Source organism: Xiphophorus hellerii, chromosome 13, assembly GCF_003331165.1.
Source record: "Xiphophorus hellerii strain 12219 chromosome 13, Xiphophorus_hellerii-4.1, whole genome shotgun sequence".
NCBI lineage: Eukaryota > Metazoa > Chordata > Actinopteri > Cyprinodontiformes > Poeciliidae > Xiphophorus > Xiphophorus hellerii.
In genome coordinates this window covers 13,061,042-13,133,130 of record NC_045684.1, presented here as the reverse complement: position 1 = coordinate 13,133,130, position 72,089 = coordinate 13,061,042, and the positions used below count along the sequence as shown (strand labels likewise).

The following is a 72,089-nucleotide window of genomic DNA, read 5'->3' as shown; positions in this document are numbered from 1 at the left end:
ACACCACAGACTTAAAATGGCATGCTGTGACAAAACTCTCACATTGTGCCAAAATTATAAAGCAGAACAAAAGTGTGATGGTAAAATTAAAAGTGTAGACTGAGGTGGTTGTGGTTGGTTTCATAGCACCCAATACACACTCATGCTTCTCATACCGTTTAGCTTCTGGGATGTTTCTGTGCAACTGAGAAGTGGAACTACCATCTTTAAGCTTTAAACTTAAAGACAGTAGTCTGGTACTTTGTAATCTCTGACCCATATTATTTTGTTTATGTCTTCTGATGTTGATTCAAACTTTAATATGCTACTTTTAACTTGTAACTTATAATAATGCAGTGGTGTGGCCACGTTTTAGTCATAGTAGAGATAGTTTCCTGGTTTAACAAAGGTTAAATAAATTAATAGAATTTCATCGATCCTACAACCAAGTGTAGCTGTTCCAAGCTATTTGCAGCTAAATTACTAGAAACAATTATGTGTACAGACAGGATTATCAGCTCTGAACTTCCTTCAATGCAGGATGTAGATGGAAGGTAACATTGCTGCAGACCCCACACATTCCGGACACAAACATTTTCCTTCAGGTTGGCACTACAGCGTGCTATTTGCAAAGATGAGCCACCACAGAGACGGTTTATTTCTACAAATCTACAGTCATTATATCACAGTAAAGATTAGCTAATTTTGTAGGATGCAGGCATTCAGACTGTTGTTTATTGCACCAGAAATTATTTCTGGTGCAATAAACATCTTAATGCCCTCCTAAAATATTGATTTGTTAAGGAAATAAAACAGCTGACGTAACTTGTCAATCTTTGCTGTTGGGCAAGAAAATACCTTCATCTTTTGCTTTTAACTGCACAGACTAATATCTATCTGGTGTCTATGTTTACGATTAATCCAAAGCAGAAAGATATTAAACTTGATTATTTGCATGTTATATCATCATAGCAGCATTTATCATCAGTGTTGCATATGAAATGTGCTCTGAATATTGTGCAGCTCTAGTTTAAAACCTCTTAAATTTTGCATCAAACAATTCCTACGGTTCAACGTCCTTCTAATAAGATTCCAGAGAAAGTGCAAGACTTTTCGAGACGTATGCAGGACCTCTATAAAGCAGCTTATAGCACAAAGAACATGTGACTCAACTAAATAACCAGCTAATAGCAACTATAAAGAAAAACGCAGCAAAAATTTATTATTCTGCACAAAAATCTTTCAAAAGCTACTGATAATTTTTTCTGTGTTTCTATTCTATATTTTTAGCCTTTAGCTTTGGGCTGAAAAAAATAAGAATTGAATAAAATATTTTTTAATGATTTAGTTAGAATCCACATTTCAATAAATCACATCTGAGCTCAGTGTCTGTTACAGCTAACCCAGGTGAGCTGTGGCCTTTCGCTCTTGGTTGAGACTTAAGACAGCGAACGCAACGTTAAATAGCTAACACATGTACTGAGTGTCACATGTTGAAAGAATATCTTATAATACATAACATTACAACACAACACCTGCCTTAGTCATTTATAACAACCCTCATTGAACTTCCAAATGATCTTGAATCCCTAAAAGCTTAAGAGTTGAGAATTTTGATGGTCAAATGATGTTTGGAATCAAAAAACCTCCGTATTTAAATCTGTGTTTGGCTGCTGGATTCGGCTTTTTGCTCCATTTCTTGAGCCGCATCTGTTTCTTTAAGAGATTTCAACTGCATAACATCGACATGAGCGCACAAGCCAAGATGTCTCCCTGAAGAACCTTGCATTGATGATGATGATCAGTCTTCTTCACTTCACCTGTCAGCGCTGTAAATGTTGTGGTTTATCACTAAACTATGTAGAAAAGTGAAATGCAGCTTGGAAGCATCAAGTGAAGCTTTAGAGTTCGAGGCATTTTCTCACATTGGAGAAACAACAAACTGATTCAGATCAAAGTATGACATTGTGGGAGAATTGTTGCTAAAGATTTACAATTGTGTCCAACCTTCAATTTGATGAGGCTTGAGCTGTTTTGCCTTAAAAATATTGGTGAGAAATGTCAATATCTACATGTGCAGAACTAATTCATACCCCAAAAAAGTTTGTGACTCTAGAGTGACAAAATCTTTGGCAAAGTATTTTCTGCATTTCTTTCTTCTTTTTTTAAATCAACTTTGGCAATTCAGTTCATCTTTATCTAAAGCAACATCTGCATGAGTGCCAATATTTCTCCTAATGGAAATTTGCACTGAAGATAACGATCAATCTTGTTCATTTCACCTGACAGTGTGGTTAATCAGCGTCTCTAAACAACTGTATTGTTGTTAATAAACCATTATACACTAATGGCAATACAAAGTAAAAAAAGAAAAAAGTATCGACTTAATTATAAAACTAATCAATTAAATGGATAAAATGATGCAACAGATTCAACTTAAATACAATAATGGACACTCCAGTCCAACTGGAGTGTCCATATATGTGTGTGTGTGTGTGTGTGTGTGAGAACAGAGTCAAATAGACAGCAAATGGTTTTCCTTTAATAAACCGCCAGACCTTTTCTCGGATGATTCGTCCTAACTCGCAAACAGACAGCCGTGACTAAGATTAGCCTGAGGACAAACACAACAATGCACAGAGAAGAAGAAGAAAAACCGAACATGGCAGAGGAGAGAGGAGGAAAGAGTGGACGAGCCATCAGATACCCGTCGCTGTGTATTTCTTATCGTTACATCATACATCTCTCATGTCCAGCAGGGAGTTGTCTATTTCTAGATTTTTTTCCCCCCGTATTTTTTACTCAAATGTTAACGCCTGTTCTTTCAAGCTTATCAGTTTCCATACCAATTCTCACAGGTGTCAGCTTCTTCAAGTCTGTTTCTCCTTGATACACTCTCACCATCCATCACAGTCGCTGCCCTCATTTTTCTCTCCTCTAATACCCCGATATTATTTTCTGCTTGGTTTAATTTTCCTCCTGCAATCATTAGTCTTCCCAAAATAAGGGGGAAAGCTAAGCTGTCATTTCTGTTTGCATTGTAGGTTTTTATATTTGTATTATTTTCTTAAAAATAGCATCAGACTCAAGTCCAAATTGTATTTGCTTTGTATTGCAATAATTTTGCACCTTTCCTGTGTGTCATAAAAAATAACTTTCTGACACACTGACAACCTGTTGCAATCAAATGTGGAGTTAATGTGCAGCTTTGAAGATCATCAAATAATTTGAACCTAATATGCTTCAAGTTTTCTACAAAAAAATGTTACTAAAACATGTCTACTCTATAAAACATGGAGATAAACTCAATTACTTACACGATGAATATTTTTGCAACAAGAAAATATGGGAAAGCATATTCCTCAACGAAAACTCTGATCTGTTTGAAACAGGATTGTGGAAAAAAGGAGATGAGGACAGAAGATAGTTTCTGACAAACATCTGGAGGAGTCAGCAGCCAGACCGCTGTGCCAAACAAAAGGCGTTTATGAGGAAGTGTAACATTTCTCAGGTAAGGCAATTATGTGATTTACTGTTGTTTGACTTTTTATGCACTCCTTAATGTGGTTTGTGGCTTAAATTAAAATAAAAAGCACAGAATCTTCCTAAAGTAAATTAGAAAGTCGGTTTGCACTTTTGTCCTTCAGAAGTTTCCAGATTTTGACCTACAGTATGTTCTCTACTTCACACCCATGTATGCATTAAAACGTCTGCGTCCAGAGTCTTTGTTGCCTATCAACCGCTGGCTGCTGCACAAGTCTAAAAAATAAATACATTAAAAAATAAAAACAAATCTCTGCACCAGCGGTCTGAAACACCTGGGCCCGCACTTGCACTGGACTGCAAATTGCTCAGCACAAAAAGCAGAAAACAAAAATCTTGAATAATAAGCATATAACAGGTGCTGATTCTTCAGTAATAACTCTGATGTCTGCATAAAATGCACCTGCAGGGATGGTGAGCAGCCATCACGCTTCACCGTATGCAGGATTTGACTGGAACTGCTCAAAGACCTAGAACCTCATAGCGAATGTCACCGAGGGTTTGAAAAGAGAAACATGTGAATAAAACCACACTGAATGGCTTCCCTTAAGTATTTAATATTAGAACTCAACCTGATTTTGAGGGCATGAAATTGTTAAATTGATGTGAAGAAGAATTTTCAGCAACAGGTCTGTGACTAAATTAACTAAATCTGTTATTCCAAGACTCGTAGTTATTCAGTGACTATCGCATCATAATGCTTCTCATGTGTTTATGTGGGGAAAAAAACTAAATGTGTAAATCCAAAAGGAAAATAATTTTTAATTTCCCATTAGTATGAAATGCTGGAGACCTCATGTATACAAAAGAGAAGTTCAAGGTCTTAGTACTGACCTTGGTTGGGTAAAATTGTTTGTATATTTAAATGAAGGTAAGCACAAAACTGCCTTCCTTGTCTTTCCTATCTTGAGTTGCGTCAAAATTTGATAAACTACCTCAGAGAAACAGATAATCTTTTATTACTAATTGAATTATCTGTATTCTGTTATGACTTCCTTTAAAGATGTGACATTCTGGAGTGAAAGAGAGTTACTTTGAGTCGAGGCGTGCAGAGCTGAAAGCCTTGAGGCCTGACAGGATTACAGCCTCGGTTTCTCTGCCATGCACCTTTCTGACAGACAAAACTCCAGAGTTGAGTCACAAGTGAAGCTCCTGTGACTCAATCTTGCAAGCAACTTTTTTTTCATCTTATCTGTTGTTTAATTGAGACATAATCCCAGCTGAAATTAAAAAGACGCAATGTGGAAAGATACATGTTTGTTTGACGTACACCTCTTTCCTTAAATAACAACGGGCTGAGCATTTTCTCAAAGGAGCTGGAGTCGTTCCTACCTGCCGTCTGGAAACTGGAGATTTTTAAAGGCTTGAAGGGTCGTTCTAGTTGCTATGAAGTGGAAAAGTTCTGTGTTTGCTTTTTTTTGTTGTTGTTCAGTGAGATAATTAAAAATACATTAATTTTAAGGTGTTTTACACATCCTCACCAGGGACCATTTTAGTATCAGAAGATTCAAGTTTTCACCTCTGAATTTAACAAGGGGAATAAAGAACTGAAGAGAATTGAAACTCAATTTTAACACTAAAGATTTAACAACATCAATACGCTGAGTTATGTTAGTTCATCATAAAGTGGTCAGACAGACGCTACGGCTGTGTGGTTGATTAAAAATTCACTTAACTGTTTCTGCCCTCTGATTATGTCTCTTATGCTTTTAAGATAGTTATTGTTTTCTTGTTGTTTTTTTATTGAAAATCTCTTTCATAATTTTTATTTCTATTGTTCAGGTAGACAGTCACATGGATTTGAGTTGCCGCCATTTACGGACGAGTTGTTAGTCTGTCTTAAAATGATGCTTATTAGAAAGATAACCTCAGGTAGGCAGAATTTACATTTCAGATGATGATTCAATTTATTAAGGGGAAAAAGCTAAATCAATCTGGTCCAATGTGAAAACATAATTCAGGTACATTGGAGACGTTGCTGTCTTTGTTTGACATTTTTGTCCTGACAAAGCGGAAAACAGAATATATTTCTAAGGGAACTAATACTTTTTTATATACTTTTTTGCCATTATTTTTAAGCTTTGAGCCTCACAGCTACACACGTCTACTTTACTCTTCAGACTGACAGTAAAAGGTTAATTTCCAGCCATTTTCTGACTTGCATGGTAGCTGGCAGAGATGCTATGCAGCCTACAGGCTAATGGTTTTCAGGTTAATGAACATCAATGAGAGAGAGGGCAATAACTGAGCACGACAACACAAAATGTGCATTTTAATAAGAAGCTGTAGGCTTCACAGCTGTCAAAATACTTCATTTCTATGGGAGACAGTAAGTTATGTTCAGTAGAATCGGTGTGTGGCATCACTTTCCTTAATAAGACGAATATGTTTGGCCTCCTAGACTAAAACACAGAAGGAAAAGAAGAATACTACTTAGCTGAAATAAATACAACTATTATTTTAGGATTTCCAATGCTGAATTAGAAGTTGAAGTCGTTGCCTATGAATTTAACTAAACGTTGTATTGCAGTATGATCATAATTATGCTACTATATTTATAAAAGGACGTTGAAAATACCTTAAAAAGTTGCTTTTTGTTTCTTTACACCTTGAACATTTTCATTTAATTTTCTATTTACAAACAGAAAGAAGTAAGGTGACATGCAAATGTATCTACCCCCATTTGCTCTGATGCTATTAAATAAAATCGAGTGTGATTGAATAATAAAATAATCCACCTGAGTGTGATTTAATCTCAGAATAAACACCAGCTGCTCTGTGAGGTTTGTTAGAGAATATTAGTGAACGAAAAACATGGAGACCAGGAAAGGGCAGAGAGAAGGTTATAGAGTAGCTTAAAGAAGGATTAGGTTATAAAACAAAATCCCCAGATTTGAACTTCTCCCAGAGAAAAGGGAGAAGACGAACCACGAAGCGCTATATAAGTAGACAGCCACACGGAGAGTAATAACCAGAGAAGTAGTCAAGGGGAACGTTTTAACTCTGCTGCAGAGATCCACAGCTCAAGTGGAAGAACCTTTCGACAAGACAATTAGTTGCGCACTTCAGAAATCTGGTACTTATAAAAGAGTAGCAGGAAGAAAGTCATAAGAAATCCTGGTTCCAGTTAACCATGAGCCAAAATGCTCTGGTCAAATTAAATCGAAAGAAAAATGTCTGAGGATGATAAAGACTTAAGAAGAAGATAAAATAGATGATTTCTAATAATTGTTTCTTTTATTTCCTCAACTTGACAAACTTTTTCCACCCAATTTGAGGATCTTTTTGGCACTTTAAGATAAATACAAAACCTCTGCATCATTATGCAGCAACATTGTACATGGGTGTGTGTATTTGTGTGTGTGTTTTTAGGAAGTAAACCACTCTTGAATTTTGCTGTCGAGGTAAATTACACAACCCATTCTCTGCTCTCCAGAGACAGAACCAATACTGTCACAAAAGCCTACCAAGCTTATTGCAGCAATAGCTTTATTGATCTGCTCACACACGCACACACACACACACCCCAACACACACACACCATGCATGCGTTGGTTAGGTGCTCAGGAGACACAACACCTGCATGCAGCTAAGCTATTCTCTGGAAGGACACACTGTATGCAACCTGTGAAAATGCAGATATAAGGAATAGCTTGTGCATACACAGACACAAACACACACTTTGGATCATTAAGGACTTAGGTGTGTCCTGTAAGCAGTTTAGTTCCCTGGTGGACCGGTAATATAGTGCTGTGTCTGTGTGTGCGTGAGTGTCGTTGCGTCAGCTGTTTTGTTGCCTGTTAAGCCACAGTAACGGTTTCTTAGTCGGCTTGGGAACAGTTTGTCAGCCAGCTTAGGGACGAGGATGTGCTGAAAAATCACTGCGCTGAGAAATGGTTAAAGGGAGAGCTCAGGTTTTACTCACTTTGTTCATTACTGATATTAGGCTTTGTAATTAGGCTGTTGTAATGCACTACAGTAACACAAAATATTTTTGGATTTGTCTCTTTTCAAGAGTTATCGTCTTTTTACCTTCTTGTCATCAGTAGATTCACTTTTTTGGTATAAAAAGAAATGACTTGATCAAACTTTGTTTATGGATCCCTTTTCACAGATATAACACAAAATACTCTGCAGACAAACATAACAAATTTTACTGGATGATGATGATCAGTGGTTTTGCGTCTTGGTTTGACTTTGGCCGGGGTACTCCAGTATGGAAGTAAATATAAGAATCCAGAAAACAAACCATTACATGAGATTTGATGGACATCCTGCTGTAAACTTGTAAACCATCTCTACTCTGGCTGACTTTAAACATTTAACACTTTTAATCAGGTAAACACATTAATGAGTATCAAGTTTTTTTCATGTGCAAACCTTAAAAGAGACATATTTATTTCTGATGCCTGCACTAACTGCTTTTTTTTTTTCAAAATGACAGAAGTTTACTATGATATAAATGAAGGAAAAACAAGACATAATGGATTAATATACAACATTAATTAATACTCTAATACTGTAGGCTGCTTTTGCAAATCAAGGTGAAAAAGAAGGTGTGAATGCATTTTAGGTGTAAAGTGTTGTAAGATGGTGAAAGGAGGAGAGAAGCTCTGCAGTATCTGGAATGGATTTCTCAAGGGAGAAATGGAGAGAAGCAAGAATCTGCAGCTACTTCCCCTCGAGCCCTACTCTCTTAGTCACACACACACCTGTAGCAACACACCTGCACACACACCCCCTCTGCTGATTTCGCACATAGCACACACACACATGCGTCAGCCTGTCCAGCTCTTTTCTTTTCCCCCTCCACGAGTTTGAGACTTAAATCAGCGGCGATCACCATTTAAAAGGTCCTTTGTTGGGTTTTTCTTCCTATCAGCGTCGCGAAATTAGCTCTCCGGTAGACTCTGTTGCTGTTCGAAAGGCAACACAGAGCTGCAATAATGAAAAATACCTGCTTGTGTTTGAGTACAATTCATTACGGTGATATTGATCTGCTCAGAGGAAAAGGCTCAGAGGCTGCTGCTGCTGTTTCCTTAAAGAGGCAGCAACTGCGCTTTGATTTACGACGATTCATCACAAATTATGAGGAAAAAGAGCAACCGAGTGAGTCTGTTTGTGTTGTAATCATGTAATCATAATTGTAACAGTGGTAGGCAGTTAAATCTACTAGATTCTCTGATTTCAAGCTAGCGGTGATAAGCTCTGCAACTATAAGAGTTACAACTTTCCATTCATGAAAACAATTGTGGGCCAGATCTTCAGCTTTGTAAAATTGCTCTCTTAATTTTTTTCAGAGCTGTATATAAATGGTAAACACAATCAGAACCACCAGGTTCTGATTTTATGGTTTTTATGTTGGGTCTATTTGTGTCCTGTCTCTCTGGTTTGGGTCTGGTTTCTGTGTTGGTACTGGATGGATGTTGCTTCCTGCTTCACAGATAGACTACACTGTACACATAGAAACTTTTTGTTTTCTGAATATAAAGTAGTTTCTCTCAGCTGTTTGAATACCTCTCAGGGGGGTTTTGCAGTTTTTCAGCTTACCACTTTGAACCTGTATAATCAAAAAGTAATAAAGAAAGATGTTTTTTTCCTTCAAAAAATTTAACTCAGACAAATAAATGTTAATGAAAAACAACCCCCCATGCACTGAATATCCACAGGAGGCTGTGAAGCTTGAGCTCGAGTACAGAGGAGATGCACACCTTTTCCGTGTGTCTTCATAAAACGGATTAATGCGCTCGCTGAGCTACAGGAAAACCCCTCAAAGTAACTGCATAATTATGCAAAAGAAGCCGACTGCACTCTTTCCTGAAAGCGAAGAAGTGATTCTTCAAAATGAATCAACAGTTGTGGAGAGTTGTCGGTTAAATGAATGGAAATATGAATATGGATCAGAGTGCAGCCTTTTCTGCCCCATCAGCTTGTCCGCCTATTTTAAAGAGCCATTGCAGCACCACAGACCTACTTTTTCCTCTTTATACTCTGATGCGTTTTGCATTTTTAGTATGCCTTTTCAACACATGTTAAAACTGCTCAGAGCAGAAAAACTGCCTTATGGAAAGTACAAACCCGTGTTGCCAAACATTCATCTCCACCTTGCAGCTCCATGTCATAAGAGAAACACTGACAGTTTTTAAAAAGAGCCAAATTTCTACCAAGTAAAACTGAAAGATAACCAGAGAAAAGAGTTAATGCTGCATCCTGCTGCCCAAGCACCAGAAATATTCACATTTTGGACTCATTTGTTTTCAGAGTCTGCGGTGTTATGGTGTGATTTTAGTCCATTAATACTTTACAATAATCCCTACTTGATACATTTTAAAATATCCTCTTCACCTGCAATCATCACTCTGCTTTCTACCCTGGTTTTGATGCCTCACAGTAAACATGATGTGTCTAATATGTGTTTTATACAGTAGATTTGCTTATCTAAGCTTTATTTTGAGCCGCGTTTAGTTGTGTCTACTATCATTAACTCTTCAAGTCAAATAAATTTTGTGAGTTTTAGATATTGAACCTAAATTTGTGAGTTTGTGAAAGATAAACTTACAGTAGTGCGTTGTGTTAATGTTTTATTAATTTTGTGAAACATCCAAGAATAGAATAAACTACTCTGTTTGTTAGAACTAAAAAAAACTGAAAGAAAAAAAAGACAGGAGTGGGAACTACTTCCCAGAATGCTCAGCGGCATGTTTTTGTATCCTAAGATGGAACTGCGTTACATTGATCTGACTTTTGTGTTTTATTAATAATGTTTATTTTAATGCAACTTGAGGATGATGCCCTGTTCACACTAAATGTTTTTGAGTAGAATTCATTGTGATTTTTAATAAAATTCATCATCAGATATGAAATTTTGTTCATGCAATTTGAAACAAGAATTTAAATTATTCTAAAGTGAAGTAAACTTTTTAACTTGGCATTGTCAGTGAAAATAATGTGGCTCTTTAACTACGTGAGGAAAGTTATTCTCTTGCGAATTGTGAAATAATTATTTAAGCATTAAGTTAAAACTCACAATTCAAGATTAATGAACTTAAAAACAATGTTTAGACTTGTTGTTAAATCACCTTTATGAACTTTAATTTCTAAGTTAAAACCACAAAACTTTCTTGTTGACTTAAATTGCATTTTCAAGGCATTTTCAAGTTAAAACACCCTCAGTTGTTTTACAGTGTAACCGATAGGTTCATCAACCACATGTGGCTAACACAAATAAATTAATATTTTGCTACCACCACCATGAAGCTCCTCTATTCTATGGAAATAAACCACCAGTATATTGCTCAAAACATTTGATTAAAATGGTCAACATGCTCATTGTGGCTGATTCTCACACCACAGTTTGTAAAAGACACTATTAATTTCACCAAAAACAAACAAGAAAGGAATGAAGACATAATCTTGTGATGCAACATGTTTTAACATACTTTTTTCTTCCACTCAATTTCCCACAACTTTGAGCAATATCCTTGGAAACAGCCAACTTAAAAACACATAAGAAACAATTTTCATGCAAAACATGCCAAAAATGTATGAAACAAATTAAGCTTGGGTTATTCTTTACTCATTCATCTTTGTTCCTTTATTACGTAACTAAATCTTGATTCATTTTGTTGCTGAGGTCATCTGTGACTCTTATACTGTCTCTCAGATGTAGGTCAGTTTACTTGGCTGAAGTTTCTTTAGTTTTGACTTTGCTGCATAGAAACAATAAAGTCTAGCTGCAGGCTGTTCTTCACGCAAAGGTCAGAAGTCTCAAAGAAAAAACCTTTATATTTTCAGATTTCAGCGGCAGGCAGAAGTGTTCAAGCAATAGTGGGGACAGTTAACAGTGGAAAAAATTATTTTACCACCACATAAAACATGGACTCACATTTTTGTGCGTAATTGATTTATTTAATTTAAACACTCTGGGATAACAGTCAGTTGGAGATAATTTATGAATTGCAAGCATGTTCTAATAGCAAGTAGATTCACAGCACAATGTGGATGATGGAACAATGGAGGTTTTATCAGCTGAATAAATTGCAACTGACAAGTATAATTTATATATCTTTTGTGCATTTATCAGGGCTATTTCAGAGGCAGTTTAGATCCTAATAAGGTCTATTTTCTCAAAGCATGCAAATGCACACACAAACAATAAATTGTGTCAGCAACATACATCTTCATTAGTGTCTAGTAATTTCTTTGTTCTTCTTCTCTGTGTCTTTGTTTTCCCTCATGAATGGCAAAAAGCTCTCAGTATCAATGCTCTTATTTAGAGTCATTAGGTCATATTTAGACATAATGACTTGGAGATGCTCAGAGGATTGTTTAGTAAAAATTACTGTTAATCATGCTTGCGCTTGATTAATCTCACAAAGGGAGCGTCGCAAGAGACAGAGGTAACGCGTGGAAAAATGACAAATACGACTCTATTTCAGTTTTATTGCATTAAGTGAAATTTATGCCGACAATCTTTCCTGACTGATGTAGCGTTTGAAGGCAGATAGTTTGTCTGTGGTTGTGTTTTTCCAAATGATTTACTAATATACTGGAAGAAAACACTCTGACTATCATAATATACTGGAGTTGAGAAACAACCCCATCATTTTAAAATAACTGATGCTGATTGTCAATAGAAACGTTTATTTTTACAATGTCTTGGCTATTTGCTTAACCGAATTATCCACAATAAAATCTGATATCCATCAACTCAATGTAACAGTAATACACAGAATACTTATAACTTACACAAATACCACAAAATCCCACTAAGAAAAGTCTAGACTGAACTACCTCGCCCTTTCAATCAATTATGATAGTAACTGTCTTATTATTTTTCATCATTTGACTATTACAATAAAAATCAGTCAGAATATTAAAGGTTTCCTCTGAATCTTGGACAGACCTTTTGGATGGTCTCCATTACTTACGACGAAGCGTAACTGGCAGCACACCACCACCAGAACTATTTCTACTATTTCTACTTGTCAGATTTTGGTGGCTTGTTACCACAGACGAGCCTTCGTGACCCAGGCATTAAGTTGAGGAATGGTCATCAGAGAATCTGGAAGACGGGTTGCCATGTTGGCCGTCGCGGCGTTATGGCTGCTGGCCACCAAGGCTGCAGTCAAAATGAACTCATTACCTTATTTTCCACACTATAAGGTACACCGAATTATAAGGCGTACTGTTGATGAATGGTCTATTTTTGATCTTTTAGCATATATAAAGCGAACCACTGCGACAGACTGGCGACCTGTCCAGGGTGAACCCCTCCTCTAGCCCGTAACGTTAGCTGGAGATAGACACCAGCACCTCCCGACCCCACTAGGGTCAAGGGTGTTAGAAAATGGATGGATGGATAAAGCGAACCAGACTTTAAGACAGTCAGATAAGTCAGTCAGTCAAAGCACAATACATATTACTCTTCTGATACGATAGCCGTAATGCAGTGTTTCTCAATTCATGTCCTCACACCCCCCCTGCCCTGCATGTTTTAGGTGTTTCCCTTCTGCTACACACCTGGATTGAATATGTTGGTGATTAACAGGTTTCTGCAGCACTTGATGGTCATGCAAACATTTGAATCAGCTGGTCAGGAATAGAGGTACATCTAAAACATGCAGAGCAGGGGGGCCTGAGGACTGGAACTGAGAAGTGCTGCCGCAATGTAACGAAAACATTTTGGCAGAGAGCCGTATACCACACAAAACCTCTTGTAGGTCAGTAAGCACAACCACAATCAAGCCATATTAATCCACCAGAGGGGTCTGTTTTCCTCCAGAACTATACCGTATTTTCCAGACTATAAAGCTCAGCTCACTATAAGCCGCACCTACAAATTCTTTGAAAAAACAAACAAACTGGAAACGTACATATATAAGCCGCACCGGGCTATAAGCCACTAGAATCTCCGCTGCTCCCGGTTTTCCACAAGGACACAGCAGAGGGAGCGTCCCTAATAAATCTGCTGGATTTATTAAGAACGCAGCCCTCCTCTCCTAGGCCAAACCGTGGACTCGATCACGCCAAGATTACGTGCAGCGGCTCTATTTCCCTCCTGTACTGCCAGATCGATACTCATCAACTTAAAGCTGAATCATCTGAACTTCTTCGTGTGCTTTCTATGATGAGGAAGTATGAGTTTGAAAACATTTCTTCGACATGCCTGCTGCTAGCAGGTACTTGTTCTAAATGAAAATCAGCACTATCTTCTTTGATTCCCAAGTTTGACTTCCAATAATTCACTTCCTGCTTAAAAAAAACATTAATTTTGCTAAAAACAAACAAGAAAGGAATGAATACATAAGCGTGTGATGCAGCATGCGCAACCGTTTAACACATATTTTTCTTCCACTCAATTTCCCACAACTTTCAGCAATATCCTCAGACACAGCAATCTAGAAACAGCCAGCTTGAAAAAAAAACACGTAAAAGTACAACTTTGAGGCAAAACATGCCAATAATGTATGAAACATATCAAATAAAGCTTTGGTTACACATTCTAATGTGAGATCTCTGTTCCTTCTTGATTCATTTAGTTGCTGATGTCATCTGTAATATCACAAATATCAATTTCTGATATTTACTCACAAACTGTAAATATCTCGGAACGGAGCAGATAAATGTGTGGATGTGCCAAAACTTTCTCCAGCTGAACAGAAACAAAACTGAAGTTATTATTTTTGGACCTAAAGAGGAACGATCTAGAGTTATAGATCTAGAATTATAGATCTAGAGTCAATGCACAGCTTCAGTTATTACAACTGAAAACCAGCGATCAGCCCGAAACCTGGGAGTAGTGATGGACTCTGACCTGAACCTCCAGAGCCACATAAAGACAGTTACAAAGTCGGCCTTCTATCACCTGAAGAACATTTCCAGGATTAAAGGACTAATGTCTCAGCCAGATCTAGAGAAACTCATCCATGCGTTCATCTTCAGTCGTATTGATTATTGCAACAGCGTCTTCACAGGTCTGTCCAACAAATCAATCAAACAGCTGCAGCTGATCCAGAATGCTGCTGCTCGCGTTCTCACTAAAACCAGGAAGATAGAGCACATAACACCAGTTTTAAAGTCCCTCCACTGGCTCCCTGTAGCTCAAACAATAGACTTTAAAATACTGTTGTTAGTTTATAAATCACTGAACGGCTCAGCACCACAATACATTAAATATCGGCTGTTGTCGTATCAACCTTCCAGACCTCTCAGGTCTTCCGGTTCTGGTCTGCTCTGCATCCCCAGAACCAGAACCAGAACCAAACGAGGAGAAGCAGCTTTCAGCATCTATGCACCACAAATTTGGAACAAACTTCCAGAAAACTGTAAAACAGCTGAAACACTGACTTCTTTTAAATCTCAACTAAAAACCCACCTGTTTAGGATTGTATTTGAAACGTAACCAATTACAAATTTATTAATGGAACTTGACTTAATGTCATGGTTTGATTGTTGATTCTATGTTGCTTTGTGTTTCTGTGTTTGATATGATGTAAAGCACTTTGAAATGCTTTGCTGCTGAAATGTGCTATACTAATAAAATTTGATTGATTGATTGATTGATCTCATGTTAAAGAAGGAGGTATAAAGTGCCCTGCAGACTGCATGGTGGTACAGTTTGAGTTTAGAGTTTGAATCCAGCTCTTGGACTTTGAATGTTCTCCTTTTTATGCATGAGTTCGCTCTGGGTACTCACAGACTGTTGGATTACTTGAAGACTCTAAGTTGTTCTTGGGTGTGTGTGAGCAAGGCTGTGTGTTGCCTTGTGATGGCGACTTGTCCAGGATGCACCCTGCGTCTCATTTAATGACAGCTAAAGATTGGACCCGGTTCCCCTGTGACCCTGCAAGGATAAGCCGGTATGGAAGACGGATGGATGGTGTCTTTTTTCCGCAGTAACAAGTTAGGCCAACACATTTACGTACATTTAGCTATGAGTATATGGATACATTTTAAGATCAAATTTTATCAATGGTCAACAGTCATGGCCAATCAAGAGGTTCTAGTCACCAAGTCATTTCTGACATCTCCATTCAAAACATTGGATCTTTAAATACCCATTATGAAAAACATTTTGATAAAGTGTATCCAGACATTTACATGCTATAAACACTGTCTAGTTTTCAGCTGAACGCTAATGCTAATATGACAACAGAAAAGTTGCTAAAACACACTACTACTTGGGGGGCCGGCTAAAGGCATAAGCAAACTAAGCAGTCGCTTAGGTCCCCAGGGCCCCAGAGCCACTAAGGCCCTCAGTGGAGCTGATTGTTTTTTTTGTAATAATTTCTGTCATAATATCAAAAAACACACAAATCTGTTGGCCAATAAATGTATCCTATATTCCACATGTACATAATTTAAACAGCACTGCCAGAGATGCAATAAGTTTATAGCAGGTGTGTAAATGATCTAATGATCGGACTGCTGATTGCAGCCAGTCCCAAAACCAAATTTTGCTCAGGGCCCCATGGAGGCTTGGGCCGGCCCGGACTACTTGGCTCTTTCAATTACTGAAACTTCAGCGACCGACTGCGGTAAAGCAATTATGTCGAAAATCCAAATCTCTAAATTGAGTTGCAGAGAGACAGAAATGCAGAACATGCCTGTCAGTCACTGGTTCTGATGAACAACTCAATCAGCCTCTCTGAGTTATTTATAGTCGCAGTTGTTGCTGGTGGGGCAGTGAAAAATGCATTTGCCTTTTTAAATATTCAGCTCACGCTGCGCTGAATGTTTTGACATCCAACTCCTAGTTGTTTAGCCTTCGAGACACATTAGAAAGACAGTTATTTGAATGAAATCCCAGCATCCTCAGTTTATTACTTTAATAAGTTAATTTAATGAAATTAAAAACCCTGTGGTTTTAGGGATGTCCTTAATTCCTCGTTATATTCACAGCCACAAATATTTTCATTTCATTAAAGTGAAATCTTACATGTATTTTTCAGGGGCTCTTTACTTAGAGCACGATGATTATCTACTGGTTTGTTCTTGAAGCTTCATGGCAGGAAGATTCTGGGTTTAAATTTCTGCTGCAGCCTTTTTCTGTTGAGTTTAGATGTTTTTCCAAGTGCAGACTCGGACCTCATAGGTTACCTGTAAATGTAAAGCACAGTTACCTGTCTGCGTAACGGATTGCTGCTTTTCTTACATTTTTTTTGAAAGAGGTCCAACATGACCAAGAGTAGTTTCTCAGTCATTTAAAGAGAACATTTAAATCCTGTCTTTTCACATTTAAGTTGTTTATTTATGGTTTAGGTAAAGTGGAACTGAAATGCTTTTGTATGAATTTCTTGTTGTTGTAGCTCTAAACGCCTCTCTTCAACGCCTGAGCTGACTCTCCAGGTCGCAGACCGTTCCCCTCCCATTCAGCCATTTTTGTAGTTTGATAGCAGAGATTTGATTGGCAGCACAAAAATGTTTTATTCACAAATTTATTAAAAGATGTCAACAGTGGAAAGCGTGTCCATCCAACCTTACATGTTCAAACCAGAATATAGTACAACTATATGAACAACTACAGCTTGTAAACAAGGCCTCAACGTAGTTAACATTTTAGCTAATGCTATTATTATAGTTACTGAGTGCATCATGTATTCCCCAAGACAAAAATTGCAAAACAATGCCAAATCAAAACACGCAGTACAGTTATGTCCCTTAGGAGCTAAAATCAAAAATCAAAGCAATGGCCAGGACATCATATCAACACAATAAATTAATGCTTAAAATAAAGTCTGTTACTACTATTTGCAGCTTTGCTGTATCCGTAATTTCTATAGGTGGAAGGAAGCAACCTCTATCAGAAGAAGTCTTTCGGCGGAGGTTACTGAAGCACTCGTCCCTGAAGTAAAGTCTTTCTCAACTGACGTCGGTACATTTCTAAGAAAAAGAAAATGTAGTCGGGTCCTATGAAGAGGTTCTGATGCTCCTGGATGGTGCAATGAGTTGTGTGGGTTAATACACGCAGCAATCAAACATTTTGATTTATCCACTTGTAAATTCTGCATCCTTGTACTTCGACTACAAAATCTCTGTGAGAAATAAAAATGGTCTATTTGCACAATTGGTTAGCCAGTAGTTGACCCAAAATACTGTGACATAATAGTTCAAAAAATGTAACAAGTAGCATCACCAGGATGCTAAATTACACTCTTTGGCACTAAGTGCACAATAAAATGTATTTAAGGAGTGAAAATACGCATTTTGCAGCATTTATCCCCTTTAATACTTTTGGAATAATTACCCAATTGCTTGGGTAATTATTCTAATTGTATTGAAGATCTGGGAGCATGGGAGTTAAGAGAAAGACAGAACCTGAGCATGAAAGAGTATTTTATTAATCTGGAGATTGTGCTCCAGATTAACCACTCTACTAGGCTACACTGTCTACTGATTGTTTTCAGGACTTTCAAATGAAAAGAGTCTGTCACATTGCAGAATCATCAGCTTGTCAGTGTAAGGGTTGGGTCTGTGTACTGAAACAGCTCTCAGACGGGGGCAGACTCCCACTGTCCTCGTAAACGAGGCGGCTCAGTCGCCACTGACGCATCACAACTTATAACTGGTTTGCAAGGTGGAAAACTTCCTCCGTCTGCAGCTCTCCTGGCTCCTCTGTCCACTCTGAATCAGGATTTTCTAGGTGACGATTTAAGAATGTAACTTTGCAGAAGGTGAACCTTTAGCTTGGCATAAAAAATACAATAAAAAATTGTTTCTAAATCGTCTTCTTATCAATAAGATATAATGGTTATCAATAAAACGTTGTTAGAAACTTGGACCCCAGAACCAATTAGATGTGTAATAAGCTTTTGTAGTATCTTTACTGTTAACAAGCCCCACATGAAAGAGTAAATGGTTTACAAGATCATTTTGTAAATGAGGGAAGAAACATGAGGGTTGCTGTAAAAATCAGCAAAGAAATAAAGTAACTTAATTTACAAACAGATCAGACAATATATATTTTATTCACTTAAATTAATTTTAAATCATAGAATTATTTACCATAGCAACCCTACATGAAAAAAATACTCAAGCTTAACAGGGTTTTTTCAAAAATGTAAAAATTGATGAGTGAAAATGCCAGATATGGCAGTAAATTGGCAGTCGTTTTGGAGCCCAGCGAGGTTAACGCTGAGCTGCAAGAGGAAAAAGAGCCAGAATCCCCGTCACATTGACAACTGGAGGAGGACAGCTGGGGGCTGGCAGTGCAGACCCAATGAGACCCAACAATTCAAGAAATAATTAGGGAGGTGGCACTGACAGGTGTCCACTTAGACACCCTACTTGACAGCGGTGCCCCTCTAGGCACATCAGTTTCTGAAGCCCCCGACACCGACAGTCAGCCCATACCGGGAGCATGGGGGACGAAAGCCCCCACCAGTAACCCAGGCACAGTTTCACCAGTTGGTGAGGGGACTTTCTCTTTTTCTTGTGTGTCGAACCTCCAACTCTAGTAAAGTTGAAATAAATTGGGAAATAATTTATTACATTATATAAATTAAAACACATACAGATTTAATTAAACTTTATTTGTTTTAAATTCCATTAATTCCTGAAGAACTTCATTGTGATTTTTTTATGTAGTTGTTTAGTGAATAGTGGACCATGTAGACCTCCTGGCAGAAGTTCTTGAATTAGAAAAAACAAGTTGGCAAATAAATTAGAGTAAGACTCACAAACTGGTGTGTTTCTCAAGCAGCTATTGATCCAGGTGAGTCCGAACGCCTCCTGTGTCTCTTAGAGTTTCTGACAAACGAGTTCAGGCTGAATTGTGTGAAATACACTGGAGAAATTAAAGAACATGACCCTCAAAGTGCTGCCTGCTCTGCTCAGATAACAGTAAGATGGCTGAAGCTGGCGTATGATGGCGTCTTCAACTTCAACTCCACAGTGAGAAACTACCTGCAGGGGGTTCTGGGAGTTCATCTTTGGCTTAATCAAAGTAACAGATCTGGTGTCACTCCAGACTCCTGAAATTGTTTTATTTGGTGCTGGAAAAAGGCAGTATATTTTCCAAAGTACTGGAACGTTTCCTGGGTAGGGTTATTAAAAAAAGTACTCATAGCTTTAAACTAATTTCACATTTCGTTGAATAGTAGCCAACTTTTATAACCATAGTTTTTTTCCTCTGTGAATAAAAATTAGAAAAGCATGTTATGCATTTGCATTCAACTCCTGTGAATCAGTAAGACTTCATGTTTGTCTTTGCTGATGTTTATTTACATTTGCATTCCCTCGTACTAATTCATGGTCAAAATTTGGTTACTTTTTTACTACAAGTAGGGTAACTTTAAGATTACATTTGCAATCAGCTTAATTGTTTTATTTTAGTTCATTTTGATAATTGAACTAGGTACCGTAAGTGAGAAATAGGGAAGCTATGAATGGATTGACTGCGTACCGCTCCAACAAGAGCTGCAGATCACAATCTGATGAAGCCAATAGGACATCATCTGCAAAAAGCAGAGATGCGATCCCAAGGCCACCAAAACCCCAGCCAAGCGGTTCGCGGCCGAGTGTGAGGCGGACGGGATGAAGCTCAGTGCCTCCAAATCCAAGGCCATGGTCTTGAGCCGGAAAAGGGTAGAGTGCCTTCTCTGGGTCAGGGGGGGTGTCCAGCCCCAAGTGGAGGAGTTCAAGTATCTCGGGATTTTGTTCACGAATGAGGGAAGAAGGGAGCTGGAGATCGACAGGCGGATTGGCGCAGCGTCTGCAGTGAAGCGGGCGCTGTGCCAGTCTGTCGTGGTGAAGAGAGAGCTGAGTCAAAAAGTGAAGCTCTTGATTTACCGGACGATCTGCGTTCCCACCCTCATCTATGGTCATGAGCTTTGGGTCATGACCGAAAGAACAAGATCGCGGATACAAGTGGCCGAAATGGGTTTTCTCCGCAGGATGTCAGGGCTCTCCCTTAGAGACAGGGTGAGAAGCTCAGTCATCCGGGAGGGACTCAGAGTAGAGCCGCTGCTCCTTCACATCCAGAGGAGCCAGTTGAGGTGGCTCGGGCATCTGGTCAGGATGCCTCCTGGACGCCTCCCTGGTGAGGTGTTCCGGGCCCGTCCCACCGGGAGGAGGCCCCGGGGAAGACCCAGGACACGCTGGAGGGACTATGTCTCTCGAACGCCTCGGGATTCCCCCGGAAGAGCTAGAAGAAGTGTCCGAGGAGAGGGAAGTCTGGGCCTCCCTTCTGAAGCTGCTACCCCTGCGATGGAAGAAGATGGATGGAAGGATTAATAGTTTGTTTTCAGTTTCTTTTTGCTCTGTTGAACTTTTGACCTTAGTGAAAATCATAACATTTATTCTAAATATTTTTATTACAGTTATATGCTCTACTTTCCCGTCTGCGATCCCTTCAGACCAAAAGGTTTTTGGCACACCGTGTATATTAGCTGAAATGATGCTGCTTACTCTCAGCTGAACTTCCACCAACTCTCTTGGTGCTTCTAAATCTAGTGTGAATGAATGTCGTGAAGAAGCTGATAATCTGAGCACATCTGCAGTTCTCTGTTCTGCTTCTTCCTCAAGGGTCCAACGAGTTTAAGCATCTGCATCAGAGTCTTGAGGTACGAGATGCTGCTCTGCAAGGCCTGCTGCTGCATCTTGCAGCGGGTGGAGAAGATCGATTTGTGTGCCAAGTTCCTGCAGCTCCCTGCGGAGGAGCGTGGTGATATTATGGAAAAAGACGAGCTTGTATGAAAGAAGAGAAAGGTATATGAGATTATTCAGAGGTCGATTTCCTTTGCTCCTCAAGAGCAAGAGTCGCACTTGGCAGCACTCTGTAGAGCAGCTCAGCTGGCATGCAAACTGTGTTGTACCTCAAGATGCTGATGCAGTTGTCTGAGCTAGATAAATCTGCAGTAACTAGATTTAGATATTCATATATTACGTATTTTTAGACGGATGTTTTTCTGGCAGTGCTGTAAAGCCCCAGTTGTAAAATAGGAGGAAGTCTGCTGAGTTTAAGGCTGCTTTAGCATCTGAAGTTTCAAGGTTGTGTTGCACTTTTCCCCATATGGATTTATCTGTGCACTCTTGTGTCACAAGGAGATAAGTGAAGCAACTGGACCTTATCTATCATAAACAGCAACAGGTGCAGAAGCAAGAATATAGAGGGATATTTGTATCTTATTTTCACGAGGTTTATTTTCTTGAAAGTAGATAAAAGCGTGATTTTTATGCAGGAATCTTAGATTAGCTCAGTGGTGTGATGGTTTATAGCTGCCCACAGGCAAACAAAACAAAATCAGAGCTTATTTCCCTGACTTCAAATACGCTGTGAAGCAAAACAACATCGTTTACACGGAAATATGATTTTGAAATGAGTTTATATCCAATTAGGTTCCACCAAACTGGTTCCATGCTTGTTTTTTTTTGGGTGATGAACAACTCTTATCATATCACCCAACTTCCTAATGTATCTTACATTTTGTTTGAATTGCACTTTGGTCAAATAACACTTGCAAGTCGCGTCTATCGTCCTCACAGGCTGAAGTTAGTAGCTTCTGATTTGACAGCGGGAAGCTTTGGATCAGATGTAAACTTCAGTGGCTTTATGTCCACCTGAAAGAGGTGTGAACTAGTTTTAGGGAAACCTATTTAGGAGTTAGCAAAGTGAGAAGTTGTTGAACAATATCTCCTCCAATGATGCAAATGGGAAAAATTAAACCAAGTTGAAAATGTAAATGTATTTTGGAACAATTGTTATTGCTGTCTGGTTTCGGCCCGGCCTGCCGTCTTACTGCACATTGCTTGTGTGGGTCAACTTTACACAATAAGTGCAGGAAACAGCACTGATATACATGTTACACATTGAAATCACATTTTTATTATCTGATCTTTTCCTGGCAACATACAACTAATAAATTAATTGATTAATGGGGCTGTGGCTTCAGTTAGCTTCTCAAAGAATTTGGTCTAACAAAACTAATTATATGGCTTCTTATTTATTTAATAGATGACTCTCCTACTCAGATCTGTAAACAGTAATGTCACGGTTAACACCATGCATGAGGTGCTAATGTTTGGATAAAATAATGTCCCAATAGACAATTGGAAATGTATGTAATGCTACAACTATATCAACACACTTTGATTGTTTACGTCTGTGATGGCAGAACCAAAACACCTTCTTGCAAAATTTAAGGCTTAAATCCAAACAAGGAGGCAGGAAGACTGTGGTAGACAAACTAAGAACTAGACAAAATCTAAAATATATATATATATATATATATCTATTGTGTGCAATGGTGCAAAAGTAAAACTTCTTGTCAGGATACTCCTCCTAAAACTATCTAATTCACGCATCCTGTCCACTGCCGTCATCCAAAAGAGTCACAACTGCAACATTGCATAATTAATAAACTATTCACAGTGTGACGGATATGTTGATGTTTTATGAAATATTTTTGCTATTTTTACACAAGATGTAACGAGTTCCAGTTTTGTCCTGTCAGTCAAAATGTTTTTTACAAAAATCTGTAGCATCATTAAAGATAATTTCTGACAAATGTGGAACAGGCCTTTCACTTTTGTTCCTTCTTGGTCAGCAGTGGTTTAATATTTTCTCCCAGTCCTTTTGTTATGGTTGAATCGTGAATCCTGATCTTAACTGCAAGTGACGCCTGCATGTTGTTCTTGGTTGTGTTGTCACCTCCAGTGTTAGACGTTGATGCTCTCTGGGAGGAGTTGTGGTAGAAAAGTTATCCTTTTCTTATTCGTACGTCAAGTTCTTTCCATTGGGAAATCTTGTGTACTTTCTACAATATTCTAGCTACGTATCATATTGATAGATAACTTCTATTGGATAGATTTTTGAATGCACAGGTCTGTGTGTAATTGCTTTTTCACATATATTAGGGCCAGGTAGGTTTGGAAGGCACTTTTCATTAATAAAATCGTAATTGGAAACAGCTTTTACATTAACTCAGGTTATCTTTGTCTGATAATATAATTTGGTTGATATAAAAAAAAATGAAGCGTGATAAAAACGCAAAATAAACATTTGCTGATTTTCTTTTGCAAATCATTCAATTTTGTAGCAGAACAAAAGCAGTAAGAAGCCTAAATACACAAACAACTCAGAATCAGTTACAATATTCAAGATTGCCCATCCATATTGATGTATATTAATCTGTCAGATCACATTACTGAGTGAAAATGTTTGCGCTTCTCCGACAAGGGAAAGTAATCAGCCATTGGCCTCACAGATACATTTACTGGGAAACAGACATGTAAAAAAAACTAACAGAAAGAAACAGCATTGTCAAATATAGAAACTTGCGCAGAAATGTGCTTTTAGTTGCTGCTGTCTGTTGACTTTCATGCTAATGTCAAGGACTGGATGTTCCACAATCTCCTTAAACTAAATTTGGACAAAACTTGGATTATTCAGGCGGAAGAAAAAGCCTAAATGACTTCAGTCTGTCCTTTTCTTTTATGCTGCTGCCTGCACTGCTTCCTCCTCTCTCTCCTCTCTGCCTGTCTCTTAATCTCTCGTTTCCTCCATTTTCATCCCTCTTTTTGTCCTTTTTCTTTATCTCAAAGACAAAGCAGTGCTTGTTCATTTTTTGGAAAGAGTGACCTTGAGGCAACCGGTGGAGATTGGTCCCCATGTTAATCATTTTATAGGAGAGTGTAAGGAGTATGACTGAGCACAAATGGAAGATGAATATTTACTTTTATAAACTGTAAAACACACGGCGTGAGGGATGTTTACCTTTTACTTAGACTGCAGTTAAACTCTGCAGGAGTGAAAAGAAGAGGTAAAAAAACAAATATGTGCCAAAAGTACACAGTTTTAAAGATATAATCAGTTTTAAAGATACTACAGTGTCTTAGCACCCCTATAATAGAAAGACACTTAAATATTTCTTTTTACACACTATCTTACATTCAGTCAAACTGAATGTTTTCTGTCTTAGGTCAGTTACAGAAACCATTTCTCTTTGCTAAATACCAGAATAATAGGAGATAATCATTTAAATTTAGTTAATATTTGATATAATTGTCTTTTAAACTCTATCAATGTGTTCAGTGTTTCCTTCCATGAGCTTCTCACAATAGTTTGCTGGAGTTTTGGCCCATTCCTCCTGACAAAAACTGAGTGTCAATAATGCATTAAAATGCATTAAAAATATAGACATTACACCTTTAAATCACATAACTGTAACATTCTTCTAAATAGTTAGCATTTTTAATTCATTAAAACTCTAAAAACTAATTCTAAGAGAAGTTTTGTAAATGTAAGAGCTAAGGAAGTTCATTTCTTAAAAAATGTCTTGAGTAAAGTTTCTCTTCTTGCTTGCAGCAGCTTCCAGGCAGAGCAGAGAGGAACATGTAGCAGCATTTCCCTGCAGATCCAGAGTCACTACAACCTTTTTGTTCTGAAAGTTATTAATTTGTGAACAGCAGTGCAGAAGGAAGTCCAAATTCAGGAGCTCACCATTTCCTGTAATTTAACGTGAGGAGTTTTATCTGCTATCAAACATGTCTGTAACAAACAGATGTTTATTTAAGCAGATGCATATTTCTACAACTGAAATGTGCATAATTATTATTTTTTAATTCCTTTTCAAAAGAAAAGCAGCAGCCAAACAAGTCATACTTACTTGGCACTTTTCTAATTATACTTCCATACCCTGTAGTGTTGACTTAAAGACTTAAAGACTGGCGCATGGTTAGATGTAGGCAACTAAAAGCAGACTGTGGTTTGAGTTAATAAAAAAGCTTTAAAAGCTCTTGGACAACCTCATGTTCTTGTGAGTGAGTGTGTAGGTGAAATTATTCTATAGAGGGAGGAGAGGGAGCCACTAACACAGCCCTCTTAGTCGTATAATGCCTTTCAAAGTTTAATGCATCGCCGTAGACAAAGCCATCGTCTAAGCAGTTACAACAACTGAATCACTAAATAGAATAACATAGTAATAGTGATGACTGAGGATTATCTTTTCTGGGAGAAAACTCTAAGTTTTTTAAACTTTTTCTGAGGAAAACAGAGCAGACAAAGCGCTGATTTGTCCAGCCCCTTCTGGTCAAAGACTCCCTAATTAGTAGGACAGATACAGAACTACTTTAATCAGCCGCATGGACTTAATGAGCAAAACAATGCTTGAAAACACAATGCCTTGAAAATTAAAACCTTAATCTAGTGTTGGTATAGTGGAAAGTAGAAAAAATGAGTTTAATCAGATCTTATTTTGCAAATTGAACTCTTGGTGGGTTTTCTACTTTTGTTGGCAGTGAGACCTAATATGTCTGAATGTTTGAGCTCTACCTGACAGGAAGTCCAAGAGAAAGAAACCCCTAAACATGAAAAAAATTAAGGTTCATAGCCTCAAATGTCAAAAATAGCTTATGCATTTTCACATGTGCATCATTGGAGATTTTATTATACAAATACGGGCTGACAATCCACAACCACGACCACACATAACTCACAGCACACACCGGGAACCCCCCGCCCCCTGTGCACAAAGCACTGAGGTTTTAAAAAAATTATTAGCTAAAGTTACTTGGCTGATGGTCGATGCTCTAAAAGCCCTGTGCAATACAACTTTAATAGCATTGGCAACAGGGTATACACGCACTCTATCACTCACTCCGAGCCATTTTCTCCTCCCTTATTTGCAACGTCTGGTTTCTCTGTCTCTTCCACTTTATGTCTGTGCTGCTGCTTTGTCTGCATGCCTGCTCTGTAGCCGACGGCTAACAGGAAGATATAGCTTCCTGCTCATAAAACCAGTTTAAAACACTCAACCAGTTATTGTTTTGTGTGAGCGACTGTCAGCGAAGTGATGAACGACGCAGAGTTAGTTCTTCTCTGACAGCTACATCATGACATTATCCTTGTTTGCCTTGTTCACGCTTGTGCTTGATAGTAGGTGTATATACATAATGTTTGATCTCTTAAGATTAAGTCAGACATACTGTGCCGTGTTTCAATAATTCCCATGTGCTTGTTTTCTGTGTGTGTGTGTGATTGTAGCAAGAAAAGAGAATAGTGTTTGTGTGTAAGGAGCGCCTGGGGGCTTTGTTCTGTACTGGTGCAATAAAAGACACATTAAAGAAAGAGAGAGATTACAGAAAAAAACATTATCACACATAAATGTGTTTTTTTTTTCCTCTCGCTGATGGAAAAAATATATAAATCTGTGTGGGAGTAAGAAGCAACAGAGCAAGATTTCACATGATGCATCTGCCTGGAAGTCCAGCAAATGCAATGTAGAGGAATCTGACATTTATTGTAAAGGCGTTGAGGTAAACACACGTTTTATATCGGGGCAAAGAGAAGAGGCTTTAAAGAGTTGTGATGCCATCCGCCAGGCTGGTAGAAACAGAAAAGGCCTGACGAAACCTGGGCTTTCTTCAGATGAAATGAACCAAAACCTCTGATTTATACAATAATTATTAACAAGTTTGAATGAATGTAACAATACATGTTATGGGACAACACCGGATCTTAACTTAACAACTTAACAAGTTGCTAAGTGTTGCTTAGCAAGAGTTAAAATGCTGTCTACATCGTTTTAAACTGTGTGATTGTGAGCGTGAGTGGGAATAAAAGTAGCAATAGGTATTTTGTTCTATATGACACAGTAGGAGTGTAACAGGTAAACCTTTTATGGATGCAAACTCAACTAAAAACCCACCTGTTCAGGATTGTATTTGAAACGTAATTAATTACAAATGTATTGATAGAACCTGATTTAATGTCGTGTTTTGATTGTTGATTCTATGTTACATTGTGTTTCTGTGTTTGATATGATGTGAAGCACTTTGAAATGCCTTGCTGCTGAAATGTGCTATACTAATAAAATTTGATTTGATTTTTGATTTGAGGTTTTAGCCATTTTAGAAAACAGAAGAATTAGGGAAAACGGTCAAAGACCATCCGCGCCCTTGTCGCCCTATGAAGGCAATAGAGGCGCAATACACAGGCCATGCTGCCCCCACAGCCCCCAAAGCCGAAGCGATCACGGCTCGTTCGGTCCCAGAGGTGAGTAGGTGTCCAGTTTGGATCAACAAAAGCTTGGTTATAGAGCTCTGGAAAATATTAAGAGTCCACTGCACTGAATCCCATTGAAAACCTCCTGGTTATTCCACCAAATACTGATTTCTGAACTCTTCCTGAGTTAAAACATTAGTTTTGTTGTTTCTAAATGAAATAAACTTGTTTGCTTTGATTTATTTGAGGTCTGAAAGCACTGCATCTTTTTTTCATCGTTTTGACTATTTCTCATTTTCTGCTAATAAATACTAAATTTGTACTTGGAATTTCAGATACATGTTGTCAGTAGTTTATAGAATAAAAGAACAATGTTACTCTTTATATACCTATAAAGAGTAAAATCAGAGAAACTGATCATTTTAAGTGGTCCATTATTTTTTTCCAGAGCTGTATATTTCAGTTTTCTGGGCCCGGTCCTTAAAATCTCTGAGAATTAACTTTTGGTCCTGAGTTACCAGGATGAAGACAGACAGGTGAGATTGAACGGAGGAAGCTGGTGGGTTCAAGATGTGTGACCTCAAAAAGGAAGAGAGGGTTTGTGGTGTGTAGTGAGCAGAAAGCTGGTATCAATCCACCTGTCACGCCCAACACCCGTCTTAACCTTCCAGTGTGAGCCAGGAGGCTTTAGATGTGATGAGCAGACAGTAGTCACCACTTAGGAAGGAGATTAAATCTATTCTCACTGCATTTTGTTTTTCTCTTATACATGCAGGACTCCCTCTGTACTGGTGTGTGAACTTTGCCTCCTCTTACTGAGCTTGTCAGTTTTACGGCACCGGACTGACACTCCTGGTCTGCTGCTGGGCCGGCCAAAAGTTACAGGAGGAGAGTTTTATAACTAACAAGGTTAAGGTTTTCACTAGAGCTGGGCGGATTGATCCAAATTATGGATAATATTGATACCAAGCTGGCATCAAATGGATACTAACTTGGTAAATCTATACTTTAGTTTCAGATTCTCCCTTGACAGAGTTTCTCAACTCTACTAAAAAAGATTTTGTTTTGATTTCTCATTTGTCTTTGCATTTTGTTTATACAGGGAAAAATGCACAAAAATAGAATATTATCATGTTGTTACGCTATTAAAATATTTTTGCAGATGTTGCACCCTTTAAAAGAACTTAAAAACGCACATAGATTTTCAACTTTATTAAACAAAATCCACGGTTCGAGCAGACAGCGTGTGTAGTTTTCTCTTTACACAATCACGGGTCATGAACTTTCTACTCCCATCATGCATTGCGTCGCTCTTAAAGTGGCATTGTTATGACAGAAATCTATGAAATAAAAAAATGAAGTAGTTTTAGCACATATTTAGCCATAAACCAAAGAATTGCCCCAACCAAATACTAAATTAAATAAATGCTGCCCCAATAAGATCAATAATATACCAATTAATTGAACATTATCATGTTCCTAACATATTTTCAGAGCTCGGTGAGGGCCTTCAGCCACTGGCCTTGATTTAAATCCAATTGAACATCTCTTGAAAGACATGTCTGTCTACCGACACCCAAACGATCTGAGTTTGAAAGAATCAACAGAGAAAAAGGCAGAAAAATACCAGACCAGTTTGTAAGGCTGCAACAAAACAAAAAAGAAGAAAATACTTTCCGTGTAGTGCACTGTAAACTTCCCGTTTCTCCTTCTCTCAGCCGTCTTGTTTGCAGGAAAAACGGGCTCCCGTTCTGGCCACCTGTGCAACAGTCTCCCCTGACTACCAGGGAGGTCAAACCACTGTCACTCACACTGATGTGGAGAGAAAGATGGACAGGAGGATGGAAAAAGGAGAGTGAATATACACTAGGAGGTAAGCAGAGGAAGAGTGAAAAGAAAGGGCACACATGGACGGGAAGAGATGAGAATCCAAATGAATCTTCTTCACCCAACGGACAGCCTGTCAGGCTCTGCGTGCATGTATGCGTGTGTGTGAGTGAGGGTGTGTGTCCCACCTTCTAATTGAAATGCGATGAGGTGTGAAACACCCCTTTAAAAGACCTATCACTATGTGTGAAGCGTGTGTGTGTTTTTTTGTGTGTGTGTCGGGCATACCAACTCCTTTTCACTGCAGAAGAAATGCGAAGTGTGTGTGTGTTAAATGCAAATGTTTGAATGTTTAAACACGTCTGAAGGGGACATGTTTGTAGTAATTAAACTCATGCATGACGGCAAAGTGAGCACACACATAAATAGGAGAGTTTACATGTTTGTACACACAACGGTACAGACAGGAGTTATGTGCAGAGTGCAACTCTGAGTGCATGTTTGTGTGGAGGGGGTATAATTTCATTTTTCCGTCTCAGCCTCTTATTAGGGAGCCATTTAGGGCTCAGGTTGAGTTTCCTCTGCATTTCCTGACACGTCGTTCCTCCTCTCTAACTTCCATCATCCTTCTTCCGTCTCTGTCTCATTATTTCTCCTTCTTCTTCTTCGTCTTCAGTGAGTCTTTTCTCATTGTCTCTTCTGTGACCTTCTGCTCTGTTCGGTCTCAGCACAACACTATCTTGTACAAGCTAACCATCCAGCTGCCTTAGAGGACCGGAGTCCTTCCATCTTGAAAGCAGCGTAGATGCTCGTATGAACAGGTTGGTGCTCTTAAAGCTCACTGCCTGTGGACAGATATCCGTACAGGTTTCCACTCAAAAAAAAACATTTTGGCTTTTTACTAAAGTTGTCCTGCAGCAGACACTAATATTTAATTAGCAGGTGGTTTTCTTTTGATATATATATACACTCACCGGCCACCTTGCCAGTACCGGGTTGGACCCCATTTTGCCTTAAGAACTGCCTTAATCCTTCGTGGCAGAGATTCAACAAGAAAGTGGAGACATTCCTCAGAGAGTCTGGTCCATATTGACATGATAGCATCAGTTGCTGCAGATTTGTCAGCTGCACATCCATGATGAGAATCTCCCGTTCCACCACATCCCAAAGGTTTTCTGTTGGATTGAGATCTGGTGACTGTGGAGACCATTCGAGTTCAGTGAACTCAAGAAACCAGTCTGAGATGAATGGCGCTTTATGACATGGTGTGTTATCCTGCTGGAAGTCGCCATCAGAAGATGGGTACATTGTGGTCATAAAGGGATGGGCCCGGTCAGCAACAATACTCAGGTAGGTTGTGGCATTGACACATTGCTCAGCTGGTACTAATGGACCCAAAGTGTGTCAGGAGAGTATCCCCCACATTGTTGCACCACCACCATCAGCCTGAAGCATAAATACAAGACAAGATGGATCCACGTTTTCATGTCGTTGACGCCAAATTCTGATTCTACCATCCGAACGTCGCAGCAGAGATCAAGACAAAGTTTTTCCAATCTTCTATTGACCAATTTTCCTGAGCCTGTGCAAATTGTAGCCTCAGTTTCCTGTTCTTAGGTGACAGGAGTGGCACCCGTTGTGGTCTTCTGCTTCTGTGGCCCAGCCGTCTCAAGGTTTGACGTGTTGTGCCTTCAGAGACGGTCTTCTGCAAACCTCGGTCGTAACAATCGGTTACTGTTACCGTTCTATGGATAATGGCCAGGCTCAAACAAGCCTGGCCATTATCCTCTGACCTCTGGCATCAACAAGGCCTTTGTGCCCACAGAACTGCCGCTCACTGGATGTTTTCTCTTTTTCGGACCATTCTCTGTAAACCATAGAGATGGTTGTGTGTGAAAATCCCAGTAGTAAAATCCCAGTGCAGCAGCTAGCATAAATTCATGGAGTATGTTTGCAAAAATACCAGGAGTTAAGTTTCATTAAAAGGTCTGAAATAGAAAAGAGTTGATTATAAACCTGGTTATGGCTAAATCTGAGAGCTTTAATTTAAAAATCGAAATGAATTATTAAGCACTAATTACAATAACTCCAGCAAGGCCAGCTAGCATTTCTTTAAAAAGTAGACATGAAGCGTTTTTGAAGGGGCAGGTGCCCCTCTTCTGCGTTTGGTGACTGCAGTGCTTGAAACACGATTAGATGTGCATGTTTTCCAAGTGAATCCATGCACATCTAAGTACTTTAATGCTGCAGATGTTTGCATATAGGTGCTCACATGACCGAGTGTATAGGTGCTTATAAAAAGCACTCCATAGACTGTGTTCTCTATCAGTTTGGTGATCCGTGATATTACACTCTAAGCTGATATACATATTCATTCATTTGCACTCACACACAAACGCAGCGACGCTGACAGTCGCTTGCCCTCGAAGGTTTTATTAAAGTGACACTGTGATACCATCAGGCATAAATATCCATATTTTTATAAAGCACATTTATGTTGCGGTGTCTGTGAGGTAAACATGTCCAAAGGCAGGAGAACCAGGCACAAATGACAGCAAGCTCGGCTGAAATGTTTTACATTAGAGACTCTTAATGTCTGCTATTTAAAAACAAAAGGATTACTGGTGGTTTTAGACAAATATTTTACTGCCTTAAAGTGCAGCAGTTTTATTATTATTATTATTATTCATTCAGTTTATTATTGTAACAAATTAAAAGATAGATGTCTGTTTGTTTTGAAAATCATTCCTCTTCATTATTTGACCATCATTTTAACCTAAAGTTTCAGTCTTTCGTAAACATTTTGCTGAAAATGTTACGTCTATGTCCTTTCCCAGATCGTAGATCTGAACTAAAGCTGTGCGGCTGCCTTGTTCAATGCGTAGTAAAGTTCCAGTGTCTCTCAGATCCATGAATAATTTAGTTTGGTAGGGAATACAGGGACCGTATATGAACTATTTAAGCCTCCACCTACTTAAGGCCGGAAGGTCAGTCACCTCAGGAAAAGGGAATTAACATATCTAAATACTTTTGGGCAATAAATAAAATATTTTCTGTGAGAGGTATGTTCTTCTTCCTAACATTATTTTCTGTCTTTTGTCCTCCAACCATCTCAGATGAAAAATGAAGTCAATTAACATTAAATAATAATTTTTTTATTCATACAAATCAACTCAGAAGGTGATGTCTTGTGACGAAATTACATAAACATATTTTGAAGTTGTCTTTTTTATTTTATGTCTTGTTACTAACACTGAATATCATCCCTGGATGTTTCAACAAACTAACTGCAAACTTACAGAAAATATTCCTTCTTGCTTAGACAGGAAAAATATTTATAAAAATTGAATATGTGGCTGTTTCCTCTCCACTGAGAGGAAACAGATCAGGCAATAGCCTGCAACGTTAGAAAAGAGTAGGGTAAGACGGGGCAAGTAGTGTGGCTCATCTCTAAAATATTAATGTCTTAATGACCTTAAAATTCCTGACATATCAAATTTCTTCATACAATCATATTCTGTTCAACAGCAATTCAGAAACCTTTGAAACAATCAAGGAAAAGCCTTAACTTTAAATATTGGGTAACGTGTGCAACGCTGTAACCTTGAATCTCAAAATAACCCAAATACATGATGTAGTGTTGCATCCAAATCGGTATTTTTGGTAGCTTTCCGATCTAAAAAATGTTGTTTTGAAGGAGCGATTTTCTGCAGCATCCACCTCTGATTGGCTAGTGTTGCAAAGAAGAGGACTAAATCCAGAAATAATAAATAACTCATACTGAGATGTGACTGTAATAGATGAGTTTTTTCTGCATCTTACAAACTGTTCCCACAAAATTTTTGTTTTGTTTACAACCTCAATTTTTTAAATGATCCCCTGAAAGAAAACAAGGAATCTTTGTAAAGATTATATACAGTTGTGTTCTAAAATCTCCACTTTAACCATCATGTATATTATTACAACACACACACACACACACACACCGAGACACACGCCGACTCACTGACAGTGGCTATTATTCCTGGAAAGCCTTTTTCAGGTCCACTGAATATTAGAATTAGTATCATTAAAGGGCCAGGCCAGCACATATAAAATCAATACTTTTAGCAGCAATAGGAGAAAATCAATCACCTTTTAATAGAAGACCATTTGTCTTTTGAGTTAAAGTAGTGGCAGATGGTAGCCATTAAGTATAAGGGATCTTTCTATGGCTGACGTTGAGCCAAGTGTTGAATTGCTGGATTTGAGAGAAGAACCGAGAGGATGCAACATTTTACCCAAAGATCTAAACATTTTCAAAAAAAACCAACAGATTCTCTCCAAAAACTGAAAATATCACTATTATTACTACTTCTGTTGTTTAAATAACTTCAGCAATTGTTTCTAACTATCATGACTATGTTATAGTAATTTCTAGTATATTTTTACATTCATTTGTATTTGCACAGACACTCAGAAAGTGAGTGAGAATGTAAGTGTCTCTTTTCTTAAGCCAAACTTAGTGTCACATCAATGAATCTTACAGATAACAGTTCAAATATCAAGTCAATACTGTTAAAAAGAAAAGAATGTGGAGTAAACAGATTAATTTGAAGTGTTAAGACTGACATGACACTGTTATAAACATGGCATAGCATCTGTTATGAAGATATAATGACACTTTTAATGCAAAGTTGACACTTTTAATGGACTTTTTATGCTAATTTTGCTAGAACTTTGAATTGAAAGGGTCATTATTGACCAAATAATGCAAAATTTACACTTTTAATGCAACTTAGTTTAGTGTACAGCACATACAAGGCAACATTAGGCAGAGGAGTTAGTTATTTTTAGAACGAAACATTAGTAGTTAGACATGAATAATTCCTATCACCAGCAAATTAAAGCACTGAGTTGTAAATAAAGCCAAAATATTTGCATAATTTCTATTTCTCTCTTGCATTTATTCAGAAGTCTTTAACCTATATCAGAAATCACTTGCGTCTTTGTCCTAAATGTGATACCAGCTAAATTCTTTTCATTTATTTGGCAAAGAGACAAGCATACACACTATACTACACAAACAACAGGTGTAAAAATGTTCCTGAATAAGTAAAAACTGAGATTTTGTCAGAAGGTACAATCAAGAAAAGAGTTTTGTAAATACGTTTCTCTAACAGAAGGTTATTTATCTTAATGAATGTGTCATTAAAACTCAAATTAATAAATACTTAGTTATGAAAACACAAAGATCCAAAACCAAACGTTAAATGCAAATGCTGGTTTTGCTTCTTACTTTGCGATGATTAACTCAGATTGTTTTGTTAAATTTCTTTTGAACAAATCAAACTAGTAAGACGGGAAACAGAAAATGGGTCATCACAGACGACCTAAACAAAGAATCAAACTAACACAAAAAGTAAATCCCAGATCTAAAGCCTATAAGAAAATATTTCAGGTGAACGCCAACGACGAGATGATAAGGAAGGGAACACGACTCTACATGAAAACACCCAACACTCCAGTTCTTTAAAGTAGTTTTTATTTAGGAAGTGAAACCAATTTTGAGTGTTTTCATTGTGCTTTACATCGTCGCCAATCCAACTGGAGGTCCAAACAAACCTCAGAGGAAGAGCTTATAACAGGAAGCTTCAGTAAAAATAATCATTGTCGTCTTCGTCGTCATCCTAACTGTACAGATCTGTAGAAATAGTCCGACTCCAAAGTCACATCAGTTCGTTTGTACAAGGCCGTTAGCTGCAAAATAGAGGCATTCTTGTTTGCTCTTAAAAAAGGTGTTGTGCTGATGCTTTCAGAAATATTTCCAAAAATGGCACAGCATTCTGCAAACTGGAGGTGTCACTTTTCTTTTTTGTTGAATATTTTTCTCATGTTATTAAAGGACAGTACAGCCTGTGTGTTGCCAGCATTATTTTGTTTTGTATTTTTATTATTTTTTTTACATTTTCTTCATCACACTAGAAAAGGGAAAAGGAGGTTGTTATTTCTACATACAAGGCATTTTCTACCTGATTCTAAACTCTTTCACTGTGCTACTGTTTCTGACTCAAAAAGAGTTGTGAGATATAATTTGTAAGAGGAAGTGCTTTTATATAAGAATAGTTTAACTACCTTTTGGCTATAGTAGGCTACAGTAATTCATAGTAGAGTCTAAGTGTTCAGAGATGCTCTCTGGTGCTGAAATATTGACCATGTTTGCTCTTTCTGTTGTTACATTCAAACAGAAAGACACTAGCAAAGACATATTTCTGTCTACAGTCACACACTTTAACGTTTAGACCTGAAAAAAGTCCAATCTGTCTCAAAGTCTCAAATCTGTTCAAAGACTCAGAGACCCTCAATCTGCACAAACCGTCTGCAAAGCTGCTCCTTGTTGAACTCTTAACACTGTAATGTTACAGTCACAAACTCTAATACATTTTATGGGAATTTTATGTGGTAAACAAACATTAAATTGGGCTTAACTGGAAGATAATTGAAGTGGAAAGAAAGATACATGCATTGTTTTTTTTTGTTTTTATTAAATAAAAATGTTCTAATTAGTTTAGGGATTTGTATTTTCTCGTCTTAAATCCGATACCACTAAATAAAATCTAGTTCAACTGAGTGGGAAGCCACTTAATTAGCAAACAGAATCCACCTATTTGTAATTTAATCTCAGTATAAATTACATCTGCTAATTGATTAAAAAAAGTACCAGATTAATCGCACTCTGTGATTAAAGATTAATCACTATGCCTAACTTTGTAATCTTGAAATATAAACACGCACAAATTTGTACAAGCCTGTCTGGCCGCAGTCTAACCTGTTAAAACGTAAGAAATTATCTGATTGGTTTTTTTAGCTGCAGAAAGCTGGTAATGTCTCCCAGTACTTAACAGCAACTAAGAGAAACGTACGCCACTGCACACGTATACCAGGAGTAGGAAGCTTGTTCAGGGGAAAACTGACAGGAAAGATCTGAACCTAACCCTGTATGCACATTCTCAAAAAATCTTTTATTGTCCCAAACCAAACATGTCTGAAGATTCTCAGTTTTTCAAGTTTTTATATTCAGGAGGGTTTACAGGAAGTCATTTTGTTTTAAACGTTAAATATCCAATGGAACTTGTGCGTTGAGGCGACGGTCGCTTGTCCTCCTCCAGGTAAACCACCGGCGTAATTTGTACATGTGAAATTTGTAGTTTGTGTGTGAAGAGGTGCACGTGTGGGCTGGTGACGCAACACAAGAAACTTGAAAGATGTTCAACTTTTGTTAAACTTTCATCTTTCGTTGTCGTTTATCTCACCCTATGTGTCAGGACCACAATGTGCTGCTGAACTACATAATGCTCTACTGGAGAAACCCAGAAAATTATGGCTTTTAGGTCAAAATATTGTTGATTAATCTAAGTTTTGTAACATATGTGCTTTACAATTTTAATATTAACCTCATGTGTTAACATTACCAGCCTTAGTATAAATACAGTTCTTCTGTGAAGACCTCAGAGGCTTTGCTTGATAACGTTGGTGAACAAACAACAGTAGCACAACAGACAGGCCAGGGAGGAAGTGATGGAGAAGTTTCATTCATGCAAAAATGGAAAGAGGCCGGTACATCCATAAACCTACCCAGACATGGTCCAGCTCTAAAGCTAACGGACTGGAGGAGACTCTTAGTCAGAGAAGCAGCCAAGAGGCCCAGGGTGAATCTGGAAGAACTTCACAGATTCACAGCTCAGGTGAGAGAAGATGTGGACAGGATATGTTTTAGTCGTAAACTTTATCTACCTTTATTTTACGACAGAAAACCTCAAGAACTCCTGATGGTTTACCAGGAGCAGCACAGGGCGCCATCAGATGTAAAAAAAACAATATAACCTGTTCATTTGACACTAAGTTGTGCTTTTCTTAGCCTACTTCCCAACTATTCTGTGTGACAGAAAACAGATCATACATTAAACAGAGCAGTTCTTAAGCATTTAAAGCAAGCAGGTTATAGTTGGAAGACAGTTGGAACTAAAGTCAGTGCCGTTCTTTAAGTAAACTTGTTAGAAACTGCAAATTACTAAGACTGCAAAAACAAAAAAAATTGACCACGTATTTTGTCTAGTTTCTAGTTCAAATATCTTAGTACACCTGAAATGAGACAAACTAGCTTACAAAGTAACTTTTCAGTAAGATATGGGAGCTTGTTTTAAGTCAATAATTCCTTAATATTGATGCAAAAACTCCAGTTAAATTGGTGGATTATTTCACTTATGACAATATATTTTCCCCTTGTTGTAAGTGAAATAACCTGCAATTGCAACAGATACTTAATACTGACTTTAAAAAAGCTCTTATTTCTTGCTGAAAAATTACTCATAAGTAACTTTTGTATTTTTTCCAAGTGTGATAAGATAACTAGAAACTAGACCAAAAAATACTTTGTAATATGTTTACTTCCAGCAGAACAACAACCCTAAACACACAAGTTTAGATCACGGCTTATAGCCATGTTAGAATTACCCAAATCAAAGTTGAACCCCAAAAATCAAGAATCTGTGGCAAAACTTGAAAGTTGCTGCTCATTTACATTCAGTTTGGTCAGATGAAGTTTCAGCTACTTTGCAAAGAAGAATTAGACGCTATTTCAGTATTTAGATGTGTAAATGTGGTACAGATACGCCAAAAAGCAACTTTTTAATTGTTTTGGGGTTTTTTCTAGCAAAAGGTTTTTCTACAAAGCATGTATTGCGTTCCTTCTGCTTCATAACTTTGCATAAAATCCCAATAAAACACACCAAAAAGTTGTGGTTGTAACCTAATACAGTGCGACAGAAGTTCACGTTCATCCATGTTTCAGCACCAGAGATCTACGTTCTACTTTCTACAATATTTTAGAATATTAATACAAGTCAGGCAGTGCAAAAACCCACGTACAAAAAGACCCGACCCAACCCAACCCAGAGCTCTCCAAATAAAGGAGCTGATTCATTTCTGTGAATCCCAGCAGCATCTAATAGCTTGTAGTAACACTAATGTAATCAAAAAGCTAATGATCCCATCATCTAATTTTGACAAGCAGGCTTTGTAGTAGAGATTAAATAATTTTCGTCTTATTGTAAATATTTAAAGAATCCCCAATTAGGAAAAAGTCCAGAAAAATTTCCCTGGAGTCACAACAGAAACGCAGTTCCTGTAAATTTAGAGCTCTTATCCTAACCCATCTATTATTCAACGCTTCCGTTCGCTAACTCCCTGAAATTTAATTTCTTGCAACTATGTAGAATAAACGTAGTTGAACGTTTAAAAAAATTACAAGCAGCTATGACCAGCGCTTCTTGAACATATCATGCATTATTGCTCAGTCGGATGTGAACGGAATATTGCCCACGTCAGAAAAGCTGCTTCATTTGCCTCTTATCTAAGCAGTTTGGCAAAATATATATATAAAAAAAAAATACTCATAAAATTGGCATAGTTTCTGTTATTTAGACAGCTTTTTTTCCTTTTTTTTTGCATGCAAAGGTTTTGGATACTTAAAGTGGCAAAAATAAAAAAGATACTCAACGTTTACAAAGTGTCAAATGCTTTGGCATATTTGTAACAAAAGGCAAAATGCTGCAATAAAGTGCAAAATAATACAAGATAAATAAATAAGTAAATAAATAAATAAAATGCAGAAAAATGTATTTCATAACACTGGAAAAGGTTTAACCTTATTAAAGGAATGACGGACATTTTTATGTCCTTATTCTTTTTGATCAATGACAAATAAATAGTGAAAAAAACATATAAACATTAGATTTAAGCATTAAGAGAACATCATTTTGGAGCCGCCTGATGGCTTACTTTGTGTTTTGTGCTAATATTTAACTAGAGGATCATTTTACTATTATTCAGAAGCCAATTGGTATTAAATATTAAAAAGAACTTAACGTTTTTTTCTGTCACTTCTATATTTTCAATGCATTTTTAGGAAAAGTGGGTCTTACTTGTTTTCACAATTCATTGTGGTTCAATGATTCACCATGGATGAAAGCATATTGTAGTGTAAGAGAATATAATAGATACTCTGACTCAATTAATGGACTTAAAGTTGTTCCTAGCAATTCAATTTAAAAAGTGAAACTCATAAAATGTATAGATTTATTACGCAGAGAACAATATACACTAATTTGTTTGTACAGTTTGATTTCACACACCTCTGGCCATGGAAGTTACTGGAACACCTGAATTCAATGATCTGTCTGAATATAGCGAATTTAAAATTCCTATTTCTGCTCATTATGATGAACCTGATTTATCTCAAATTAAATCCATACTGTGTTACTTGTGCACAATTTTCTGCTAAATGTTTTCCTTCCACTCAGTTTTGGATGCTGGCATCATTATGTGAACAATCAGCTTCTGAAGTGTAATTATAAAGTCTACCAGGATTTTTTGGGCCAAAACCTACACTTCACCGTGAAAAATCACTCTTTGTTAATTATATGAGAAAGTGAATTTTGGGTTTTCATTCCCTTCATACTACAGTCATCAAAATATTTTATATATATCACTCCATGTGTAATTAATCTACATAATGCATGAGTTTCATTTTTGTTCGTAATTTTACCATAAAAAGCACAACACTGATTATTCTTCTGATTCCTTTGCATTTTCTTGTAAGCTTCAGTTTCACTGAAAACAGGACACAATAATTATCCTTAGATTATGAATCTTTGTGTCTAAAAAAGCTGAAAAAGATTTGCTAAGACGGTGGATTCTGTGCTTGATCACATAAACTCTGAGAAAAGACAGAGACGTGGAGGAGAAATTGTGCTTTTGTGTCGTTTCCTCGTTGGTAGAAAAACATCTGACGTGGATTGATATGGACACAAATAGATCTCAGAGTATAATGTTCTAGATGTGCTGTGCTTTAGTTTACCTCACTGGGGAATAAATCCTATCAGGTTCTCTCAAACTTTTTAATAAACCTTCAAATAAAAATAACTGAGAGGTTTCCGAAACCAGAAAAAAAAACTTCTCCTTTGTTGCACTCTGGTTAATCTTTTGGAGTAAAGCAGACGAAATTGGATGTAAGTTAAGTAAATAAACCCTAGATGTGCTTTCAGAGTCTCTTATTCACTCAATGAGCTCAGAGGGGAAAAAGCCCCCTTAAAGCACGCAGACTCGTAGTGCTTGTTCAGGTAACTCTTGAGCGCAAACGTCTTGTCGCACCGCTTGCACTTGTAATGCTTGAAGGCTGAGTGAGTCTGCATGTGGGCACGCAGGTTCGATCGGTCAGCAAAGGCTTTCCCACAGTGCGCGCAACCGAAGGGCTTCTCTCCGGTGTGCGAGCGCATGTGACCCTGCAGCAGCCACGGTCGGCTGAACGCTTTCCCGCACACGTCGCACTTGTGCTTGAGGTCGTGGGTGAGCAGGTGCATTGCCATGGCAGGCATGGAGACGTACACTTTCCCACATGTCGGGCACTTCTTGGCCATCTTGCTGTCGATGCTTCTGTGCGTCTGCTTGTGTCGGCTCAAGTTGGAGGATGTGGCGTAGGTTTTGCCGCACTCACTGCATGTGTGCCTCTGGGTCGCCCCTCGTGGGTTTGCCGCTGCTTTTCTTCGTGACCGTCCATCCATGATGAAAAATGCGTCTACTGAGTATCCTTCGCTCACGGCGGCGTCTCCGTTAATGTACCCGCCGGCTGAGGACGAGACCTCAGACCTCGGACTGTCCGGCTGGTCTGAGTCCCCATGGATGTCGCTGTGGATACCTGAATAGGTGTTGTTTATGTGGCCGTAGATGATTGATGAGTGGCTCGGAGAGGGCACTTTAGAGATGACTGAGGAATCACTTCCCACCACATCTTCATAGGGATTCGGGCTTAGATAATCACTGACGTAACCTAAGGAAACAGCAAAACACATTAGTCATCATGGAGGGAGGAACGATCAGACATTAAAATCTGGGTTGTAATTCTTGTAATGTATCCAACTCTTGTGCTTTTGGTTGTGGGAATCTGCTTTAGATTACCAAAAAATCCAACTACAGAACACCAAAACAAGATGTGGACTGCAAAAACACAAAATCTCAAAGGATTTTTTTGGTCTAGTGTACACTTGAAATAAGGCAAATCGGTTTTGATAACTAGGATGAGTTGAAATGTATGATTAATGTATAGATTAAAATTACTTTAACTTCAAGATGACGTATTGTGAATTGGCGCCACATAAATAAAAATAACATTTTTCTTTTGCATGTTCCACGCGTTCGAACTGAAAAGGGGAAGCAGGCATTCAGTGTTATGGCTCCTTCAGCCTGGAATCAGCTCCAGTCTGAACTCAAGATATCAGAACTGATTTCAATGGATTTATTTTGAGCAGTTCTTAAAAACAGGCAACAAGATTCTATTAAACAGTGTCATTGTTTTTAAATAGTTTTATATTGTTTTACACTTGTGTATATGTATAAATTAGTTTTATTTTGTAACCAGGTTGCTGTGTATTGCAGACTTCTGCCCAGGTCCCTCTTGAAAATGAGATCCAGATCTCAAAGGGGTTAAATAAAGGAATTGAATTGAAAAGGAATCAAATTAAAACTCAACTTTGCTACTAATTACTGTTTACTTGTCCCTCAGTTTAAAATACTTGACTCAAACCTGGAGATGTTGCTTCAATATGTTCACATAAGTTTCATGATGCTGTTTAATTTCTGAGGTGTATCAATCAGCAAAACAAACATGATACAACCAATTCCATAATTTACAGTTCCTACAGTGTTCACAGGTTTTTAAGCCGCTTTAATTTTTATCCAAATGTACCGAAGGTATGACCAAATATTTCACCTCTAGTTTAATCAAACCACAACATAAAGTTCTGGAAAAAACTTAAGAGTCCACTGCACTGAACCCCATTGTAAACCTCCTGGTTATTCCACCAAATATTGGTTTCTGAACTCTTCCTGAGTTAAAACATTAGTATTGTTGTTTCTAAATGAATATAAACTTGTTTTCTTTGCATTATTTGAGGTCTGAAAGCACTGAATCTTTTTGTTATTTTGACCATTTCTCATTTTCTGCAAATGAATACTAAAATTTTGCTTGGAATTTCAGATACATGTTGTCAGTAGTTCATAGAATAAAAGAACAATGTTAATTCTTACTCAAACATAAACCTATAAAGAGTAAAATCAGAGAAACTGATCATTTTAAGTGGTCTTTTATTTTTTTTTCAGAGCTGTATATCTCCAAATATTCAGTTAGTGTCACTAAATGTACTGACTGACTGTGATCTAGATTTATGACTGAGTGACTTTTCAGCCTATATGCTAGTAGAGGACTGGTTTCACTGTGGATATTAATGCCTTAGCCAGTTTATTGACGAGGTCTTTTAGTTTCGTTCTGGTGTTAATAAGAACATTTGCACACAAAACTTGCTGTTTAAACTTTTGTGTAAACATTGTTTAAAACAATGGATGTGGCACGTTGAACACACAAGACAAACCTGACTTTCCCTTCCTGATTTTTTGGCTTATTTCCACATAGAAGAAGTGTTTGACATGTTGGCTTTAACTTTGGCAACATTCACACGGCAGCCTGATGTGACACAATTCCGATTTTTTTTTTTTTGTCAAATTTGATATTCTTTGCCGTGGTCGTTCACACTTCCGTGTTCTCCAGCGTGACCTGAAAGTGTCCCGCATGCGCAGTAGGGGGCGCAGTAACGTCACCGTGCTCAGTGTTCTGCCAACCGCCATAAAACGAAGAAGTGCTCAGTGTTTGCGGGAGTAAACATGGAGTCTAGCTTACACATTTAAAGTTGTTGTCCGACCGGAGCCAGCATATTAACAACTTAATCCTCATTATCGTCCGCCATGGTTGTTATTTTTCTTCCCGCTTGGGCGTATCGGGACGCAGAGTAGTGACGTTGGTCGAGTATCTGTGACGTTCAGGATGTGGCCGTTAGGATTCAGGTCAGATTTGAAAAGGTCAGATAGTATCGGATATCCAAGTGGCCTGGATCGCATTACAAAAAAAATCTGATCTGTGTTGTTCAGACTGTTATAAAAAGATCAGATATGAGTCGCATTAAGGCAAAAAAAAAAAATCTGAATTGGGTCAGCCTTTGATTCTTACTTTTATGTCTGAAAGAATCAGTTGACTGATTGTTTCTACTGATTTAAAAAAAAAAAGCAAAGCTAAATATATAGAAATAAGGATGAATTAAAACTTCTGAGAGTAAACAAATGCTATGTAAGAATGAACCACACTCAAATTAAACTCAGATCTGAGTTACAGCCTGCTATCGGATTTTAAACTGCAATCAGATGAGTTGTGCTTCAAGACCATATTTTGTCTTTTCTTTGTGCCTTTTCCTTTTGGGAAAGAACCTGGAAATGGAGAATTTTGCGGTATTTATAGAGGGACTAAAATGCTTTTATGCCTTTGGCAGCACTGCGTAGACACTTTCCGACCCTCTGTAGGAAATCTTTATTTTTCATAGAAGGGTTCAGTAAGCACACTTGCTCCTCATCAGCTGCACCTTTCCTGACAGGTCCACCGCCACACACCGTCACACCCTGGGGCTGTCAGAGCTTCGGCTGTTGTAACATAGACCATCTCTATTACAGCAGATGGGAGGTCTAATGCTCAGTGGGCACGCCGATACTGACAGTCCTCCTCTTGAGCTAAACTGCAAGTACATCTGCCTGGAGATCCACAGATTCCTCCGGCCTTGCCCTGCATTTTTCTGCACGGCTCTTGACAAATCGGATCAATTATTTCTTAGTGAGTTTTGATGTTGGCTGCTTCATTATTTCTATTATTGGCTTGAGCTCAACAGGCTGAACTCGAACAGACGCAAAGAGAGAGACTGGTCGCTAATAACCCACAGCCACAACTCCTGTGGATCTGCCGATCAATAGCTCTCCATTTCAATTAGCACTCTGTGGGCATTAAGACACAGACAGCAGAGGAGATACTGTTGCTGGTAATATAATTTCATGATGCAGTTCTGAGAAAAGCTCAGATGTTGATCGATATTACGACCTGGAGAAGGGAGACGAATGGAAGAGAGAAAGAAATAAAAAATGAATGAAAAAGAAAGAAAGGATTTTACACTTTTTATGGTGAGTGTGGTTGTGTGTTTTGGCAGGGTGGCACTCTGCTCTATTTCTAATTTAACATTTTAAATGTAATTAAGACAGAGTAAAAACAGGAAGATGGAGGAAAGAATAGTGAGGTGTGGTGGAAAGACTGAAAATCGTGAATCATAAATATTCTATCACTGCACTCTCACAGCATGTGTGTGTGTGTTTCCTGTTTTATAGAGCATGAATAAAGTTTTTGAAACATGATCATGTGTTTCTTTTTGAGCTTTATTTAATTAGGTATGTCATCTAAGAAAAGCTCCTGGCCTGAACTGACATCCTTTCAGCATCTCCTCTACAGGGAAATTGGCCTTAAGCCGTTTTTCTTTGTTTGTTTTGTGTCATTTATTCATTTATTTATTTTCATTTTTACTTTGCGTTGTAGCTTAGGCATATAGTGTGGTGGGTCTGGTTGCCCTAAAGTGTTGAAGCAGAAAAAAACTGTTTTGATAAATATGTAAAAATTTAAAAAAAATGTGAACAAAAGCTACATATTAGCAAGTCAATGCTAATGCCTAAAGCTAATTCATTTGACTTTCTCATTTTGCTAACCAGCTGTTGCTAAAATTAACAGCTAATCAGCTAGTAAGAACAACATTGCATTAGCATGTTGTCCAACATGCTAATGCAAACATTAGTAAATTGATGCTACTACACCAAACTAATGTAATGTGGGCTAATTCTAGCATTAGCATGCTAATACTAATGTTTATTTTAATGTAGTATCAAATTTGTACAAATTGACAATTGTACACTAAACTAATGTAATGTATGCTAATGCTAACATTAGCATTAGCACACTACTACACTAAACTAATGTAACGTGGGCTAATTCTAATGTAAAAACCTATTTAGCTTAAAATGTGGTATTGTTAAATATGTTTACATTTATATGCTAATACTTAGTAGGGGTTGAACCAATTAGTCGACTAGTCAGGACGTCTCGCGAGTTTTTACATTTCATGTCGACTAGTCGCAGTCATGTGATTGCCGGTGGTGACAGCCTGTGCTGATCTGACAGCACAGTATACGTCACAAGACACAAGAAAAATAAGTTAATACATTAGTTTAAATGATATGTAGATGGATGCATATTTGTGGTTTTACAGTGTTTTTAAAAGGAGATGGAGTTGCAGCTGCAGTCCACTACAAAACACGAGCCGTCTAAAACTCGCCCCCTTCCCGCTAAGGATGTCACTTAGCTGGCTCGCGAGTGTCTTTGTCACGACGATCTAACTAATACATTATGATGTTATGTTGCTGATTAAATAAAGATCTGTGGTAATGACAGCTGCTGATTAAATAAAAGCCTGTAGTTGGTAATGACAGTGTATACTTGTCTGACATATATATAGCCGTGAGTTCGTGCTAAGAATGACACTTCGTGCTTAGAAGTGTCATCAGATCAGCTGTCAGAAGTGTATGACACTCTGACAGCTGATCTGACAGAACACTGGCTACAAAATGGCGTCTTCAAAACAGATCGAGGACAAGCCCGCATCTTGTCAAACAGGTAGAAATTCGTCAACAGTGTGGAAATATTTCACTAAAGATGACTCTTCTGGTTTAACTACCGTAACATGCAAAATCTGCAAAGCTGTGCTGAAGTACAACAAAAGTACGACCGCGCATCGCGGTGAATGGGACGACCGCGCATCGCGGTCGTAGCCTACTTTTGTTGTGCGTTTAAGTAAGATGTGCGTTTCCTTTTGAATGTTGGTTTCCCAGCAACTTATTATTTATCATAAACTATCCCGATGTTTTGTTGTTTCACTTGTTGCTGTTCTGTGTAAATGCCGTATTATTCCGTGAAAACGGGTAATAAAGCCTGTACGTTACTCCAAAGCTTTGCGTCTTGCGTTGCTATGACGTCACAACGACTAGTCAACTCGACATCGACTCGACTTTTATCATGTTGACGTTGACTAGAAAATATCTTAAATCGTTCAATCTGCTGAGTCAGCAGAGCTTCCTGCCGCGCATCGGGCGGAGGAGAAGCAGGTGGTTTCGTTGAATTCAGCTGTAACCAAACGGGATCCGTTCATAACAAGTTTGGCTTGTGATGTTCCAAAAGCTCCATGTAGTCAGTGTGATAATTTGACTCCTATAGTAACTATCCAGAGATCATCAGCATCAGCCGGTGTTTAGAAAAAAAAAGTCAGACCCGACTTTGTGCAACAAACTTTTCCCCGCTGCTCACGAAGAATCTCCATAATAGACTTAGTAAAAGCAGGAGAAGGGGAGAGTGTGTGTGTGTGTGTGTGGGGGGGGGGGGGGGGGGGGGGGGGGGGGGGGCAAATATTTGCCGTGAAAATAGCTAATAAAGCCTCCAAGTAATTGTGAAGGGTTTTTGCGCTTACGTCCAGTGTTGTATAAAGTACTGAAATCTCAGAGTCAAGTAAAAGTACAAGTACCTCTCCAAAATATGACTTTGGTAAAAGTCGAAGTCACTGACTGAAATGTTACTTGAGTAAAAGTCTTAAAGTATTTGAAACTTCTTGTACTTAAGTATGGAAATTACTGTAAAAATGGATGTACTCAAGTAATGTAATGAAAAGTACAAGTAAAAAGTAAAACAAAGCAAATGCAGTTTGAATGACATTTTTTATATTTTGGTAAACTTGTCAAATACACTTAAAATAATGTACACAACCAAGTGCAGGCAAAATTAAACCTGCTAATAGATATACCTGCAGGCATCATTTAGTTAAGAAAATTAGGTGCTTTACCTATAGCACAAGGTTAACTTAACCTGCTTTACAACTGAACCAGCTTCTTAGTATACCCTCCAGGACAGAAAATACAAAGTTTTTGTAAGCCTTAAGTTTTCCCTTCAAGTAAGGTCAGTGCTGAAAATGAGAAAAATAAATAGTACAGAAAATGCGGCCAACATGAAGAAAAAGAGCTGTTACGATTACTCTACTTCACAAATCAGTGAATCAGTCAATCCTACAGTCAGTAGGTGGTGCACACAACTGGTCATTATGCAAAAGAAAAAAAGAACTGGGAGGAAAATGCAGCTTATTGGCATCTGTAAACCTGGTTTTGAACTTGCTTGCCTTTCCTATATTCGTTAAATTTAGTCTAAATTGCTATCGCTATGGCTTCTGTCCCCCCTTGAACAGAGGAGTCTAGGTAGCCTGCTACAGTCAACATTAGGCCTAAGCTAAATACACCACGTGTGGAACTGAAACAATGCCAAACAAAGTTCATTTATGGTCAAGATTTCACAATACAGTAGTGCCTAGTGACCAAGCTATAGTTACTGAAACACGAGGATTATAACCATTTCATAAGAAGTTACCTCGATGTGTTTCTTCAAGTTGGACGGGGAGTTTTTGTAAGATAGAATTTCCATGTGACTGCTACTGATTGCGAGACTTGCTTTGTGTTTAATGGGAGAAGCGAAACAGGTGTATCCTAATTAAAAGTAAAGAAATCAAGAAATGGCAAAAAATGTGGAATGAAGATAAGAAAGGAAGAAGATTATATGAAGTACAAAAGTCAGTTTGAATTCGAAGCATTAATGAACGAAACAGAAGAGAAGAAATAATAATTAGTAGATTAAGAGTAGGTCATACCTACTTAAATGACATGCTTTATAAAATAGGGAGGAAAAATAATGATAAATGTGAGAGATGTGGAGAGAAAGAAAATGTAGAACACATATTGATGAACTGTAAGTCAAATGAACTCAAAAGGGAAGAATTAAAGAGAATAGTTAGAAATATGGGGCATGAATGGAATCTTAAAGGTATATTAGGAAATGAAGGAAACATAACAGATATTCACAAATTAAGGAAAGCATTGTTTATTTATCTTAAGAATACAAAATTAAAAAGTAGAATTTAATAGATATGAAGTAATGCTTCTACACACTCATGTACAGTAGGTGGCGGTATGCACCTTAAAGTTGCTTGTGATCCGCCATAATAGAAAAGAAGAAGAAGAAGAAGTATCCTATTGGTGGTGATGAACAAGCCCAGGCACTTTGTTCGGTAGCCTACTTGCTACTTGCTAATCAGTAGGTGGGGTCAAAACACTTGCGTTTCTCTCTCTCGCTTTTTTGTAACGAGTAACTAAACCACACATTGAAAATGTATCGGAGTAAAAGTACGCAATTAAGTTCGGAAATATAGTGAAGTAAAAGTGAAAGTCATCAAAAATTTTCATACTCCAGGAAAGTATGAAGTACTCCAAAATATACTTAAGTAAAGTAGTGAAGTATTTTTACTTCGTTACTATACAACACTGCTTACGTCACTATGACGTCACCGCGACTAGTCGACATCGACTCGACTATTATCATGATGTAGTCGACCTTAAAAAATATGTAGTCGTTCAACCCCTAATACTTAGGTCCACAACTGATTAGTGTCATGTTCATAACAGATGTTTATTCCAAGCTAATGTTTGCAGGCTAATGCTCATGCTAACAGCTTTTTAGGTTAAAAATATTTCAGTGTTGTTGAGCTTACAAAGGCTTACATTAGTATGCTAATACTCCATAACTATATAGTGTAATTTTCATATTCTTTAACAAAATAGACTTGTAGCGCCACACTTTTCACAAATGGAAATACGTCTTTTTCTGCCAAAAGAGATTATCTTTAATGTGTATTACAGATGTCCTATGAGTGTTACAAAAAATAAGATCCAATGTAGGTTCACGGAGAAATGTTTAGTCATTATGTACTCCAGTGCAGATGCCAGCAATGAGCATAAAAATGACTCACATTGGCAGCAGCTGGCACATCCAGGATAGACCACAAGAGACCCAAATGATGGCAGTCAGTGAAAATTGTACAGTGATGTCACCAAACAGAGGTTGACTCATACTGAACAGCATTAAGACCACTTGGTAGTTTGTTAGACGTTACATTTTGTTTTGTTTTTATGTCAAACTCTTTGTGACGCATGTCGGTTCTGTATGTGTACCAAACTGTTTGCATTTGACCTGTTGCTACATGTTTTCACAACCAGAGTAGATACAGCTGCAGTCCATGCTCGTGCGTCTAATAACTGTCAAAACGAACTTTAGTTGCATTAGTTACACGTGCAAGCAGTGTCTGAACTGCTAGGAGAAAAAGGTTAAGAAAATGTTAAGTTATGCTGTTTTTCCACACTGGAGAATGCCTGAGAAAATGTGCTATCTAAGAGAAATTATGACAAAAGTAAAACTTGACTTCTCCCTGTTATTCAGTTTTTATGTAAAAATAAAATTATGTAACTGCTGCTTTTGTTTCCTCAGTATCAGAACTCTGTCTCTTTCTGTTTGTCTTTATCTTCATTCATGTCTCCTCTGTATTCATTTCAAAGTACCTTTGCAGCATCAGAGCTGAAAGCAATTTTAAATGCTTATTAAAGTTTAAATACCCATCCCAAAGATGAGTGTTTCCTCTTATATGTGTGCTTAAAGTGTAAAGTATTAGAAAGGGAAATAAAATAAAAGGATGAGATAGAAAATGAGAGAAAAGGGGAGAAAAAAAGCTGCAAGCCACAATTTATTTTTTGATCCAAACCAACAGCGACTGATGCACACTTGTGTGCTTTGGACACTTGTAGGTCACTGTGTGTGTGTGCACATGTGTGTGAGTTTGATGCTGTGCACTCAGCTGTGCAAGCTGGCTGGGAAATGTGCCGAGTTGACAGAAACACAGCGATGCGAGTGTGTGCTTCTGTGCGAGCAACAAGCTGCAGTTGCTTCGCTCAACATCTTGTTATATTTATAACGGTGGATAATTTCTGGAGTCTTTACTTGTTCGCCTTAAAGCTTCTGTTGCTGGTCGCAGGTTTCTGCTCTCCACTTCCGCCATCTGAGCGCCTGAGATCTCTTCTTCTTACATTTGACCTTGCTACAATGTGAACCTGACCAGGCTGCACGAACACAATTACATGCCGGTGTGGTGGAACAAAACTCAGTCAGCTCTTTCAAACTGCGGTTATTTCCCCACTAGAGGGCAGAAAAGAGCTGACGGAAACGAAACCAAAGCACAAAATAACCCCATAAAGGGATTTAACAAACGATTGGCTGTTATTTTCATCCCAGTAAAGACTCATTTGTTCACTCACCGATGTTTGCTTCCTATCTGGCCTATTCTTTCTCAGTTTGACATATGGTGCTGCTTATCAGACCTTGTGTGCTGGAAACAGCTGCCTGCTCAGTGGCCTAATAAATCAGCAGAGGGCTTTGCCACAAAAGATGGTCTAAGTAATTTCTATGTATCACAATGCCTCATAACATTCTTCTAACTACCTCTTCTTCTTTTTGGTGTTTGCTAAGCAGTTTTACTCTTGTCTATTTTTTTTTATTATTATTTTCCTAGCACGAATCAACCTTAAATAATCTCTTTTAAACATATTTGAACCTATAACTTCAAAACTAACATCTGGAACCAGTTAACTTTTTTCTGTGTGAAACCCATATTTTTGTTTCTTACAACATTGTTAATTTAAAATTAACAAATTAAATTTAGTTTTACTTTCTACGGGATGATTTTTTGATTTTAACAAATGTGTCTACTTTCATTTCACACAACTGGCACTGATATGGTTCCACTGGACAGATTTGACTCATTTCTCTCTTCATATTTTCCATTTTCCCTGACATTTTTGCTCAGTGTTGAAGAGATTCGTCAGCCTTTCCTCGTATCCAGTATCCAGGATTATGCAGCGTGTGGGGAACCATTTGCAGTCAATAGGGATGTGGAAAATAAAACAGAAATCTTGGGAAAACACTTCCAGGGTCTGGATGACCATTATGTGAGGAACATAACATTTAGCAGAACAACAGGGAATCCCAATGCCTGCGCACTGGTGACATAATATATTAACAGAATCATTTAATACAGTTTGCTGCAAATATCTCGCTGTGATTATGTTTTTTCTACTTAGCTAAACATAATATATCCTCTTTAGTGTACACAATTTGCACTTGCAAACTTAAATATACCATAGAGGCTTTAATGAGAGAGAATCAGAAACTAAGTCTTTACAAGTAGCTCATTTTTCAACCTGTTCTGTAAAAATCTGATATTTAAATCCGCACACATTGCTTATGCCTCTGGCTGACTCCACAAACAGTGACACACTTTTTTTCACAAAGACTCTGTGAGTACACCAAAGTGTGAAATGTGTGAATTTTCCCGTAAAAAGCCAAATCAGTCCACGTCTCACAGGAAGAGGGATTGCTGCAAAGTCAATCACTAGATGCAATCGCCTGAACTTGGTTAGATAGGTCAGCTCTCAATGCACTTTGCAAGAAAAACAGGCCCAATTTATTTCAAATTATACAGTAACATTGAATAAATCAACCAAATACAAAAACAATCCATTAGATTGAATAAGGCGCAGTTCAATCTGATCCCAAATTTAATACAAGGTACTCTAATTCAGATTATAATCTCAAACATTAGTCAGCTGCATCAAGTTATTGTCAAAACTTCTTATCCATTAGCATTTGACTTTGTCTTGTGTTGGACTGATTACTTTAAATATTTCTGGATCTGTAGTAGGTCTGGATCTGAACTAGTAGGTCATAAATGAAAATATAAATGTCTGTTTTCTCCTGTTTGTTTGCTTTATGTGGTAGATTTTTGGCTTTGAGTTGAAATACATGTTTCGTATCGAACTGAGTTTGAATATTACAGACAAATTAAACGATGCCGGCGCAGCAACGACCCAGAAATGATCCACAGCAGAGACCAACCACCTGGAATACACTTAGTTTTGCTTGCATGTAACTTTTTTCCCCCTCATCTGCAGATGTTAGGCATTCATTTCTCTGTGCACATCTAAAAATACATCCAAGGAAAGCACTGTGTAAGAAATGGGAAGTGGGAGGTTTTTTTTCTTCCATTTATGTTTACCCTGAGGACATACCTTTGAGAATTGTGACCTCAACAAGGTCAACCTGATTTATTTACGCAATAGTCTCAAAATGCATACCTTAATCTCCAACTGCAAACAGTGATCTTTAAATCTCTGTAAATACTTTACATTTCACTGACTTGAATTTGATGTATATTTTGTGCTTAGACCCAGGTTTGACCCTTTTTTCCTACTCCCTCTCAATCAGTCATGACTAACGCTTTAAATCTGGGTATTAAAAGTGTGTTTTCACAAACCTTTGTCATGATTGTGGAACCGCAGACTGAGCTCCTCTCTCCGGCTGTAGGAGGTCTCCAGTGCAGCAGCAGAGAAGTCGTCCAGTTTGACTTTCTTCACTAAGAAAGACCGAGGCATGGTGGGACAGTCGCTGCTCCTGCGCTCATACGATTAACACACGCTTTTCTTCTCTTTCCTAATCCTCTTAACTCTGCACCCAGTGATGGGAATCAGTTGATTTTTCGCGTATAATTTAATCTCCTGGCTTCCTACAGCGTCGAATTCAAAAGTAGAGGCATTATTTTTAGTGTTTCTCCTGTGCTTCTTTGTTTTCAGCAACAACAACAAAAAAAGTGTTTTATAGTTAAAACTTAGCTCTGGAAGACCAGTGGAACTCCAGTAGGTCGTAAATGGAAAATATAAATGTCCGTTTTCTCCTGTTTGTTTGCTTTATGTTGTAGGTTTTTGGTATTTAACTCCGTGCATGTTTCAGCACCGGACAGCTCCTCTCCTCCTGTCCGATCCGCTCCGGCAGAGTCAGAGTCACAAACGGGCAAGGGAAAAACCAGCTGAAAATCCGAAACGTGTGCCAACCAGTGAGGTTTTATGTCTCTCAAAACCAAAATGAACAAAAGCAGAACGCGAGCGGCGAGTTGTGACTGTTTGCAGAGTGGCGTAAAAAAAAAAAAATCAGATTATAAGGTTTCACAAAGAAAGCAGCCGAGTCCAAAAAAAAAAAAAAACGTCTCGAAACCTTCGTGGGGTTTTTACTTCTCAGATGGCAACGCAGCTCCGTGTGAAATATTGCTTTTTACTGCTGGAAGACCAGAAACAGAGCATCGGATCGCTTCCCTCTCTCTGCCTTCCTTTCTCGTTACGTTTTTCTCCTTATCGGAGCTGCAGCTCTCTCTGACGCCTGAGACCAGCTGTTGCGGCTTTAAAGGACGAGAGAGACAGAGAGACAGAGAGACAGACAGACAGAGAGAGAGAGAGGTAGAGAGAGACAGCTCCTTTCTCTCCATCAAAGAAAAAATAGAGCATCTTGTCTTCTGGGACCAGCAGCGGTGGAAGTTGGTTTAATTAGACACCTTTAGTTCGTCACTCACGCTGGTTTTTATTAAAGCGAAACTAAAAATTGGAGGCACATTATTTGGTCACAAAAGCATTTTTTAAAACGTGTTTAGAAAAATATGGTTGGCATTATAGCGCGCTTTACATATTAAGTGCAAGTTAATAGCAATGGCGTCAGCGTGGTGTGATCATAAATAGCTTTGCTAGCTTCACTGCAGTAATTCCTACAATATTTTCCCTTAACAGCAGAGGGCGCTACTGTGAATGTAACGCCAAGAAGCTAAGCTAATATTGTTACGCAAGGTTAATTAACCTTTACCTGGCGTCGTAAGGTTAATTATGCAAACATGACAGTGCAGGTGCCCGTCCCTGATTGGCTGCCAGAAGACGCCGGAAACGTCCAATTGGTGGCCTCCCGGAAGTGACGGATATAAAAGCTGCAGACGCGGACTTCCTGCCATCCATCCTCAGCTCATGTCAATGGGCCGCACTGTCTGTTAACACCTTGTAAAGTTCTTGGAGCTGTAGGAGTGAGCTGCTGTTTGTTTGCTTAGTTTTCTCATGTTTTTCCTAATTAGGTTGGTAAGTTTTTGTCATTTGGTTTATTTACTTTCAATTAGGTAAGTTTTGGTTCATATTCAGATAGTTTCCTTTTGTTTGTTGTTTTTGGCATTATAGCTCACTCTGAAGCCATATGCTCCATTTCTTGTAACATCTCAATCAAAAATACATCTTTTTAAAATAAATAATGTAAAATGTTCAACTTTATGTGTGTCGACTGCTTGGGATCTGATAGAGGATGCACCCTTCATGTTGCGATCTGGCCACCCCTAAATGGGCCATAACACATATCTATTTGTTCAGCTTTATAAATAAAAGTTTATTTTTTCGTAAAACGAATAATCTGTGTTGTGACTGAAGTGGAAGGTGAATTTTTAGGCAATATTCCCAAAACTTTCCAAACTTTCCAAAATGCAATTGTTAAACAGAAAAGTAGCTGCAAGAGAATCATTTCCTGCACAAAAAAAATGTTAGTTTAATTTTTGATGCTCTTATAGCACAACTATCTTAGATTTTTAATGTACATATGGATGTAAGTTGAAACTTTTTATGATCCAAATCCAAAGTCAGGCCTTAGTTTTATATTATTCACATCCAACAGAGCATAAATAAAAGATAATCAGAACCTACAACAAACATCTCAGTCTTTTGGACTCTAGAAAACAAAGGTTGGTGTTATCGGCAGAAACAGACATATTTATTGGTGTCTAAATGGTAGAATATACTGTGAATCCATAAAGTGATGAACCAACCAGGAGAGGACCGACAATTGAGCCTTGTGGAACTCCGTGAATAGTTCTGATTTCTCTCATTTTAGCTATATTTACATGTTTGACAGTTAATTTAGACCAAAAATGAAGGTAAATGCAGAAAGCAAGTGAACTGATGTGCAGATAAATGGATTTGCAACACTTTTGTTCAAACCCAAGACTTTCTTACTGCAACGCCGCGACTCTAACAACTTCGCCATTATGCAACCCACCGTCACAAATTGAACTTCTTGTGAGACAAAACATAGGTCAGCCAATAACTCCCTTCTTTACAAGTCGAATCCCTTGCAGCTCTACAGTGAGAATAATCCAATAAGTGGTCACTGTAACTCGGATGAAGGTGTTTTATCAAATGATCTTTATCAGATACATACAGATGATGTGAGCGGACTCTGCGGGGCACGATGTTCATTCGTGAGTGCGCTGTAGGGAAGGGAAGCAGTGCTGTGACGAAGCACTAATTTGGAGTTTAAACTCACACACTCACGCACACACACCCCCACACACGCCGTCACACAAAGCCGGCAGTGCAGATGATGAAGTGTGATGTAATTCAGTGACGTCTGTATTTATGTAAGTCTTGTTCAGAGAGGTCCTTGTGTTATGAGTTAATTGATAGATGCTTGGGAATTTATCTGTTTTGTAACTTACAAGTGTAACTTCATTTGTATGTTAATGCTTTGCAGTGAGGATGTTTCCTGTTAGCTCTCTGGAGGATGGTGTTTAATTTAATTCATACTCACAGCACAGTATGTGTCTGAACATGTAATCTGATGCTGTAAAATGCTCCGAACGTGAACAGAATTTGATCAGTCGGATTGCATGTTTCCAGGGCAATACAGTTAAACTGGGCCTTATTATTTGATTGAACTGATTATTTTGAGAACTAAACAGTTTGAGAGTTAATACTTATCTCCCTAAAAAGCTTCGAGACACTTAAAAAATGCTAATTATGTTTGTAGACAGCTAGAATATTAAACATTTTAATATTCTAGCTGTCTGTTTTAACAAGCCATTGTTTGTTTTAGCAAATGTGCAAAAATGCAACGTTTTACTATTCAAACAACAAAGCCCAAAAAACTGATGGCTTTTCAGTGAGGAACAGAATAAAACAGATAAAATTGCTTTAGCAATAGAAACAGTGAAAGAGTAAATGGTCACAGATCAAAAAAATACTGTTACATGTAAATTTAAGTCATCCTATTTGGCTTAAAACAATTCTGGGAAATGGTGCTAAATTTCACTTAAAACTATCGCTTCAAGTAAAATGCACTCTTGTAAAATTTTAGACTTTCTGGGCACTAAAGAGAGTTTTCTTTCAATAAATGAGTATAATAAATTATTTTGTGAAGCTCTTTGAGGTATTTTGTTTTTGTGAATTGTTACTATAGATCAGGGGTCTCAAACTCAATTTACCCCGGGGGCTGCTGGAGGTAGAGTCTGGGTGAGGCTGGGCCGCATTCACACACACGGTCTCCTCAGCCGAACCTTTCTGATCGCCTATTACCATATTTGGCCATAGTCAGGCGCTGTAACAGCCGTAATTGTGTAGTGTCTCTTTAAGATACTCTAGTATTGCTAATGATGTCAGAAGTATGCGCCACGGCTTCTCTGTAGAGAGCGTGGGAGAAACGTGCTAGACGGACATGTTAGCTCCCTAACTTTTTAGTAATGTTACGGGTTGTTTGGACGCTGCTCAATTTTCATGTCTGATAATATAGCAGCCGTTCAACCGGGCTTTGTAAGGTTGGTGAAGAGCGTATTTATTAAAGGACAACACTGTGGAATTCCCAGTACCAGTGTGGTTGTGAGTTTTTGACCGTCCTGACGAATCTGCCGCCTCCTCTCCTCCCTTAAACACAACCCAAGCGTTACAGCGCCTAACCTTAATTACGTTACACTGATCAGTAACTTCCGGGTCTAGACTGGATGCTGAAGCACGTGAAGCGGCTGCGGAAATTGCGCATGTACCGCATGCAAATAATGACAAATAGAAAATGCAAATAGGCCCGGCCGATGTCCCGCCCCCGAGAGCAATATACTCCACCGTGATTGGTAAGTTCGTTCAGCTCCGCACACAACACTGAAAAGTGCCAATTATATCAAACTCGCGAGCCGCACTAACATTAAACTTTCATATTAAGGCGGGGGCCACAAACTATCGTCCCGAGGGCCGCAGTTGGCCCGCAGGCCGCGAGTTTGAGACCCCTGCTATAGATGATACCATAGGTTAAATGTAATATAACTGGAGTCAAATAAGCTGCATTTAAGTGAACTGACTCAAATTAAACTGAATTGAACAGAGCTGGATTAAGTTGAACTATATTAAACTCAATTGAACTGTACTGAACTAAACAAAAGTGAACTGAACTCAATGGGAATGAACTAAAACTGGCATGAACTTGATAGAAGTCTGCTGTGTATTGCTGACTTCTGCCCAGGTCCCTCTTGAAAATGAGATCTAGATCTCAACGGGGTTTACCTGGTTAAATAAAGGAACTAAAAATAAATAAGTAATTGAAATCAGTTTAATTAAACTGAATTGAACTTAGCTGATCTGAACACTGATTGACTCAAACTGAATGAAATTATAAACTCAACTTGACTGGATTAGTTTGTACTAAGTTGAATGAAACTGATTGAATTTAACATATTGAAACAAAACAGAACTAAACACATAAAATAAATTGAATTCAACTAACCTGAATTAAAGAGCAGTGAACTGAAGTGATCTAAACTGAAGTGAAGTTTGTTGAAAGGAGACAGAGTTGGTAAAAGTGTAAAGGTTCAGCCTTTATGATTTTACCTTAGATAAAATGAACTGTTCAGGATAAAAAGTGACACTTTTATCCTAAACGAATAATTACTGAAGTAGAGAGAGTGACCGAGCTTGTTGAACCTCTATAACTCATAATAAAAACATCCACTATAGACACAGGGTAACAATTAGACATTTCATTTCACAAATAAATCATAAAGGTCAAATAAAAACAGAAATATAGATGTTTTTCCTTCCTTCTCTTTCCTGTTTTGGTGGAAACCAAATAAACATTACTGAGTCAGGTTCATGTTGCCACTTAGTTTACTGGATTGTATAACAGGAGGATGTGCCACCAAGATCTGCCACAAATGACATTTAAAATGGGCCACTGCAATGTCAAATCCACAGAAAATACACATCATTATGTGCAGTGAAACTTTAAGCTCTGGGGCTAATACAACAATGTCAGGACACTGAATTTACAGTGAAATAATGATGAATTTAGGATGCAATTTAGGCAACAAATGACATTTGAAATCTAAAGGTGACATAATTGATAGAAAGATCTAGTTACTTAATATGTTTTCTAAGATATTGTTGTGTTTTGTTTTTTTTTTGCTTGCAATTTGTCCAAAATCAGATTCAGCACAGCTTGGAGGCCATATATGTTGTTTGTGCATCATGTTTAGTTTTTTACTTTCAAGGAAGGATGTCAAACCAATGACAAAAAATACAATAAAATACCTTAGTGGCGTTTCTGTGTCCGTCAATGACCATTCTGTTTGAAAGCTGCTGAAATTTCTGATTATTTTCCATGCTAGCCACGAGCACTGCCACACTGCTGAGCTCAGCGAAATAAAAAACTGCTCGTGCATGCGTGTGAACGTGCAGACTGTGGGGACATGTGGAGACTGGAGACTCATTAGCATAATAATAGACTTGGATGCATGTAGACAGGCAGGCGGTGTGCGAGCATGTGTTGGTGTGTGTGTGCGCGCGCGAGTCCTGTCAAGAAAACACAATTGGAGGGTTCTTGTTGACTTTTCATTGCTCTGTCATCTAAAGACCTATTTAAATGACAGGGTTTAAAATAAAACCCCTTTCAAATAGACGGGTTTTACATTTAAAGCAATATCCAGATGAAAGGGTTTGTAAACAAAAAGTGACAAAGAGAGAGATACTGGCCAGGAGGAAGGAGAGAAAGCAGAAGGAGGGAACAAAGCAGAGAGAGGAAATGTACAGAAAAACCTCTGATGGAGGACAAATGGAAGGTCAGATGGTTTAGGTGTGCAAAGAGATGGAGAGAGACGGCTCAGATAAGTGGTTAAACGCTGTGATGGATCGCCCTCACTATCACTTCACCCACTTCAGAAATGTGTCATTATTGTTTTGGTAGCTACAGATGTACTGCTCTTTATTTTAAAAGTTAATGGTAGCATACAAAAACTAACAAACAGTGTAAGGCTCCGTATGCTACAGTAACTGGTTATTTGTTTTATTCCCCTTCCATCAATCTTGTGCACACAAATCTGATTAGCTCTTATCACTTATCTATTATATAAATGCCACCAAACTCAGCCTGAATTTAAGAGAGCTCAAAAACATTTTGGGAATAGTTATTTGCAAGTCAAATTCAAAATATTTGCTCTGATCTTGAGCTAACAAATGAAAACTAGTGTATTTAGAAACTAGAACAGTGTTTCCTCAGCAAGTGTGTAGCCTGAGTCTTCAGGCTGCGTTCACATTGCAGCCTGAAGTGACCCAATTCCGATTTTTTTTTTTGGCCAAATCTGATTTTTTTATTTTTTGCCATGGCCGTTCACGCTTCCAAATATATGCGACTTGTACGTGTTCTGTGTGTGAAAGTGTCCCGCATGCGCAGTAGAGGGCGCAATAACGTCAGCGTTCTCAGTGTTCTGCCAACCGCCATAAAACGAAGAAGAAGCGCTCAGTGTTTGCGGAAGTAAACATGGAAGCTAATGGTGGAGCATAGCTTACACATTTGAAGTTGTTCTTCGACCGGAACCAGAACTTTAACAACTTAATCCTCATTATTGTCCGCCATGGTCGTTGTTATTCTTCCCGCTTGCGCGTATCAGGACGCAGAGTAGTGACGTTTGTCGAGTGTCAATGACGTTCAGGTCGGATGAATGCGACCTGGATGTTAGGTCACATTTGAATTGGATGCGTATCAATACCCAAGTGACCTGGGTCGCATTCAAAAAGAATCCAAGCTGTGTTGTTCAGACTGTCATGAAAAGATCAGATCAAGTCGCATTATATTAATAAGAAATCGGAATTGGGTCACTTCAGGCTGCATTGTGAACGCAGCCTTAGATTTACCTTTCCAAGATTTTGGAAAATTCCTTACCTAAGTGTTAATGATTAAAATATTTGCTTCTCTGTTTTTATCCATTTGTATACAGTCTATATAAACATCACAATCTAAATATATCAGTTTACGTTTCAGACATTTCAAGAAAAAGTCTTTTTGTTGGTATTGCCTTTCTTGATGCAGCCACAGAGATGCTCCCTTTAATCTTCAGGGAATATTCTCAAGGGGCCAAAAGAAAAGATAGTCAGGGGAGCCGGATGAAAAAGGAACAACAAACAAGAATAAACTATGTTTCTTTTTTTTGTCCTTGAAATAATATTTCAAGCTTTCAAAAAATCTGCAAATTAAACAACATATAAGTGGAAGGATAACTGGCAAAACCACTCACCAAAGTAAAGCAATTCAGTGCAATATTAGTGTAACAACATGCAATACAATTACAGTTTATTACTGTTACAGTGTTGGGATGACACGCCTCTTTAGTGTCACTTATGGAGTGGCGGATTTGGGCGGTGGGAGGCTTTTTGAGGAATGGGTCCAGAAATTGATGTTCTAATTATCAGGGAACACTTTTCTCAGTCTCAAAAAGAAAACTTACTGGATGTTGCGAGGCTTTCATCCCGTTCTTTGAAGAACGTCTAAGGGCCTTGTGGGAGTTTTATTTGGTGTTTAATGGATCTGAAGACATGTTCAGTGTCTTTAGTTGGAGTGTTTTGTGAATCTGGGTTGTTTTAAGGCTATTCAGATCTTGTACACTCAAACCAAGCTGTATTTCGTCAGCGGCGCTGCCCCTGCTCTGATCCTGCGTGTAGCATTCATTGACAGCATCGTGTCAATGAATGCTGTCAATGAAATCTCCTGGAGAGGAGGGTATCTGGGTTGGGTTTTTGCAGATTATGTGGTTCTTTTGGTGTCTTCAGCATGCAATGGGTCAGTTCACAGCTTAATGTCAGAGATGAGAGTCAGGTCTTCTAACACTGAGGTCCTGGAAAAAGTGTTTTAATACGTAATGCTTACATAACAGAAATAGTAAACCAGAAGAATTCTGCAGCTCTTATGTGATTTATTTAGAGTAAAATAAACAACAACATGAAAACTGAACAGTGTCTTGGGAGAGAATCTGAAAAAATATTGAAACAGGGTGCATTCAGATTATTTTTTTTACACACATAAGACTTTGTAGGTGTTTTGTAACATCCAGTCTAGATTTCGCTGTGCACATGATCGTTCTGTTCATCATATTTTTATGTCCAAATAGAAAGTCCTAAAGTTCAATTGAATGCTAAGTCAATCTGCTATTTCCTGGTCAGCGTGATATTTATACACCTGGTTATGTATAAAGTACGTAAGCCAGGGCCGGCCCAAGGCATAAGCAAGCTAAGCAGCCACTTAGGGCCTCAGGACCACCCAGGGACCCCCCTCAATGGAGCTGATTTTTTTTTTTTTTTTAGTAATAATTCCTATGTCATTATAATATAAAAAAACCCAATTTCACTTTGAAGTGATTTGTTTTTACAATAATATGCATCTGATAATGTATGCAGAAATCATTATTTTATGGATAAAAAGAAAAAAATAAATTGCTCTTGGGGGCCCCTGGTGGCCGCGGTAGGTGCCGCACGCTGTGCTGGTATTATGAGCTGCCATGCAATGAGCAGAGCGCATCCAAACGTCCAAAGCTCCGGTCAGAAGTTAAGTAAGCAAAACAATGTCTCAAAAAATAACTTATCCTTCAGGGAGGGAGAAAAGAAAGAGGAAGAACAGAAAAAAGCCAAGATAAAGGTTTGTTTTAATGTGCCTTGGTAATGTAATGTAATGTAAAAGATTAGTAAAGCTGCTAATATTTCACATCGCACGACTCATGATCAATAACTGTATGCTGCCACTGGCGCAAACCAAGAAGAAGACAGGAAGTAGTTGGAGCATGATGGCGCTGCATTTTATTTTATTTTTTTTTTGTATGACGTATCGCCTGAACACACTTATCCACATGACTTTAATTGTGTTTCTTTGTTAGTGGAAACACTGCTATAGCAAAATTGTTTGGGTTTTTATTTGTTTTTTGTTTTTTTACATCAGTGAAATATTGACAAAGTTTTGCGCACATTTGTAATAGAAACCCAACAAACGCAAAACCTGCGGGAGGGACAATATCCCTTCTTAGCTTGGGATTTTATTCTTGGCTTTGAATAAACTGAAACTGAATTTGAATCACCCGGAATGAGATGTCTGTATTTATTCACTAGTAAATCTCAGATACACAGTATGGATTACCAAAGGTTTGGGTGTCTTTGCATTTTTTCCAAAGATATTTTTTAAAGGACAGCTGCAGGATGTTACTTGGGATTTTGCTAAATTGATCAAAAGTTTCTTCCTGTATTGTGGAGTTGTTCACTTAGTTACTCTTGAGGTACAAGGACTGAAACAGCCAAAGTTCAGGAAATCTGGAGAACCATTGACAACCAATTTAGAAAATCACAATAAATACATCATTGGTGTTTTGTGCACTGCAAAAAGCATTGGACTGTAAACAATAGGAGGCTTGATAATTACTGTAAAAGCGACCTGCATGTGGTCAGATGCAATAAAACCAAAACACAGATGAAAAGACCTGAACACCTCTGGTAAAGCCATCATGTCCGTGTCATCAGGACACATATACGGCTCTGCATGTGTGCTATGAATATGTATGTTGTATGTATAAGATGTGACCCTGGGCATTAATATGTATTGGGTGGTAATGAGGCGAACTGACAGATCAGATGGTCCCTTCTTTAACTGGTCACATGTGGCTCATTAGGGTAGGGCCACACGGAGCACCTGATACCCCCAAAATGACTTCTGCACCCCGAGAATTATTATAGGTGATTTATGTTTTAGGGGACAGGACAAAGAGACGGGAAGTGAGACAGAAATGAGAAAAATTTGATTATAACTCACATGGCAGGTATGTAGAAACTTGTGGTTAGTTTCTGCAAAACAAACAGCATACAGAAAATGGAAGAATTGACAGAAGATCAATATAAAAACTATTCATGTCTCATTAGGCTGTAAAAACAGCTGATACCCTCATGAGAAAAGCCTGTCTGTCCCGACTGTAAAACAGTAAATAACATAACAAAACAGAAGTTAAAACCAAGTTAAGATCGACTCTGGACACAAGAGTTACAGAAAACAAATGACACCTGTGTTTCCTGAATCGTTTTAAGTACAGAGCCGCCTCTAAACCATCACATATGGAGAAATTAAATTACCTTTGTTTAAAAAAAATGCGATAGAGTTGCAGATTCCACACATCCAATAAAACTGCAATTTCTCCACGATAAAACACCAATCCAATCCAAATCCCAGAAATGTTCCTCTGCTAGTATTAAACTGGAAATCACATTAGTCATGATGAATCTCGATGCTTGATTTCAAAACTAATCTGGGGGAGATCTCTAACTCGATGGGCTTTGTTGAAGGAATATTTCGTTTTTCATTGAAACTTTATAGAAATGTTTGCCTGCCTCTCTAAATAACAGCATGAGGAAAATGCAGTCATCACAGTTAGAGCTTATATTTGGTAAATTATGTCGTCCCTTTAAAAAGTCCATCTAAATAAAAAAACAAACCATTTTATAGACATTATAAATTGTCTTGAAAAGTATTCAGGCCTCTTGACCTTTTTCAAGTACAGACACAATTTTTTGTAGGTATTTTATTGGAATTTCTTGCATAATACACAGCTTTCAAACATTTATACTAATGAAATCTGGAAAGTGCGGCATGCATTTGTTTTCAGCTCCCCTGAGTAAACACAGTTTGATGCTTTGTATTTTCACCATTCAAAGCATCTTCACCAGCTTTACACATCTGGAAATGTTTTTGGCTCAAGCTCAATCAGATTGGATGGACAGCATCTGTGAACATGAATGATCGAATTCTGTGACAAATTCTCACTTGGATTTAGGACTTTGACTGGGCCACACTAAGCTTCTGTCTGATTTGATCTAAACCATTCAGGTGGCTGTAGGTTTAATTTTTTCTAAGATTGTTCTACATACATCGTCCTCTCAACTCTGATCAGTTTCCCTCTCTTTATTAAACACTAAATGTGCTTAAATATTATGTTATCTATCAAATCAATGCAGTTTTTATCTGCTTGCTGCCAAATTATATCAATCAGCCCCTTCAGTTTCTTGAGAATAATTGTGGAAATTCACTCAAACTCAACAAATCCCCACACTTTTTTACACTAATATATAATTGGGAGTTTATTGCAGATTTTCTCAGAAATTCTCAAAAACTTTCTTAATCGTACTAAACAGCCGCCTCAGCTTTAATTGATGTCAGATTATAGTCCATGATCTATGCAGCGAGTAATAAAAAGTCGCATTTATCGTCATAAATAAGCGTAACTATTTCCAAATTAGTACCACAGACATTTTGAATTTTATTGCAAAAATCACAAAAAGAATCACAGAATCCTGGAGGGACTGAAAAGATCCTCAATAATATTATTTAATTTTAGGAATTCATTGATAGTTTGTGAACGTATTTTATCAATATATTCTGGCACAACCGGCCCTTTATCAGCATTCATGATCATAATTTGGCCCAAAACGAAAATGAGTTTGACACCACTGGATTAGATGTATATATACTTTTGAAGGGCTTTATACATTTTGTACAAGTGAATCTCCTTAATAGGGAAGATTGTAATCATAACAGAGTCATCGAAAGAAAACAAACTCCCTCTAAAAACCAAAATTAAGAACTTTATTGGGACTTTACAGGAAGCTTTGGGTTTTTTTACGGTTTCTTTTTGTACTGATTGGATTTTCTGGTGTCGTTTTTTTATACTTCTCAATGATCGTCAAGCATGAAGATATATGCTGATCCTGAAACTCTTTTAAGATGGAATTAAACTTTATATAGACAATGAAAAAACATCTAAAATTCCTTTTAAGGTTTATGCTCAGCTCGTATTTAAAGAGCCATGGCTGTGCCAACACATGTACAATGTAGGCTGACATACATCCAGGCAGGTTTATGAGTCATTAATTCAAACACAGAGGGCTTATTAACCCGTCTGCGCTCACAGCTGTGGCACACCTGATACCCTCAATGGGCCCCTGACACCTTTTACCACACGTTCAATTCCCTGTTTATGCTCCCAGCCTGTGATAAAATGCTTAAGAAATGCTTTTACGTCTTTCAACTCCGGTACGTTCGCCAGATAAATGTCACCTCACATTACGAAAGCATTCAGATGTGTTTTCATATGTGGATAAATGCTTATTACATTCATTATTAGCAATATTTCAAATGAGAGCTTGAGTTTTAAATGCTCGTACTGCCTTTTTTTTATTTATTTATTTTTTTTTATCTTTGCTGCTTATGCTGAACAGTGGGGAGCATTTAATTACAAACCATTACTTACAGAGACCCTAAAACTGCACATCTAAAAAGGGATTTTGCAGCATGTAAACACAAAATCAGCTTAATTTCAGCTTCCATTCACATCTCAGTGAGAATTAAGGCTTTTCCCATCGCATTGAATTAGTTTCCAACTGATTGATGCCAATTTCATGCTAGTATTGATACATAAATTTAATGCAGTTTCAAATTGTGTTTGTTTATTCGCTAATTGGATCTAACACAACCGGCAGGAGCACCGGTGATCCATTTACCCTCCCCACTGTGCGAATTAAAACGTCTTCAAAGTGAGTCCGTCAGGTTCAGTCTGCTTCTCTACTTCAGATTTCAAAGGAAATAAGACGAGTAAGTGAAAATGTGCTCAAATTAAAGTTGATGAGTGTTTTTCATAAAAATATGTCTAACCTTGATACTAATAACCAATGAATTTGTGGTTTGTAGCCATTTTTGCAAGTTAAGTTCTTTGTAATTTTCTTAGAATGAGACATTTTCTGTTATCTTTGGCAACGTTTCTTTCTTTATCTTAAAGGAACAAAGCACATTATTCAACATATGCACTTCAGAACATCATGTAAATATGCCTCATTTAGCCACGCAGGCTAATTTCCATCTTCAGTCGCTGGCAGGTTGATGGGGGAAAACAAGATTAAAACTATAAATCACACCAATTCTTTAATCACATAGTAATGAATAAAAAGTTGCACAAGCAAAAATTAGAAACACACATTTCACACGTGACAGAGGTTGAGCTACATATCATCACAGATTAACTCGAACGTGTTATATTTCCTAATCCAGTTGGCACATTAATCCTAGTATGAACTCTCCTAAAAGGAACATCTAACAAGCCAAATGCACCTTTTGTGTGTCGTTTCTTCTGGTTGAAACTCTTAAGGGTTGATAAATGTATTAAACCACCAAGGAGACGAGTAAATTATCATCACTGCTCTGAATTGCTATACAGGAGAACTGCTCTGTAGTGTTTGCAAAAACCTGAAATGAAGTTTCATGCAGCTGTCTTGCAGACCAGGTCTCAGCTGTGTATGTGTGATGAAGAGCAAAAATATGACACAGTTCAGGTCGTCTTTAACAATTTGGCCCCCACTTCGCAAGGACGAAAACATCTCACACAAAGCTGTTATTAAGAACATCTCCTATTTTGTACAACAACTCAGCTGAGAGAAGAGATTCATGGGGGTTAATTGGGTCTAGGGACACACACACAGTGGTGTAACCGCACACAAGCAGAGACAGCACCAAATCCTCTTAGCTTTATAATGAAGGAAGTGAAGATGGGTAGAGAAGAGATGAAGAAGAAAACATCGTGAGAGAGGAGACTGGGAATGAGGAGGAAAGAAACTAACAGATGCAGGTCAAGATAAAAGGATAAACACTGGAAGAGAAAAAGGGAGCATTGCAGAGAAATCAGACACAAAGGAAAAGTTGAAGGCGGTGACAGTCAGGAGTGGACTGTAAAATAACAATGCCTTGTTGCCATGGAAAGAAAAGGTTTTTTCAGCAAGGATGTACCCTGCTTTTTAAACCTCGTGCACTATCTTGTTAAGCTGTTTTTGTGTTTGTGAGAGCAGCAGTTGTGGCGTTCCCATAATGAAACACTCCAGGCACACGTCTCGTTTTGTGCCATTTCAGGCTCTTCCCTTCAGATTGTAATATTTATTAGTGTTTCCACTCCTTGATGGTAGATTATGTCTATGTTTTCTAGAATTGTTTAAATTTTCAGCTTTGCATGTGTGTTGGATTGAAATTTGTTCATTCACCATTCAGAGGTACATTTACTCTTTTTAATTGTAATGCTTCATCAGCAGTTTGGTCTAAAGATGTTGATGTCTGGTCTGGATGATGTAGTGGTCAGATGCAACCACCAGGGGGAGTCTAGCGTTTTCGCTATAGTGAAGAGCACCGGAACCGGAACTTCCTCTTCAGATAATAATACAAGAGCGACGTGTCTGGTTCGTGTATTAAAATATTCCCCTCTTTCAGGTATGAGTTTATATTTAAACACACATGTACGGTTGTAAATTAGTGTATTAACTTTTGGAAAGCTTGTATTTTTAACACGCCGCATGTTGACGCACTCCGTTGTTAACTCCATTGTTAGCACCGTTGTTAGCTACCATACTGTTGTTTCAAGTTTTATATCATTGTGTATGTTTGTAAGCTAATTGAGATAATAATACCCCTTATTATATTCTTGTACTTCCTTTCTTCAGGGCTTTTACACATGGATGTTTCAAACATATAAAAGAGGTTTGAATTTAAACCTCTTTTTCTAAACTCACAAATGGGAGTCTGAGGCATTTTTATTGTCTGGCATCAAAACAAATGTTTACTTTTACACTTTTGAAGATCTGCTGTCTTTTAGCTTTCCTCTTTAGGGATTTCCTATTTTCTCTTAAACGTTATAGATTCTTCAAGCATAAAATTGTTTTTGTCTAAACACAATCTTCAAAAGAAAACCACTTTTGTTGGTTAAGATGTATTCCTGAATTCAAATTCACTTTTTATGTTAGAATTGACATTTTCCTGGCTTTTTTCCCTCAACAACAAAACAGAATAACTGAGGCAGACAGAAAAGTATACAAACACACTAAATACTGAAGTTTTTAGAAATACCCATTAACTTTGAAACTACAAGTGTCGATATGGAGGAGTCCTCATCATCCCTGATTACAAAATTCAAAATGGCTGCTGCACAAGAAAAGTGGAAGAGATAGGCCTTTGTGAATGAGTGAATAACACAAATAAAGCAAATTGTTCTGAGGAATTGTAAATTATTTGTTTAATTGGTTGATTTGTCACAGCATTCTGATCACTTTTGTTACATGGTGACTATACCTCTACGTATTAATCCAAGTTTAAATACTGCTGTTAAAATAAATGGCGATCACCTGCCATAATATTTAAAGTTTCACAACTAATAAATTATTTGCTGCTACAGTTGACAGACTCAGAAAATCGCCAAGAAGTAGAGATTGTACATTTCCAGTAGCAAAAGTGTAGAACTACTGTGTAAAAGCATTTCATAATTAACTACTGTGAAAACTTGCCTTCCCAAACACCGTGCTCCCTGAAAAACAGTGTTCTTTGCAATTATTACCATTTAAATTTTTTGGTTATTTAGTGTAGCAGTAAAAAATACATTAGACAAAAAACCAGAGATAAGTATTAAATTGAATAGAGCAGGTTCACCCAGAAGTGAAGCTAAATTATATAAATCCTAAATACTGGAGCACGGTGCCTTGAAATAAAACCAGATATTGACATGTTTGTTTCTGTTTTGTAGTGTAAACCCAACAGCTTATTGAGTAGTAGAGGTAAAAGAAATTTAAAGTTGCTTGAGATTTTCTCACAAACCTTGACTCTTAATATATAAAATATGTGCTTCTGTTACCTTTAGGGGAGCTGAGACAAAATACTTAAATCAGGTCAGGTCATATCATCAGCTCATGCACATACAGCCATGCATGCTAATTCAGAATATCATTAATTTATTTTAGCAGAAACGCTTGTCAACAAAAAGATCCAATCTAAGCCATACACCAGATGTGAAAATATGATTTGAAAAGCACCAAACCACAGCAGTGCGTACAGCCAGCTATTTTCATTATGAGTTCTTTCAATAAGGATGAAAAAAACAACTTTGTTTTTAACAAGTTGGTGTTCAAATGATGCTTAAAGCTTATTTAAAAATAAATAAATACTAATAGTTTTATTTATTTATTTCAAACAGACAAACGGTAAAAAGAAAAATTGAACAAATTATCATGTTCAATTGACATGCAATTTTACATTATCTGTTTGAAAAGGAGCAGGCAGAAGATACAAGAATTCAGGGTTTCCCCCAGTGTATCATAAGCCTGGCGGGCCACCAGGCTTTACTTGTTGTGCCCCCACCAGGCTAAGCATTGCTTCTTTTTTTTTTTTAAGTATTATTGACATGTTTGCACTTTTTAAAGACTTTATAGTTGGTGTTCAGGTGCTAATCTCCCAACCTTTTGATAACACATAATTATCAAGTGATATTTTCAAATTTCCTGTCAACTTTAAACATTTTTTAACTCAAAAACACGACAGGCTGCTGGACGAATGACTGACGAGCGCCCAACCGCCAGGCTTAGCAAGTTTTCTGGGGGAAACCTTGAACATCTTATGATTTCCTGCCCCTCTTACACTCATCAGCCTACAAACATTAAATCTCCAAACACCAGATAAACTTAATTTATTTCCACATTGTATCACACTTAAATCTCACATTCTCATCCTTAAATGTACAATTATTTATAAATTTTTAATATCATCAATAACATGTTTGGTCTTACAACATATTTCCCAATACGCTCCTTTTTAAACAGTTTTTTATGTAACAACTGAAAGATTTGCATATAAATCTAAGGCTGACCAACTCAAGGCTGTACTCATTAAATTAATGTTCTCTGTAGCCTATGAAAACATTCCTTAAAAGGACAAATCCACAAAGGTGTCATCATGTTTCATTTTTTTTTAAGTTACTGGTTGTTTAATGTCATTACAGCTCATCTAAAAACCATTGCAATGCAGCATTTTTCATGCAAATGCTGGGAAAGTAGCTAACCTATCTACAGAGAGAGATTCAGCGCAGATGATGGAGCTGTGTTATATTCTGTCGTTGTCAATGTCAATTTATTTACAGAGAGTTTTAATCTGATACGAAACACACTGGGAGGGTTATTGCACAGGAATTTCTTGGTCAGCTAAGACACTAAACGAATCAGGGGAGAATATTCTATATCGAAGTTCGGCTCTGATGCATTCCCTCTCGCTCGCTCCTTCCCTCGTGTCCTGTGAGCCTCTCTCTGCCTCTGAGTAATACTGCTGATTTCTTTGTCACAGAGTTGCAGAGTCACGCAGTTATTCTATTGAGTTATGCTGTTTCCACTTTCGGCTGCAACAACTTTCAGTTTGCAGAAAAGACGATAGGCAGAAAAATCAAAAAGTCCAAATCAACTTTTTTCCACTCGCAAAAAAAGCCACTGATAAGACATAAAAAGGACAATATCAATTCGCTTTTATCGTTATTTTTATCATCTTTTATTTAATTTAGTGCTTTATGATGATTATTTCTCCTTAAAAAGTACTTCATTAACCTCATGTCAAACTATAATCATGTTAGTGATGTTTTTTCACAGAGATACTGTATGTTTTGCTCATTTCTTCTTCTATTATTCACTATATCACTGTTTGATGGAGGAATAGACTCCCTAAATAGACAGACTCTCTCCATCTGTGTTCATGTGCTTGAGTTATAGGACGCAGGGGGAACAAAGGATTTCCATGACACAAGGGGCCCAGGATGGCACTAAAGACGGGGGGTTTTGAGGGTGGACGAGGATAAATTAGAAAAACGTTAGCCCAGCGGAGCCATCGACAGCTAGGGAGGAGTCAAAAACAAAAGAAAAAAGGAGGGTTTAGAGGATAAACGGGGAAGAAATGAGAGAGAAGTTTCAGAAAGACATGCTTTAATGGTTTTAGAGTTGAGTACTTTTTTTTAGATTTAGTTTCGGTTCTTTTTTAGCTCCAGACTCATTGGACTTCGTCTGAAAGCTCACAGGGAGTCTGGTTCAGTCAGCTTAGCTGTGCCCAGTTAATGGGAGGCTTTGCTGAAGTTGGTGAGGACCAGTTAACTGAATTATGGGCTTAAAAAGTGAACCCAAGCAACCAAAGTCATTCTGACCTTTTGATCCATGACGGTTCTCAACTCTGCCCTGATTTTGTGAAGCATGTATGGTTTCAGTACAGCGACTCAGCACTGATATTCAGCTCTGGAAAAACTGAAGAGTCCACTGCACCGAACCCCATTGAAAACCTCCTGGTTATTCCACCAAAGGTTGATTTCTGAACTCTTCCTGAGTTAAAACATTAATATATGAATATCAACTTGTTTTCTTTGCATTATTTGAGGTCTGAAAGCACTGCCATCTTTTCTCATTTTCTGCAAATAAATATTAAATTCTTGCTTGGAATTTCGAAGACACGTCAGTAGTTCATAGAATAAAAGAACAATGTTCATTTTACTCAATCATTTACCTATAAAAAGTAAAATCAGAGAAACTTATCATTTTAAGTGGTCTCTTCATTTTTTCCAGAGCTGTGAGAGGTTTACATAATATAAGGTGAGTTTTACTTACATATTCCAGCCTTTCCTTCACTTTAATGTGAAATCGGTTAAACTGTTTGTAGAAAAACCAAGCAAGAACTGGCTTAAGATTATTGTGTAGTGGATGAGAAAAATGTTCTTTTTAAAATGTCATTTGTTGACTCTTTATTTAGTTGAAGGTTTTTTTTTTTACTGTCAGCTGTAAGTATAATACGTGAAGCGTTTCCATGCTGTCACGCTTTTCTACAAAATGCTTTATAAAATCTGGTTTGATGGCTGATTATCAGTGCACACCCAGACGTCTGTTGTTCCTCCAACAATAGACTACTACCACCAGCACGTCTCTATTGTGTGTGTGCGTGTGTGTGTGTGTTAATCATGCCTCTCTTATCAGCGACCGTCAGACCTAGAGAGACGCTGATGTGCTCCCTGCTGATAGCTGCACACACAGAGGTCTCTCTCTTCCCCTCCCTCAGGGTTATTCAATAGAGAACTAATAGACCTCATCC

At 37.9% G+C, this 72,089-nt stretch overlaps 1 protein-coding gene across 1 annotated transcript; it reads right to left on the bottom strand.

Annotated features, from left to right (window-relative positions):
- Positions 1-34,800: 34,800 nt before the first annotated feature.
- Positions 34,801-53,585, bottom strand: LOC116731852 (transcriptional repressor scratch 1-like). Its single transcript, XM_032581714.1, has 2 exons — positions 52,528-53,585; positions 34,801-41,159 (listed from the first exon to the last, which is right to left on the bottom strand). Exons 1-2 carry the CDS (start codon positions 52,643-52,645, stop codon positions 40,384-40,386), a joined length of 894 nt encoding a protein of 297 aa, XP_032437605.1. The 5' UTR covers positions 52,646-53,585; the 3' UTR covers positions 34,801-40,383.
- Positions 53,586-72,089: the final 18,504 nt, after the last annotated feature.

Bases quoted from the DNA above. Each gene is read 5' to 3' on its own strand.
- LOC116731852 (XM_032581714.1), bottom strand. From the start codon at position 52,645: ATGCCTCGGTCTTTCTTAGTGAAGAAAGTCAAACTGGACGACTTCTCT. The intron at 41,160-52,527 runs GTTTGTGAAAAC...CTGTTTCCTTAG, and splicing joins GTTCCACAATCATGACAAAG to GTTACGTCAGTGATTATCTA.